The sequence below is a fragment of the Carassius auratus genome, chromosome 21, assembly GCF_003368295.1.
Source record: "Carassius auratus strain Wakin chromosome 21, ASM336829v1, whole genome shotgun sequence".
NCBI classification, from domain to species: domain Eukaryota; kingdom Metazoa; phylum Chordata; class Actinopteri; order Cypriniformes; family Cyprinidae; genus Carassius; species Carassius auratus.
The window spans coordinates 24,827,658-24,898,328 of NC_039263.1; the positions used below are offsets into that span (position 1 = coordinate 24,827,658).

The 70,671-nt window shown below is 37.4% G+C and overlaps 7 protein-coding genes and 1 pseudogene across 11 annotated transcripts; 5 read left to right on the forward strand and 3 right to left on the reverse strand.

The window, feature by feature from the left end:
* Positions 1–1,682: 1,682 nt before the first annotated feature.
* On the forward strand, positions 1,683–6,490 carry LOC113039094 (liver-expressed antimicrobial peptide 2-like). Its single transcript, XM_026196995.1, has 3 exons — positions 1,683–1,941; positions 3,294–3,436; positions 5,049–6,490. The coding sequence occupies exons 1-3, from the start codon at positions 1,876–1,878 to the stop codon at positions 5,086–5,088; spliced, it is 249 nt and encodes an 82-aa protein (XP_026052780.1). The 5' UTR covers positions 1,683–1,875; the 3' UTR covers positions 5,089–6,490.
* On the reverse strand, positions 6,411–19,835 carry LOC113039074 (lysosome membrane protein 2-like; annotated as a pseudogene).
* A 797-nt stretch (positions 19,836–20,632) lies between these two features.
* Positions 20,633–24,715, forward strand: LOC113039072 (lung adenoma susceptibility protein 2 homolog). 3 transcript variants are annotated; one of them, XM_026196966.1, is made up of 8 exons: positions 20,633–20,830; positions 21,405–21,688; positions 21,838–22,554; positions 23,380–23,512; positions 23,693–23,759; positions 23,830–24,012; positions 24,421–24,485; positions 24,563–24,715. In XM_026196966.1, exons 2-8 carry the CDS (start codon positions 21,430–21,432, stop codon positions 24,705–24,707), a joined length of 1,569 nt encoding a protein of 522 aa, XP_026052751.1. In that variant the 5' UTR covers positions 20,633–20,830; positions 21,405–21,429; the 3' UTR covers positions 24,708–24,715. The 3 variants fall into 3 exon arrangements, with proteins under 3 accessions (XP_026052751.1, XP_026052753.1, XP_026052752.1); XM_026196967.1 differs by having other exon boundaries at positions 20,634–20,830; positions 24,421–24,476; XM_026196968.1 differs by lacking the exon at positions 24,563–24,715 and having other exon boundaries at positions 23,830–24,103; positions 24,421–24,469.
* Positions 24,716–32,188: 7,473 nt separating this feature from the next.
* LOC113039088 (vitelline membrane outer layer protein 1-like) lies at positions 32,189–33,934 on the forward strand. The gene is made up of 5 exons (XM_026196987.1): positions 32,189–32,521; positions 32,743–32,858; positions 33,018–33,131; positions 33,650–33,828; positions 33,912–33,934. Exons 1-4 carry the CDS (start codon positions 32,315–32,317, stop codon positions 33,825–33,827), a joined length of 615 nt encoding a protein of 204 aa, XP_026052772.1. The 5' UTR covers positions 32,189–32,314; the 3' UTR covers position 33,828; positions 33,912–33,934.
* Positions 33,935–42,039: 8,105 nt separating this feature from the next.
* Positions 42,040–44,926, reverse strand: LOC113039087 (vitelline membrane outer layer protein 1 homolog). Of its 2 annotated transcripts, XR_003274851.1 has the most exons (6): positions 44,582–44,926; positions 43,767–43,891; positions 43,529–43,642; positions 42,506–42,687; positions 42,277–42,410; positions 42,040–42,097 (listed from the first exon to the last, which is right to left on the reverse strand). XR_003274851.1 is itself a non-coding variant. In XM_026196986.1 (5 exons), exons 1-4 carry the CDS (start codon positions 44,786–44,788, stop codon positions 42,507–42,509), a joined length of 627 nt encoding a protein of 208 aa, XP_026052771.1. In that variant the 5' UTR covers positions 44,789–44,926; the 3' UTR covers positions 42,168–42,410; position 42,506. The 2 variants fall into 2 exon arrangements, 1 of the variants encoding a protein (XP_026052771.1); XM_026196986.1 differs by lacking the exon at positions 42,040–42,097 and having other exon boundaries at positions 42,168–42,410.
* A 2,507-nt stretch (positions 44,927–47,433) lies between these two features.
* On the reverse strand, positions 47,434–49,657 carry LOC113039144 (vitelline membrane outer layer protein 1 homolog). The gene is made up of 4 exons (XM_026197044.1): positions 49,574–49,657; positions 48,181–48,270; positions 47,846–47,970; positions 47,434–47,778 (listed from the first exon to the last, which is right to left on the reverse strand). Exons 1-4 carry the CDS (start codon positions 49,655–49,657, stop codon positions 47,625–47,627), a joined length of 453 nt encoding a protein of 150 aa, XP_026052829.1. The 3' UTR covers positions 47,434–47,624.
* Positions 49,658–55,826: 6,169 nt separating this feature from the next.
* LOC113039083 (vitelline membrane outer layer protein 1-like) lies at positions 55,827–57,292 on the forward strand. Its single transcript, XM_026196980.1, has 5 exons — positions 55,827–56,117; positions 56,298–56,419; positions 56,583–56,696; positions 56,886–57,064; positions 57,148–57,292. Exons 1-4 carry the CDS (start codon positions 55,830–55,832, stop codon positions 57,061–57,063), a joined length of 702 nt encoding a protein of 233 aa, XP_026052765.1. The 5' UTR covers positions 55,827–55,829; the 3' UTR covers position 57,064; positions 57,148–57,292.
* A 10,219-nt stretch (positions 57,293–67,511) lies between these two features.
* LOC113039092 (vitelline membrane outer layer protein 1-like) lies at positions 67,512–68,939 on the forward strand. Of its 2 annotated transcripts, XM_026196991.1 has the most exons (4): positions 67,512–67,820; positions 68,255–68,379; positions 68,501–68,614; positions 68,800–68,939. In XM_026196991.1, the coding sequence occupies exons 1-4, from the start codon at positions 67,635–67,637 to the stop codon at positions 68,825–68,827; spliced, it is 453 nt and encodes a 150-aa protein (XP_026052776.1). In that variant the 5' UTR covers positions 67,512–67,634; the 3' UTR covers positions 68,828–68,939. The 2 variants fall into 2 exon arrangements, with proteins under 2 accessions (XP_026052776.1, XP_026052777.1); XM_026196992.1 differs by lacking the exon at positions 68,501–68,614.
* Positions 68,940–70,671: the final 1,732 nt, after the last annotated feature.

Consider the following 70,671-nt stretch of genomic DNA (forward strand, 5'->3'; position numbering starts at 1 on the left):
TGGCTGTGTGAATGTTTATTGAGTTGCAGAAATGCAAACTAAAGATGGATATAAATCATTATATTAAACAGTACACTCACATAAAGTGATAGCAAACTACTTGATTGTGTCATTACAAAATGTAAGGATATTATCATCCAGCTCTTATATGATAAATGCAACAATAAGGCATGTAGATATTAATTTGTTATAAAACACTAACATCATGACTTTCTGAAACAGTGTGTATTATGAAAAGTGCTGTATGAGTAAATGACATTGGATGAATCTCAGCACTGAACTTTAAATTATAGATAAATAGACCTGTTTTATCAGGCAGGGAAACATCAGAATTAGCTCTGAGACTTTCACAGGATGTGGGTTCCCATCTACACACACACACACACACACACACACTCTCACACACACACACACACACACACACACACACACACACACACACCTTTACCCGAAATCTCAGAGATCATCTGATGCAGAACCGAGCACTTCCTCTTCAAAAGTTATTAGACTCAAACCACTGCAGAACATCAGGAACCCCGTTACCATGGTTACTCGTGACCTGCAAACATCCCATAATAACACGCATCTCTCAGGAGCAACAGTACTTGAGCTGGAGTAACACTGCCCTCTGCTGGACAGGTGAAGCTAAAAACGAGTGAAAATTACTTGTTTTTTTTTTTCATATCCTGTGCTTCGAATTCTGCTCTCCACAGAGAATATATAATATATGATATTATCATTTAAAACAATGATATGATAAAGTTCAGACACAGTTTTGTTTTAAAAACCTTTGATCCATCTTAAATTATTAAAATTAAAATATGAATTGTCTGTATTATTAATTATTTTACAAAACCTAAATATCAATACATCCCACCTGACATGTTTTGCCAATGTTCAAATTAAGTTATGGAAATGTTATTTTTGTTCATTAAAACATCTTTTTGTGTGTGTGTGTGTGTGTGTGTGTGTGTGTAATAGCCATGTGAACGCTAAAGACAAATTTAAAGGGACAGTTGACTCAAAAATGACAATTCAGTCATCATTTACTCATCCTCGAGTTGTTCCAAACCTGTATGAGTTTCTTCCTTCTGTTGAAAACACACACCCACACACACACACACACACCCACACACACACACACACACACACACACACAAATTAAAAATAAATAAAAATTGGAGAATGACGTTAACTAAAAAGCTGACAGTAGCCATTGACTTCCATAGTAGTCAAGTCAGTGAAAGTCAACAGGAATCAGTAACTTTTCCTTCAAAACATCTTCATGTTCAGCAAAAGAAAGAAATTCATTAACTTTTGTAAAAGCGTGAGTAAATGATGACAGAATGTTTATTCTTAAGTGAACTGGCCCTTTAAGAGAATGCTACATTCTATCCTTTCGCACACATCAGGGGAATGTTACTTTTAAACGTCCTCTGAACCACCGGAAAGTAACAACATTTAAAAATGTAACAAGAACGTCCAACTAAAATGTTCCAGAAGACATTCCATCATCGATGTATAGATAATGTTTTGAGAATGTTATTAAAGACCAGATAACTTTTAACCAATCTTCTATAACCCATCTGCTAGAATGTGTTAACATTTATTGCACTATTATTCCAACGTTAGATTTCCCTGTGAATGTGGACTTTGAGCAGACAAACACGAACACAAGACAGACTCCGAGTGACTAATGTCAAGCTGTGGTGTGTATGTCACTCATCCCGCTCATTAGCGGTCTCGTTACCCTCGCAGACGTGGACTCGTCCTAATTTCTGCTGATCATTGATCTCTGATAGTCTTATCAGCCTCATATAAGCGTGTCCAGCTCTGGCTCGGTCTCACTGATACACGTTCAGCTGAAGGCTCAAGATGATGCCAGTGACCCAGCGTCTGCTCGTTCTGACCGTTCTGCTGTCTCTGCTGCTGACCTTACAGGTACATCATCTCACAATCATCATCTGACACACAACAAAAACTGCTGCAGAAACCACTTCACTTAGTCCTCCGGTGGACGTGCAGAAAATACAGAAAGATTGAAATCTAATTACAAAGACTTATAAGTTTCATGTTTTTTTTATTAACTTTAATCATTATTCATATTCAAGTTTTTTTTTTGTATTTATTATTGGTTTTCTTTTTTAGACTTTTATTTGTTTGTGTCAATCAAATTTTCTAGCCTGGAAAGCACTTTGAATTGCACTTATTTGTTTGAAAATGTTCTAATTAAAAAGTTAAATAAAACTTGATTGATGCTAGAAAAATTATAGTAAATAATTTTACAAAGAATATTTTTAATTAATATTAATTAATAAAAAAAATACATACATACACGTACACGCGCACACACACACACACACACACACACACACACACACACACATATATATATAATTTTTTCTTTTTATATTATTATATTTCAAAAATATATTTTCAAAAATATTAAATAAAATGGCCAAAATTTTTATTTTGGTAATAATAATAATAATAATAATAATAATAATAATAATAATAATAAAAACATTATGTAAATACATTTGGAAACATTATTTAGCAAATATATTTAATAATTTAAAAAAAATTCTGCCATTTGTCTTTACTCCGATATACCACTAATAAGTCAGTAAAAAAAGACAAAGATCAGTTCTGCATATCAGTGATATCAGTGTCAGTCCTAAAACAGACTATCAGCTGATCTGGAGTCAGCTGCATGTGTCACTTGTTTGTAAGACGGGATCATCTTCCTCCAGCTGGAATAACACGGCTCTCATCTCATCTTTTTCCTGCAACTGTAAGGCGATGCAGCGTAACCAATGAAGCGCTTGTTTTATTCTGCTCATACTGTAACACTTCTGTAAATCATTGTCTGGAGTTTCACAATGTCACTCTCAGAGGTTTGACCGACCTCGACAGCTTTCTAAATTTAGCAGCTTGATAATCTAAATTTGTACATTTGGGACATCATTTCATTTCCAAACTACAGTGAAGATTACTTATTAAACATTTGCATATCATCTCAGTATGGAAGGCCATTTCTGCCATGGATTCATAATAATAATAATAATAATAATTTTAATCTCCAAAAAAATGTTCTTCTCAATTTTGAGAAAAAAAGTCAGAATTGCAAGATACTATGAGAAGAAATGTCTGAATTGTGAGATGTTAACTTGCATTTGCGAAAAAAAAATAAAAAAATAATATAATGTAGAGATATAATAAATGTAGAGATATAAAACATTACAAGCTGACCATCTGAGTCTAACACAAGCTGTCTCTCTGTGTGTCTGCAGGTCCAGGCGGCACCCATAGACACTGACTGGGCGACCGGACTGATCCATCGGGCCAAGCGCTCGTTACTCTGGAGATGGAACACTCTGAAACCTGTGGGTTCTGGATGCAGAGATCATTATGAGTGTGGAACCAACTACTGCAGGTGAAGAACATCCCCAAACACCTCACTCCTGCCGCTGCGCTTTGAACATCCCGAGTTAAAAACCCAGCTTTCAGACCTTTCCCAATTCTGTTCCTCTATCTCCCTCCCCCACTTCACTTCATGTCCTCTCAACACTGTCCTAGCAAATTAAAGGCAAAAAACCCAAAAGTATATCTAAATCAAAAGTTTAATACTACTACTACTACTACTACTACTACTACTAATAATAATAATAATATGCAGGGTCCTTGTACACTGAATTCTTTAACCAAAAAATGCATAAACAGCTTAAATATTTTCTAGCATCAATCAAACAGCTTAAATAATTTACATTAAAAAAAAATTCTTCATTTATTTAAAAAAAAATGAAAAAGATGACATTTTCTCATTTTATGGCAATATTAAATAATAATAATAATAATAATTAGAAAAACAATTGAATGCAACAGACTGGGCAGTAATACTTGTTTAATTTATAGTCGATAAGAACTGAAAATGAATATACTTCTACAGTATTTAGATGAATAATCTTAAATTTAGGCTAATTTTAATATTTACTAATCCATTTCAGTTTGTTAGCATTAGTTGAGAACTAACATGAACAACTGTATTTTATTAACTAAATTTGTGACATTAAGACCGCAACTTAAAATTTGTTTTCATATATTTTTAGTAATCAATTTAAATGCTCATATTTTGATCAAACAGGATTAAGGCCACAAACCATCTAACACGACAAAACATAACAGCATTCATCAAATCAACTGATACTTACAAATATAGCATGTAGATGTTTTCCCTCCAAAAAACGTATGATGTCACTTCCTGCTAGATGTCGGAGACAAAGCTGACAAATAAGTAATTGTGATTAAACATGCTTATCCTTTAAAATAAGGGAAATATTTAGCAGAAAGACAAGGAACATCGTGATTCAAAACCAAATCGTAGGCATATTTGAAAGTGATTGAAGTTAATTTTTTTTTTTTTTTTTTTTTGAGAAAAACAAATTAACCTTGAACTATCTGTATATGACTGTATCAATTATATGGACATAAAAACCATCTACATTGTAATTCAATACCCGTGCCCTTGTGTAAAAAAAAATAATAATGCCCTTGTGACTCACTACGTGAAGAGTTCGATCAGAACCGAGTCAAATTTGAATCTACACATTGTGATTCGGCAGAACATTTGATGATTTAAAGACGCGGTTCGCTTTATTTTGGCGCCTCACAATGGATTTTGGCGCTCTGAGAAACACGCATTTGTCGCGAAATAACGCTTTGAATTAATAACACATAAAAGATCTACATTGCGACGTGATAAGAGAGGCGATTTAATCGCAAAATATCTCTATATGATTGTATATTGACAAATCTAATCGCAAAAAGACTTTCACACAGAAACCTGAACTTTAAGCTGTAAACAGATAAGAGTTTATCACAGAAAACATTGACCGCTACGTGAATCAGCAACTCTACAGCAATTCAGATTTATGCTACACTCTGGCACAAGCGGGAAATGTTTTCACACATTTTATATTTCCTACTTTTTTATATAGCCTATTTCTATGCAAGTGCTTCAAAAATAACCTAGTTCTCCTCTCTTTCAGGAAGCACACGTGCTCCTTCAATAAAGCTCAACAGGCGTGATTGAGCATAAATGATGATGGCACCAAATCAAGTGATGGAAAACAAAATGTCTAAAATTGTGCTTCTCTTTGATTTCTCAAACATCATGACCTACATCAATCTGACAGAACATCTAAAGACAGCAGAAGACTTTCAGATCTACATCTATCTCAAGACTGTATTCAGGTGAATCTCACCAAGAAATGTCCAGGTCATATTAACCTCCAAAATCAGAACTCTTTTAATTTATTTGATTTTGGCCCGAAATATGACCCGGCATGTTCTTGACACATTCACCTCCTCAGAAACTTCTCAGGAACACGTCTACAAGAACTCCAGTTTCATCATCGATGTTTTATAGTTGTACAGATCTTGATATTGTGTTAAATATTAACTTTGCATCTATAGTTTCTGATTCAGATTCAATGAGGCCAAGATGTTTGATCTGATAAAATACAAGCACACATGGCAAAAGAATCTGTAGCAAATCTATTTCATTATCAGCTGCAGCTTCCAGAAGAACCGGGGCATATTTATTTTGTAAATATTAGACACATAATGTGAGATGGTGCAACATGCTTTTTTATGTTAAAATGTTTTATTGTTTGTCTCGTTATTTTTGTTACATTGATAGTGCAATATTTTTTTTAAGGAAAACAAAAACAAAAATGCTCACATGATGAAATAAATGCATAAAAAAAGAATTTTTTAAACCAAAACAGTCTGTTTTCAGCTAACATCATCACTGGGTCTTACTTCATAAACACAGCTCACATTATCATTTCGTAATAATCATAACCATGAGATTTAATTAAGATTTCCATCCTGGGAAAATTACATTTACATTTAAGTTGAAGTGAAACTGAAATCACGCCACAGTTTCAGATCAAACCACAGGCATCATGTACTGTAGTAATATTGTGAACTTCACTGAAATAAAATTAGCAACCCTCAAATCTTCCCTTTTCAGCCCTAAAAAACACCAAACCACCCATGAACTGCCACCAACCACCTACAAGAATAAAACATGAATTGAATTTTGTTTATTAAACACAAACAAACATAAAAACTAAACCAATCAGTGCATGAACATTAAATATATTCAGGAAACTGATACGTTCAAGAAAACAAATCTTCTCAATGCTGTGGTAATACTGATGAAACACTTGATACTGCATTTACTGAAAACAAGGTTGTGTCTGGTTATTCAAGAAATTGTAGCGTTGCAAACAGAGTTTAAATTAGTGATTATGGTCAATTTCTTTCAGATATATTGTCGGAAGTGTTATTAGCTGACTCTAAAAACATTATTGAGCCAATGTACCATTAAAATCTTGGTTTGGATCTAAGAAAATCACATATATGGCAGAGGACAAAACATGCGCAAATACATCATGGCACCAAACCAAGTAGTTTGGTCATTAAAAAAAAAAGCATTTAGTGATTTTACAATGCATGTGGCACATTATTGACTGTCAGATTGCCGTGAAGCAGACTAAAACTTACATTAGTCCTGAAATCAAAATGAGTTGGCCCCACTGTCAGTTTATTTTGTCAGATGAGCTCATGGCAATTGCATAAGTGTATTAATATTGTTGTGATGTGTACAGGTGACGAGCACTGATGTGTAACGTGTTGCATCACATCTGCTGTCTCTATTAGTGTTTTCTGATATATAATTCAGTTTAGGACATGAAACTCATTGGCTGATTTCGACATGCATGCGATATATGGTTCTGTGATACTCAATCAATCATCTGAAGCATTACAAACATGTTTAAAAGACCTGGATCCGTGGCCAGGTGACCAGAGAGAAACTTTGCACTTTGAGTTGTCTGCTGCATGCACCGATGCTCCTTGAACCGACTCTAGCCGTGTGAAAATGAAATCAAGCTCAATGTCTAAGCGCATGTTGGTTCCTCATGACGTCTGGGAGTTTACGATGAAAGCAGTGGTTGCCGCTCGGCCTCAGTGCTCTGAGAGAAAAAAAAAAAGAGATTAAAATACTGCAAATTAAGTTACAGGCAGCACTGCATGTGGCCTTTCTGGAGAATTGCACCCACAGAATGCATTGTATTGGGGGAAAAACTATTACAACTGGACAATTTTATGCAATATTTATGTGTGCTCTTGTGTTTTTATGTTTTTTTTTGTGTGTGTGTTTTAATGCTTATTATGGTATCACTCATTTAACTTATTTCAATGGCAACATAAATTCTATTAGAATCAAACATGACCCTGAGTTTCATGTGCGTTTCACATGAAAACTTTTATTTTGATTATGTAGGATTCGAAATCTAAAAACTTTTTCAGTTGCCCTAGTGACCAGCACTATTATTTATAGAGTATTATAGTTTTTTGTTGAATATTGTGAAGTAGCTTTTATGTGAAGTAGCTTTTATGTATGTATATCAGGAACCACACTCTAGTGGTTTGAGTATTATCTCTCAGATAGGGCCTTAAAGATATCTTGGATAGGTTAGGTGTCCAAGTCGCAACATCTAACTACTGGGGTGCCTCAGGGCTCAGTTCTTGGACCACTTCTCTTCTTGGTCTACATGGCATCACCATGTTCTATCATTCAGAAACATGGCTTTTCCAATCACTGCTACACTGATGAGACTCAACTCTACCTCTACCTTATATCAAAATGGTGGTTTGCATCAAATAATATACAGCAAAAGTGAAAACCACCTGCACAGACAGCGTGGCACCTTACATTTTGATAATATATATATATATAAAAAAATTCTAATTACATTTATATATATATATATATATAGTACTTAAACTTATCTCAGTTAGTTGTCAAGGCAACATTTAAAATTTTCATTTAGTTTAAGTTCTTCATTTGATACTTATATTTTATTTACATTTACATGTATGCATTAAGCAGACACATTTACCTACAGCGACTTGCAAAAGTGGAACAAAGCAATTTATCAAAGAGTCAAAAAAATTGGATCCTCACCGGTGACGTCTGTTGTCGGCACATGAGCACGATGAAGATGATGCCCAGTAAGATGCCTACACTGATCACTATGAAGGGGATGTTGATGATCACATTAGCCTCGGTAACAACTGCGTACAGCTTCTTGGCAGATTCCTCATCAATTAGGACGCTCTGAAAAACAGGATGGAAGTGTTTAGAAGATAAGAAGAGACAGAAATGAAGAAAAACACTTTCATATTTTCTGCTCAGGCCCTTTGTTGTTCGGTCTGATAACGTGAACTCAAAATAACTGCTTTAAAGTTAAGATCTTATTCAACAGAACTATGATCTTTTTCATTTAGTGCACTTTTATCCAGAAAAAAATAAATCATCTAATCCTCTAATTCTGAGACTGGTTTATCTCTTTATTTTTAAACATGAGTCAAGCTGATGCAACTACATCTCTCTCTGCTTCATTTACTCTTCATGCCTTGTGTTGTTCAAAGGTCTATATCATTTTGCATCATGTTTGGATGGTTTAGCTGTTCCACCTTTCACCTGTATTTTGCATCTCAACAAAGCAGCAAATACAAACATGATGAAAAGATAGATCTGGATGACAACAGAGTTTAATTTTGCGACGATATATAAACAATCCAGCAGTTGAGGTTTACTATATGGTATTTGTGAATTTATGTGAGAGTAAAAAAAGTGAAAGTAAAGTTTTTTGGTTCATTTTTCTGGGAAGCGAGCCCATGGCCTTGACATTTTATTTACTATTTTACTATTACTATTTGAGTTGAACTATTTGAACTTGAAAGGTACACATCTTCTGACACGTACACAAACTTGACATGCTATAAAATAAAAGCCTTGTAGAAAAATACAGATGAGGATTTTTTTATTTTATTTTTTATTTACCTCATTAAGGTACATCACTGGAAACACCAGCGTCCGGATCTTGCCAGTTTGACTGCAGAACAAAAAAGAAATTATGATTTTGATGGTATTTGAAGATTTTTTGAGAGACTAAAACTGTAAAAAATATATTTTAGTTGCTTGAAACAAAATAATATCTGGAACACCTCCAGCTTAAGTACTGAAATTACCAAAACTACTAAAAATAAATAACTATATATAAAAAATGACTAAAACTGTAACTAAAATTAAAGTAAAACCAGAAAAAAAATATTAACACACACACACACACACACATATATATATTTAAATACATGTATATGTATTATTATTTTAGTTAAGTTTAACTTGAATTACAAAAATAACTAGTGCAAAACTAAATAAACAAAAATGAAAATGAATATAAATAATACATAAAAATAAACTATAACGATTAGGGATGGTAACATTCACCAATTATGCAACGGTGCATCTGGATAAAAGTTAATGACGGGATAAATTGATTTGAATAAGTTTGCATTTTTTTGCAAGTTGGCATTTGGATTGCAATGCATTGTTTCTAACACATCTGCATCAGTAAAAATATATATATTATTATTAGCAGATGTGCTATACTTTTATTATTTAGAAAGTGGTCAATAATTAGTTATCAATATTTTATATGTAGATTGATTTCTCTATCTAAGCTGTTTCTCAAGCACGTTCTCTCAACACTATAAGAGACCAAGGCATGTCCTGAGAGTCACATAGAATATAGATTAACATCTGTCTGAACCAAAGAAATAAAAGCCAACTATCTGTACCATATTGAATTTCATAGCATATTTTTTTCTAATGCATTGAAATGCATGGTGTTGAATCGAATTGCACTGCATCGTGAATCAATTCACATCATTTTGGAAGCTACTTCGTATCCTTCATGTATCGTTTTGCTGGTGTGCTTTGAAATATCGCATCGGCCTCAGTTATGGAGATGCACATCCCTAAAATAGATATAATTTTAAAAACAAAATCTTATAAAAATGACAAAAACACACAACAAAAATATAAAAACTAACAAAAATTTAAATGAAAAACTGCAAAAGACTAAAGCTCTAACAGTTAATCTTGTTTATTCAATCAGCATAGTTTGAGATGAATGCAAACGGACACACACACACACACACACACACTCTTCAAGGAAAAGCCTCTCACACACACTATCAGATGAATGGGAGCTCACACCCATGTGTCACACTGATAATTACAGGCGAGGAGAGATGTATTCCGTTCACATGCTCATGAGCAGGAGTTATCTGCACTCTCAGATCGCATTTCAAAACCAAGCCAACGAGCTGTCGGCTCACATGGGACGTTTGGAAGCGTCGGGTCTTCGGTCGCATCATTGGACCACCTGACCCCAAAACAGACTCAGAAACTGATCCGCTCGCTTCACGTCCTCAAATAACTCCAACACACAGCTGTCAATCATTACAGCTGGACTGACCTACTTCAGGTCATGGTTCAGGAGAGACTTATGTAATGAGCTCATGTAACCCCACAGTGGGTCTCCAAACACACCTTACCTTACTTACTCAAACTCGTTCTGAGTTACAGGTTAAAATAATCCATTTTACATTATAACATCAAACATTTGGCATTGACAGTGAAAAAGTGTCAATCCAATTAGATGCATCAAAACTAATCAACTGGAGAACAAAACAAACTGTACTTTATTAAACTATAAACCAGCAAATGTCATCAAAAACTATGTGCATATAGTGGCTATAAAAATAACAGGTTTTGGAGAAATATTTATTTTTCCACCTGTATTGCAATATTGCAACCAACGCAATTCATGTTACAAACAATAAAAAAATAAAAAATACTACTTTTATGGAAAATATAATATAGAAACTAGTGCTGTCAAATGATAAATCATGATTAATCGCATCCAAAATAAAAGTTTTTGTTTAAATAATATATGTATTTGTACATATTTATTATGCATATATAAATACACATATATTTTGAAAATATTTGCATGTATATACATTTTTATATTTATATTCTTATATTTTAATATATAAATATATTTAATATATATTTTTTTCTATTAAATATACGCATGCATGTGTTTGTATTTCTTTATACATAATAAATACTGTATACACAGTATACACACATATGTTATGTAAATAAAAACTTTTATTTTGAATGCAAAAAATCATTTGCCAGCACTAACAGAAACATATAATATATATAACATTGGATATTATTTGTTTTAATATCATATTATATGTGGAAAAGATATGACAAGATTTATCTTAGATTTATTTTTATGTCTCAAAAATCTGTGATTTTAGCAGAGGTGTGTGTAGACACTATTTCTAGATTTCTCTCTGTTTTGGAAGGAAATGTTAGCAGTCCATGCTAAGCTAACTCACCTGAATCCCTGGATCTGATGCAGGTAGACGTTCAGCTGAACACGCTTCTCAACCCGAAGCAACATCCCAGTGAGCTGAGAACACACACACACACACACACTAATCAACATCAGATTCCCTAATCATTTATAATACTCCTAATATAAATTATACTTCTTATACACACACACTGTACTCATTATATGCTCACTATACACACTCTATACTCTTTAAATGCACATTATACATATGCACACTATATTCACACACACATCGTAACTGTACAATTAAATCAAATCTGCGGTTTTCAAAAAATTTGGACGGTATTGAAAATTGTTTTGTTGTTGTTGTTGTTTAGTTTATTATTATTATGTCCTGTGGCCACTAACTTAAATTAAAGAACTGTGAAATGCATCTGTACTGTTAAATGATCAAAATATTAACTTAATATCTCAGAGGGACTTTAAAAAGTTTAAAAAGGGTGATGATGTGTTTTCTTTACAGTTTCATGAACTGATGAATCGCTCACAAGACAAAGAGCACGCACGAAGAAAGTTTAATTTAATGTGAACATAAGGTAAATGAAACCAAGAAACTCTGCTAGACTGGATTTTACAGTATAGATATTTCCTGGTTGGATTCTGATCACATCTTTTTATCTAAGAATGAATCCAGAGGTGTGTGTGTGTGTGTGTGTGTGTGTGTGTGTGTGTGTGTGTGTGCATCTTACAGCACATCTGCGACCCATTTAACACTCAGACGCAAAGAAATTTCATCCACAATAGGTGGAATGTGCTGTGTGCCAAAAGCATGATGGGAACTGATATGAGAAAACATTTCATAAAGTGACACACACATAACCCAGCAATTCCCGTTCACATAACAAAAGCCTGACTCTATCCTTCAGTAGAAATCAAATAACAGTATATATATATAATTCAGTACCATGATACGTGGTTGTATTAGCATCTAATGTGTTACTGGGTAGAAGGAGCACCTGAATCTGCTCCAAGTGACCCTACACAAACACCATAAAACACACCCACACTACACTTTATCCTGCTGATCCGTGGAGTGCGCAAACCTGCAGCTAATGCACTTCTCAAACACACTTGTGCAGTTATTTAACATGCTCCTGGAAGAATCTACTGCTCCAGTCATTTCTTTTTATTGAATGTCTAAAGTCTTTTGTGCAAAAGGTTTGCAGAAACTCTGACTGTAAACTAAACAAACTCCCACGACACACAAAATACCCAAAAGAGCCGCCGGTTTAATTCCTAACTGCTGCTGGGAAGTGGGACGCGTCTGGACTAGCACGGAAATCAGATAACATCATCCTAACAGCATCTGCTTCATCAGAGACAGACACAAGCGTAAAACCTGTTTGTTCTGTCAGTAATAATGAAATACAGATGCTGTTATTCATTCGTTCACTCGCTCTGGATCTGGATCTGGATCTGTAGCAATGCTATCAGTCAGAAAGGTCAGTTTTATAACGAAACTGAATCTGTTTCTCATCAGTGTTGTAGGCCTGAAGCCTGAGTGTGGTGCGATGGCGCCCTCTTATGGCCGTGCAGATAAACACATACTACAGTATATACATTGTTTACACTACATACTCATTATATACACACACTAGATTTATTATATACATACTAGTACACTATAAACATCATATACACATTATACTCATTATTTACATGTAAACTCTTTACATGCACACTATACCTCATTTACACTATACTCATTATATACATACTATATATACGTGGTACACTCATTACACACACACACACTATACTCTATATACAAATGCTACACTCATATATTCAAACTATACTCATTATATACACACTATATATAAATGTTAGACTCTACACTCATTCTATACATGCTATACTCATAAGCACACTATACACTATACTTATTATTTACATGCATACTCATTATTTGCATCAGTTGCATGCTATACTTTTTTGCACACTACGGTATACTCATCATAGGCATGCTTTACTCAAATGCACACTATACTCATATATATTATACTTATTGTCTATGCTCATTAGATGCACACTATACTCATTATATACACCCTATTCTCATTATTTGCACACTATACTTGGGTTTCAAATATTTCTAAAATATATATATTTTGACATGAATGTTAAATGAAAAATTCAGAGAAAATATTTTATGTCGATACGATTATCGACTGAGAGGATCGTTTACTGTTTTATCACTGCAAACGTTGGATAAACGTGATCCTGGGTGCAGACGATGTCCTACAGAGAGGATTTCTGCTCTGAAAAAATCTCCCTTTTTCATCAGGTTTATTCAGACTTACTGGGTTGATGTCGACGACCGTCTCGTGCTCCTCCTTGTTGGGATTCATCCCGAACACGTCCTGGACGAATCTGTCATCTGCCTGGTAGAAATGAGGGGAGGACATGATGATGGGCGCACCTGAGAGGAGACACAGGTGTTAGTGGGACGTCCCGGCGTCTGTACGCTTATAAACAACACTCAGACTCTCACTGACCGTCTTTGCAGACGCTGACATTGAGGAGGGCGGAGCCGAGACAGTTCCCGGCCGGCACACAGAAGCCTGCGTTATCCGGGTTAATCGTAACATTGGCGAAAACCTCGCTGGGAGGGACAAAGCGGAAACCAGAAACCCCTCGTACGCTCACGTCAGACTCGTACTGTGCATATATAGACCTGTGCATATATAAACACACACTGAGAGACAGTTTCATTTAGGACTTATTTAAGTAAACAAGCAATACAGCCGAAAAGCAGATTTGGGTTTGAGTTTGACCTACTTCTCAGATTTAACAGCTTTCTTTGTGAGACGATAATTTCCCTGTAAAACGGTTTTGGCTGAGGAATTATTTCTTTTATAACATGTTTTTATGTATGGTAATCACTTGTTTGGAGGCTTGAATTAGAGCAGAAAAACCATGATGAATCACACACATACAGTATGTGACCTAATAGATAAAAAAATAAATAAAAAATCACGCTTTTCACATATAAGCACTGAGTTCAACAGGTCACATGTTCAGACCCAATATGATCAATACTGAATCAATAACTTAACCTTTACTCAGTGACTCAGAAACCATTATGAATGTACAATTAAAATTGCAATAATAAAATATGTTTATACTTATATTAATGATTTGGCAGCTGAATGTGAATATGCTGAAATATTATTTAAATAGTTGATTATCATCATATTACCATCGGTTAATCATATATTAAGATTATATAACATTATCATATATTAATATTTGTTAAAGTATCATCACATACTGTACTGTTCAATAGTCGGCAGGTTTGTTAATGTTTCTGAAAGAAGTTCGGAAGTTCATTTATTTGATAAAAAAATACAGAAAAATTCTGAAATATTATTATAATGTAAAAAGCTGTTTTCTGTGTGAATCTCTGTTAAAGTGTGTTTTATTTTTGTGATCACAGATGTATTTTCAGCATCATTCCTCCAGTCTTCAGTGTCACATGATCTTCAGAAATCAGAATAATATGATGATTTACTGCTCAAGAAACATTTCTGATTATTATCAATGTTGAAAACACTTTATTTTTGTAGAGACTGATGCATTTTAATTTTTGTCTGCATTCTGCTATGAATAGAAAGATCAAAAGAACAGCATTTATTTGAAACAGAAAGCTTTTGTAACACTTTTGATCAATTGAATACACCTTAGCATACTTCTGAGTGAAATTAAGATCCGTGGACAGGTCAGTGTGTGTCAGTGGTCCTCACCTGCACAGATCAGAGGAGAATATATAGAGTTTCTCTGTTTTGTGATGACTGGATGGAAAGATGCTCCATCTGTGCCGTTGATCCTGTTACACCCTTCTGTGCTCCACCAGCTCAACGTACTGACAAACACAACAAATAATACAGAATTCAGTCTTTTCTGAGCACAAGCTAAATCCATTCCATTCATCAATCTTCTACAGATACATTTTACCTGTTTCCGTTCCACTTGTCGATACGAGCAAAGTCCTGATAGTTCTGCTTCCCCGTGAAGAAAATATAATCACCGTCATTTGTTGCCATTTTTCTGAAACACAGTCAGTGACATTAGAATGAAACACATGTACACAAAAAATGTACAGATGTGTGTATTGCAGAGAAACACAAATATCAAGCACAGTAACACTGAAGTCTCTTTTGTTCACCAAGGCTGCTTTTATTTGATCAAAAATACAGTAAAAATTGTGAAATATCATTAGAGTTATAATAGATGTAATAGATATAATAGATGTTTTCTATGCATACATGTTAAAATGATACTTATTATTTCAGAAATCATTCTAATGCACTGATTTGCTGCTCAAGAAACATTTCTGATTATTATCAATGTTGAAATCAGCTCAATATTTATGAGGAAACTGTAATACATTTCATTTTCCAGGACTCACAGATGAATATACAGTTCAAAGAACAGTATTTATTTGAAAATAAAGTCTAATGCAGTCATATTTAATCAGTTTAACGTTACTAATTAGTGTTAGTGGTATGAAACTTGCACTAGTTCTGGTGATGATTGACAGCAAACACCACGCCCACTTACATTATAAAAAGTCCAAAGTGGTCATCCATTGTGATAAATTTCTGGATTAGTTTAAGCAGTGGATCTTCATAACCCCAGAGCAGGTCACCGACCCTGAACGTCCCAAAAACACCAACACCTATTGACTTCATCAAGGCACTGACTAAGCCTTCGAACCATTGATCTTTGGTTTTCTCCATCACAGTCTGAAATCAAAGACAACCATACACAGTCAATGATCTCATCTCAGATTAAATGTTTGTGTATCCAAACATAATTTCTTCTTTTTTGTTCTGATTTTAGGGTGAAATGTGACACGCTGTCACAAGATTCACCCATTAAACACATGACATGCTCTTATTTCTCTTTGGTTTTAGTAGGTCAGAGGTCACGGTCTCACCACAGCAGGGATGTTGACCGTTCGGATGATGTCGTCCTCAGATCCGCGTGACATGTTGGGCTCAAACACGTACGTCTTCGGATTGACAGCCTGAACTCTGGTCCCGTTGTCCAGAAATTTCACTTCCTCCTTCGGCCGATACTCCCTGAAAGAGGAAAAGCAAATGTGACATTCATATTGACTAATGAAAATAACACTGTCATGGAGTTGAGCTATCTTAAAACAACAGGTCATGTGATTCAGGACTAATAATTACTAAAACCTGAGGTTGTATGTGGTTTTAATGAACACAGAATATCTGGTGTTTATAAGAAACACCTGATGTCGTAAGCAGTTTTAAGTTTAAAGCAGTTTTAAAAGCATTGTAATTCGTTTTAAAAGCAATTCTAGGTTTCAAACGGTTTTAAAAGATTGGAGTTTAAAGCCATTTTAAAAGCAGTTTTAAGACTGGTGTTATTTTAAAAGCTTGAAGCGGTTTCAAAAGCTCGAACTATGAAAGCAGTTTTAAATTTTAAGCAGTTTTAAGTTTAAAGCAGTTTCAAAAGCATATTATGGTTTGAATCAGTTTTAAAAGCAATTCTAGGGTTGAGCCTTTTAAAAGCTTGAAGTTTAAAGCCATTTTAAAAGCAGTTTAAAGATTGATGCAATTTTAAAAGCTTGAAATAAGAAAGCAGTTTTCATTTTGAAGCAGCTTTTGAAGCAGTTTTAAGCCGTTTTAAAAGTATTTTTAAGTTTGAATCAGATTAAAAGCTTGAACTCTGAAATAAGTTTGAACAATTTGAACAGTTATAAAAGCTGTTGAGTTTTAAAAGCTTGAAGTTTGAAGTAGTATTAAGTCTAAAGCAGTTTTAAAAGCTTCACATTTTAAGCTATTTTTAAAAGCAGTTTAAAGTTTTAAAAGCTTGAAGTTTGAAGCAGTTTTAAAAGCAGTTTAAAGTTTTAAAAGCTTGAAGTTTGAAGCAGCTTTAAAAGCAGTTTAAAGTTTTAAAAGCTTGAAATTTGAAGCAGTTTTAAAAAGCATTGTAATTTTTTCTAAAAGCAATTCTAGGTTTCAAACGGTTTTAAAAGATTGAAGTTTAAAGCCATTTTAAAAGCAGTTTTAAGATTGATGCAATTTTAAAACCTTGAAGTTTGAAGCGGTTTCAAAAGCTTGAACTATGAAAGCAGTTTTAAGTTGTAAGCAGTTTTAAGTTTAAAGCAGTTTCAAAAGCATATTATGGTTTGAATCAGTTTTAAAAGTAATTCTAGGGTTGAAGCCTTTTAAAAGCTTGAATGTTAAAGCCATTTTAAAAGCAGTTTAAAGATTGATGCAATTTTAAAAGCTTGAAATATGAAAGCAGTTTTTTAGTTTGAAGCAGCTTTTGAAGCAGTTTTAAGTTTTAAGCAGTTTTAAAAACATTTTTAAGTTTGAATCAGATTTAAAAGCTTGAACTCTGAAATAAGTTTTAATTTTGAACAGTTATAAAAGCTGTTAAGTTTTAAAAGCTTGAAGTTTGAAGTAGTTTTAAGTCTAAAGCAGTTTTAAAAGCTTCACATTTGAAGGCATTTTTAAAGGCAGTTTAAAGTTTTAAAAGCTTGAAGTTTGAAGCAGTTTTAAAAGCAGTTTAAAGTTTTAAAAGCTTGAAGTTTGAAGCAGTTTTAAAAGCAGTTTAAAGTTTTAAAAGCTTGAAGTTAGAAGCAGTTTTTAAAAGTAGTTTTAAGTCTAAAGCAGTTTTAAAGGCTTTACATTTGAAGCCATTTTTAATGCAGTTTTAAGCATTTATAAAAGCCTTTTTAGGCTTTATAAGCTTGAAGTTTGAAGTAGTTTTTTAAATCAGGTTTAAGTTAAAAACTGTTTCTAAAAGCATTTTTATTTTGAATCAGTTTTTAACACAGTTTTAAAAGTTTAAAGCAGTTTTGAGATTTTAAAACAATTTTATTCTAGAAGCTATTTTAAAACTTGAAAATTTTAACCAGTTTTAAGTCGGAAGCATTTTGAAAGCTGTACAGGTTTTAAGTCTTTCAGACAGACTGCTGTGGTTGCTAGGGTTTTCCTTGTGGCTTCAGATAAACAAATACAGAAGCCCTGATGTGTTAAGGTTTTCAGGAACACAGAATATCTGATGTGTCATCAAGAGAAACTTGTGCAAGCTTGTGCAAGAGGAAGCTACAGCAAACCCAGAGTCATGTGAATCTCCTTCCCATCCGTCACACATCAAGAGGAAAACAAGATGAGCATGTTTTTAGTGTCATCACTGACCTGTATGTGTACGGGCCGACCTGCAGGACAAAGGGTTTGTCTCCGTTCAGAACCTCAGCAGGATTGGTCAGATTGAAGAAGTAAAACTGCATGTAAACTGGCGGCGGTGGGTTTTGAAACACCGAAAACGCCTCGGTTCCATTTTCAAGGACTATTTGCTGTAAGGGAAAGTGAATTGTGTGCAGTGATGACCAAAGTTATTTTACAAACTCATTGTTTCTAAAACAATTTAGGAACAGAAACACATACAGCTGCTTTATATAACTTCATAATATCATATAATTCATTTTCATATCCAACCCCAAGTGCACATTTAGAAAAATCTGCATAAAAGGCATTAACAAAAAAAAAAAAAATTAAAAAAAAAGATTCTGGACATGGTATTATTATGTAATTGATCTCCTTGAAGAAGCATATTGCATATTAATATGATATTAATTCAATACCAATTTGTGTCAACATTCTTTTAAACTCATAAAAAAAAATTAACATATGCATGGCATTTTCATAACCACAATGCAGATACAATGGTGAATGAATATGAATGATATTCATGTTTTATAATTTTACAATTAGGGTATTACGATAATATTATGTGAGTTGAAAATAATAATTAATGACAATAATAATGCTTGGGTTATTTAATATTACTATGTAACATAATATGATGAAATTATAAAATATATTAAATTATAATACATGCTATAATTTTACATGTAGCATATGTTTGTATTTCTATAGGACGTTATACAATATTATATATAATCTACGATAAATATACATTTCAAAATAATGCCAGATTCTAATGCTCATGAATAGAATTTAAATACCATGATAAATTAATACGGTGTATAATATTCTATAATATTATGTGAGGAGAAAATAATAATAATAAATAATAATAATAATAATACACAATATACTATTGTATTGTAATTAAATATTATATTATATATATTAAAGGCAAAGCATATGTATGAGGAACACAACATAACTATGATATGAAAACAACATATGAACTTATGAAGACACACTGATACTCACGGACCTCTTTTATTGTCTTGTTTATGAGCTTCTGAAAGACGTGCGTCAAAGCCATCGCAATCCCGGCGATTAACAGCAGCACGCAGAGGATCCCTGTGCCGTAAACACAGCACGACCGGAGCATGATCCGATGACAGCCACGGACAAAGACAAAGAGCACCTGAGCCGGACTCAAGGGTGTTTACATGTGTCAGCAGTCAACAGCAGCACACAGAGAGGAACAAAACATGGAGTTTGTATCGAGACGCAACGTGTGTGTCCTGCTGGGGGCGCCCGACGGCTCACCGAGACGATCCTCCATAGAAACCCGTTCAAAACTCGCGACGGGGTTTGTGTTATTACAACTCATGAGTCCCCTGGAAAGTTTAATCATTTTAGAAATCGTAATCCAAATGATTGTTACACGACATGAAAAAGAAAATACGATATTTCATTCTGTTCCAAAAAGACGTGTACATACGCTGTAACCGCTGATGACGAAACCGATCAGCGATGAGTAAAGTATCAGGTAGCACGTGACAGCGCGGCAATAAATTACACTCGACAAAAAATATTTAATTGATATTTAAATTGAAAATACACAGTAAAGAATTAAAGTAGTTATTATTATAAATTATTACAGGTCCAGTGAATCCGGTCGCTTAGCGACACGCCCATATTTAGTAATTTCGCGTTGTTTATCATCCTATCTACTCTTTTTCTAGCAAGAAATGAAAGAACCGCCGCCCACTCATGAGTCAGGAACTTTTATACCACATTATTATTATTCCCTCTGTTTGATTCTGATAGGATGTTCATTAAGACCCTCACTCATTAGTTTCGACGGACCTTCACATTCACCTGAATTACTGTGACATAAATCGACAATTTCAACCATTTATTATTTCTTTCCTGTCATGTCTAGAGTGATTTTGAAAACCTGCATGAGTTAATCAAATTTCGTTATGTTTCCAAACCATTTCACTGATGTAATTTGAGCGGCACAGCTAGCGTAGAACATTTTGAGAAGTCTTGTGACTCGTAAGAGCTCGTCTGAGTGGAACAGCTAGCGCACATAGTGCGTCTAGATTAGGTCACGTGACTCAGTGCGCATGCGCAGAGCTGTTGGCGGCGGTTGTCTGAGTGATTTGAGTTTTGTGTTGAATGTTTAGTGGACGTGTATGTACAGATTCTTCTGATCACTTTTACTTTAATTTACTCTCACTTTCACTTTCTGTTCGTGATCTGCACTGGATTCATCTGGTGAGTTTCGTTTTTTTGCTGAATTCAACCTTGATGTAGGAAATGAAAGTCCAAAATCGATTCAAAACATCCGCAGTCACATTCGTCTTTATTTATCAGACTCTGTCTTGATCATTAAACACATTCCACTCATTATGGTATATATTAATAAATCTCTTTCAGCCATAATTATGCAACAGAAACAGAAAAACCCGAAACTCCTTTCAAACACGAACTTAAAGTATTGAAAAATCTTCCCAAACTAATAATCTGTTATTATTATTTATTTGAAGCAGTCTTTGTACATGTCACGGTCCCCAAAATATGATCATCCCACTCTAAAATATTAAAGACTATTAAAATGTTGGAAAACATAATATTAATTGTATTATAGATGTGTGTAGAATAAAATAGTGGGGAATATTATAGATATGGAAATTCTTTTATATTCGCATGTGTTATACTAATCATCATAATAGTAATGTATTGGTTAATGTATTATTTATTTAATATTTTATTTATTGTAACATTTCTCCATGCTTCATGCATCCTGTGTGTTAATGGCACATTAATGTAAATGCATGTGTTTTTGCAGAGTGCTATGAGTGCAGCGTGTGAGGATGGCGTCTGAAGACGGTCTGATGTCTCCCGAGTCGAGTGTGACGTCGCTGCTGGCCTCTTCCGGACCCCTGCAGAGCTCCTTACACCCGGAGCCCGTCCCCTTCATCAAATACAGAGACCGACACTACATCTCTGCGTCTGAGGCGCTGGACGCTTACATCACTGACTTCCAGAGGAGTCTACGAGACGCTGAGACCACGACCGGGAAACTAGAGCTGCCCAAAGAGAGGACAAAACCTCGTCCCAGAAACAGAGACGGTAACCCAGCACAGTCACTGCACATCAAAGTTTTAGGGGAATATTCTGGGTTATGAACAACACACTGTCTTTACCTAGATGTATTTTAATAGATCAGCTGTGTCAGTTCTCTTGATTTCATTCATATCATCCTGTGTTTTTATTTGCAGTGCTGAAGACGAGTTTGACGGATGAAGAGCTGGTCTTCCTGAACATTCCCGTCCGGAACAGAGACTCGGACCGGCTCAGTATGACCACTGATGACCTCCTGGCTCTCCCGAATGACGGCTCTCTCCCCGTGACCCGCACCTCGGCCCTCCTCTCCCGCTCTGGGAGCTTTCCGATGGGATTGAGCTTCAACTCCAGCTCCCGGTCACACTCCCGGTCAAGTATGTCCCATAAACACTCCGTACAGAGTCCAGTTACAGCAGCGAGCAGGAAACCCCGTCCTGTGGATGATTTACTGATGGACAGTTTGCGGTCACACCGTCAAGCTCCTCCCCCTGACATCCCACCAGCCAATCGGACGCTTCCACCCAGATCCAGGCATCTCCCGCGCTGGATGACCAGCCAGAAATCTGAAATGGATTTTTCGGGGATGTCCAGCGTTCCTGAGCTGAAGTATCCGGAGTGGCTGAGACAGTGTGAAGGATCAGACGGCCAGCAGAGCGACCGTCCTCTTCCTCACAGAGTCCCTTCATGGGTGGGAGAACTGGAAGAGTCCAGTGGAGATGCTGGAGGTCAGCGAGGGGTCAAAGGTCATGCAGGAGAGCCGTATGGATCCCAGTCCATCGGTCAGAGCAGTCTGAGAGATCTGCGTTTACAGTTTGAGCAGAAACTCCAGGCAGCAAAGAGACGACCGATTCATGAAGGACCGCTTTACAAAGGTCTGCCAGTTACAACAGAAATGGAAATAAAATGACGTATTTTTGAAGTTTTATGTATTAGTGTTTGTACTCACTTTCATGGTGTAGTTTATTTATTTCAGGTTTAGTAATTTAGTTCTTGGGCTTAATGAATGAATGAATAATGCAGCGTTAAACTAAATGAAAATTAAATGTCTTGCAAAGAGACAGTTTAATAATATTTTTCCTATTTAATATTATCTTTAATATTTTATTAGTTTTTATGTTTATATTTTCAATTTTTACATGTTTGACAACTATGTTTTTTTTTTTTTTTTTTTTTTTGTTTATTCAGTTTTAGTAATTTTAGTACTTTAACATAAATTAAATGAAAATTATAAATATTGGCTCGGCAACAAACAGAAAAACATTTTTTAATTCCTTTTTTTATACATTATTTCAGTAATGTATTAATATGTTTTTGTTTAATAATATACCCCGTATATTTAATATTTCTATTAATAATATCTGATTTTTTCAAATTTCTGTAAATTTAATTTAAAAAAGGGAGATTTTATTTTAACTTTGTGTTTTTTTTATAAGTTTCAATTGTTTTTTTTATTTTTTTTTTACTGTTTGTTTTATACATTTGTTATTTTGGGTTTAGTCATTTTAGTACTTCAGATTAAACTCCATGAAAATGTGTAATTGAACTGTATTTAAGTGAATTAATCTTAGGAAAGGTTTTATGTGTTTACTTTAATTCTATGAATGAAAATGTGTTTGATATATGTAGTTTTAGTTTTGGACACCACGCCGCCTCACATCGTTCCTCTCTGGTCTCTTCTTCTGCTTCTCTCTGGTCAGATGATAAGGCCGAGCAGATGTTAAACTCTCCTTCCTTCTCTCTCTGTGAGCCGCTGAAGGAGCTCAACAGTTCAGGAGACACGGAGGACGCTCTGGACGCCGACCGATCCTGGGACAATCCACCCGTGACCTTGTGAGTGATGCTGTTTTCACACTGAAACTTAATTATTTCATGTAAAAAATGTGTTTTTGGTTCTTAAAACCAATGCAAAGGTAAAAGCTTTGATTCTCAGGGAATGCGTGATTGAATGCATGTGTAAATGCTTTGAATAAAACCATCTATTAAATATAAATCATGTCCTACCGTCTGTAGTAAACCTCCAGTGCCAGTGGGTGGCGCTGATGAACCTCCAGCGCCCGAGGAGCTTCAGAGGAGCAAGGTACAGTGTGTGACAGTCATTAGGATGTCTTCTGGTCATCTAAACTCAGTCTAAACCTGTCTGTGTCCAGTCTGCAGCTTCCTGTTCGTCAGGATACAGCAGCAGAAAGCATCCTGGTCCGGTGGAGGCGCTCAAACACATGCTGTTCCGCCTGCAGGCCGTCGAGCACAAGATCAGCCAATCACACGCCTCCAGCGACGCCAAAACCCCTGCGTCTTCAGCCGCACATCTGGAGAGAGACGCACCGGAGCCGGTGAATGGAGCCGTTACTCCTGCTATAGTTGACAAAGCTGTCCGTTTCATTGAGTAATGTGGTGATCTAGGTGATCACATCGTGTGGAAATGTTAGTGAGAATGCTAGAAGAAGGACTTTTTATGCATGAGGCTACATAGAAAACAACGTACAGATGAGAAATGCATTCATAAATGAGCAATATTATTATACTTTGTGTAAAAAGATAATTAATTCAGACATTTTTCTTACAATTCTGACTTTATATCTCATAATTTAGACTTTTTTTCTGAGCTAGAAGTCCATACTGTGAAAGTAAAAAAAAATCATAATTACCTTTTTTTTTTTTTTTTTTGGATTTGTGAGATGTAAACTCAGAAGCTGATGTTTGGTGTAAATGATGACCTAATAAATATTTGCCTCTTTAAGGTTCCTGATCAGCAAACAGAAGAAGCTGACCTGGGAAATGTGGAGTCATTACAGAGGTCAGGAGGGTCAGTGAAGCAGCGTGGATCTCGTATCATGAACTCAAGCTTGTCCGGTGTTGTTGATCTTTGATCTGTTTCCTCAGAGCTCTTCATCACCTGGACAGACTGAAAACACTTGTGGACGACATGAACGAGAGGAAGGCCAGCGCAGAGCATGATGGGACAGACTGTACAGACACTCCTGTAGATAATATCACAGACCGGGCCAGAATCAATAAACACTTGTGAATCAGAAATCACAGACTCTTATCCTACAGATACAGAGGTTTCATTGATCATATTAGCTTAAAAAGCTGATCCTGCTTTAAAGGATCTTTAAAACCTCATGAAAGATAAAAAATGTAAATAAACTATTGAGAAAAGCCGTTTCAAAGCTGTTTTATATCACTTTTCTTATAGAAAAGTCTTTAACCCTCCATTTATAGTGAAAACACTCAAAACGAGTTGTTTTCAACCAGGTATCACTGTTTCTTTCACAGAACAACAAACTGGACGTTAACCAGTCGGGTTTCAGTTACTAAAGACTGCGAAAGCTGAATCCAAATGATCAGATCTTATTCTGCTGGATCTACACTGAACTAAATTATAAACACAACACTTGTTTTTTTCCCCCATTTTTCATGAGCTGAACTCAAAGATCTAAGACGTTTTCTTTGTACACAAAAGGCCCATTTCTCTCAACTATTGTTTTAAATCTGTCTAAATCTGTGTTAGTAAGCAATTCTCTTTTGCAGAGATAATCCATCCACCTCACAGGTGTGGCATATCAAGATGTTGATTAGATTATTGCACACATGCGCGTAATTTGCAGGGGGGTTAGGGGGGTCATGACCCCCCCCAAAAATCAGATCCAACTAATATAACCCCCTCAATATCATCAAACTATTCAGATTAAAATAATATGAAATATTCAGAATGAATTGGTACTTTTGTTCGTTTTTTTTTTTTTTATTTAATTTGCCAGCAAGAAAATTATTTAAATTATATTAAATAATTAAATTATGCAAATTAGCATGTTACCTTTTATGCCTTTTACACAAGAAAATTTTTCAATAAATTAATTAATTAATAAATATGCCGCGAGTTGCTCCACTACTCTTCAGTGGCTGTGTTGCTGGATATTGCACTGGCTTCCAATAGCTGCTCGTATAAAATTCAAGGCATTGATGTTTGCCTACAAAACTACCACTGGCTCTGCACCCATTTACCTAAATTCATTACTTCAGACTTATGTGCCTCTAGAAGCTTGCGTTCTGCAAGTGAACGTCGCTTGATCGTTCATCCCAAAAACGCACAAAGTCACTTTTACGGACTTTTAAATTAAATGTTCCCTCCTGGTGGAATGAACTCCCCAACTCAATCCGAGCAGCTGAGTCCTTAGCCATCTTCAAGAATCAGCTTAAAACACATCTCTTCCATCTTTATTTGACCCTCTAACTTTAACACTTACTTGTCTAATTCTATTCTTTAAAAAATCTAACTACCTTTCTAATCTTTTTGTATTCTATTTTCTTTTCATTTATTATGCAATTGTAAATGTATGTGTGTGTATGTGCAAAGACCTCTAACTAGCTTGCTCTATTCTTTTATTTTTGTATTCTATCTGTTTTCTTTTTATTTATTATATTAGTTAAAATCCCATGCTACGTGTACTGTGTTAACCTAACTGAGACTTGTTATAGCACTTATATATCATTGCTCTTTTTGTTGTTTTTGATTGCTTCCACTGTCCTCATCTGTAAGTCGCTTTGGATAAAAGCGTCTGCTAAATGAATAAATGTAAATGAATGAGAGCATTTGCCCACTCAAAATTGATTACAATGACGAACTGCAGTCAAGTCGAGACCCAGATGAGGATGACAAGCATGCAGATGAGCTTCAGTGAGGTGGTTTTTCACAGTTTGTGCAGAAATGTTTTGGTTCTGCAAACCGATTGTTGCAGCATCTGTCCGTGTGTCTGATCTCTGATGATCTTGGAGGTGAAGATGCTGGATGTGGAGGTCCTGGGCTGTGGTTACACGCGGTCTGCAGTTGTAAGGCTGATTGGATATACTGTCAAACTCACTGAAACAGCTCTGTGGACGGCTTATGGTAGAGAAATGAACATTCAATTCAAGCACAACAGCTCTGGTGGACATCCCTGCAGTCATCATGCCAATTAAACGCTCCCTCAAAACTTGTGACACCTGTGGCATTGTGCTGTGTGATAAATGCACATTTTAGAGTGTCCTTTTATTGTGTTCAGCCTAATGCAGACCTGTGCAATAATCATGCCGTCTAATCAATGTCCCATATCACATTTTGCAGATGATACCCAGCTGTACGTCAATTAAACCTGGGTCAAAGTCTTTATTCGACTTGCTTGCTTGTGTAAACGACTGTAAAGCTGGACGGGCGATCATTTTCTTTGGTAAAATGACAACAAGTCTGAAGTTATTATCTTTGGCTCCCCCCATTTGGTTAAAGACCAGTCCTCTTACAAGTGAATATCCATACTCATGTAAAGAACCTAGGTGTTATTTTTTCTTACAGCTTAGGGGTTTATGTAAACTAAAATCTCTATCTTTTAGGGATCTAGAGACAATTATTAATGTCTTCATTTCAACAAGGCTTGATTATTGTAATGTTTTATATGCTTGTGTCAACCAGTTTTCCCTTTCACGTTTAAAACTGTTTCAAAATGCTGCAGCATTTAAAGTATTTGAAGCCTTGCAAGGTCTGGCTCCAGTCTCTTAGATCTCTTAGATTATCCTCTAATAATATATAAACCATACCATTGTCTCGTTTCAAATCTAAAGGTGTAGAGGCTTTTCTGTGTTAGTTCCTGAGCTGTGGAATTCGTTGCCTCAATCTATAGAGTAATCATCTTCTTTAAATCATCATTGGAAATGTATCTCTTTTCACGCGCCTATTTATAATTGTTGGATATGTTGGTCTTAGTGAGTTACATTCTTATTCTTGATTTTTATTCGGTTTTGCAGATTATATTTTTAAACTTCATTTCAGAGGGCACATGTTTTTACCAGCAATGAGCAGGATTGGATCTAACCAGTCAAAAATGGCTGAAGTGTTTGTTTGTCTGAAGTGTGTTAACATGCAGGTCTCTGACTGATATCCATTTAATCATTTAGTTTTGCAACGTTGTGTTGATCACTGACTGGAACAATAACATATCAGAACATTGATTTGTAGCTAACTGAGGCTGATGTTCTGTGTATGCTTACTTTACTTAATGCAAATTATTTAGAAGTTGTATGAAAATAATTTTATGACATTTAAATTCATCTTGTGTGGCTCAAAAAAACTAAAACTCATATGGGTTTGGAACCACATGGGAGATTAAATTAAAGCAGAATGATCATTTTTAGTGAATCATTTCCTTAAAGCTTTAACTAATTACAAATACAAAATCAAGCAAGTAACTAAACTTTTATTGGTATTTAGGGACAATAACAGTTAAGAAAGAAAAAAAAAGAAAAAGCTTTATTACCAAGTATGTCTCACACACACACACACACACACACACACAAGGCTAAAGCTCAGCTCTGGAGATTCATGTCTTAAACCGGCCCACTTTAATTCACGACTGACTATATTGAAATAATGTAATTACAGAAGTCTGCAACAGTGCACTGTTCTAAAGCTGATCATTTAATGTATTTTCCAGAACAATTTGTGCAATAATGTACATCTGCCTGCAGTTAAAAAGTCTTCAGATAGAAATATTTGTTTTGCTTAACCTATTTATGTATTAGTATGTATTATGTATTATTAAAAAAAAAAATAATAATAATTGGATTGAGTAAATTGCCTATCATAGAATTGTGACTGCACAAGTAGTGTAGTAAAATTAGTGTGAAATTATAAAATACAAATGGCATGAACTTTGAAAGCATAACAACTGCAATTTCATTTCTATGAAATGTCAGTTTTGTTGTTTTTTTTTAATGGCACTTACATTTTTTTATCTCAGATTTTATGTAATCATAAAGCCTATGAAGCAGCAGCAGCAGAGGATTGGCTAGAGCTAGATATCACAATACTGATGTAGATTTAGTGTTTATCTTTTGTATTTAAACATCTCCTCATCACTAGCAACATAAATACACTGTGTGGAATATCTGAGCTGGAGTAAATATACCCGCTCCTGTACGATCGCTCGCAGACAGACATTCAGAGAAAGAAATTGGATCGAAGCTTGGAGTTATGCAATAAATGACGCAGAGAAACATCAGATGCAAGTTTTCTAAAGCCATGAAAAGAATGTAAAAGTACAGATTAAAAATATAAATTAGCGTTTAATCAAATATACGTTTCAATAAATTAAATGCCAAATAATAATAAAGCTTTGTTTACATCAAGTCATGACACCATGTTATATATAAAATGTGTTATAATTTATCCAGTTTAATAAAATAAATGAACACTAATAAAATAAAACAGTTTTGTGTTATTGAGATAACTCAGATATATTTTCCACGTCATACTAAAGTTTTCAGACTATGATCCATTCACACTTGAAGGAGTGATTTTGATGGAAATGTAAAGCTTGTTTTGTATTGCAAACATGATGCTTGACTCTGTACTGCTGCTAATCATTATTCTTCTGTCTGACCATCTCATTATTCGGACCATTGCTCTCTCCTAGAGACACCATCAGTGCGTCGTTGTAGACACATTTCCATTATTCATCATTCTTCACAATAATCTACACCCGTCTCCGTCGCTCAGCCTTTTCAAACTTCTTTTTGCCCCCAGACGAAGAACGAAAACGAACTTTGTTTGTAGTATATCAGGGCCTTTATGAGAACTGACACCTGAACTCTGTCTCACAAGATCTTCGCTCAAGACAACCCCCCCAACTGAGAGAGACCAAAGCTGCTGCTTAAACCCAACATTATTTAACATTTCCATCAGTGACCGGGCGAGCAGTCTGGAGCGATCACCCTCACACCTCACAGATCAGATGCCTGCTGTATTCCAGAAAAGATCCAGATCCCAGGGAACACAACACACATTTACATCAGGCACTAACCCGATAACACACACATCACACTACAACTACCTGGGTTTGAAAATCACATCCAGGATGTTGTGAATGAACTGAGAGATAAAGCACGCAGGGCCTTCTACGCCATAAAACAACATCGTCCTATAGAAATCCCTTTTAGAATTTGGCTGAAAATATTAGAATCAGTAATTGATCCCCATTGCACTCTATGGCAGTGAGGTGTGGGGTCCACTGACCAATCCAAATCAAGATCTCACCAAATGGGAAAAACATCCAATTGAGACCCTACATGCACACAACAAATAACGCATGCAGGGCAGAATTAGGCAAATATCCTCTAATCATAAAGATACAAAAAAAACATCTGAAACTCAGTGACCTCCGATCATATCATTATAAAGCCCTGCAACACCACGAGATGAGCAAAGAAAGCAAGCTGATCCAGATTCAGTCCTGATGCATCACTAACATCTACTGATGCTCTGAATCACATCAGAATCAGACAGATTACTGCACAAACCCAAACACAACAACAGAGTAACATGCGATGCTATTCGACCCCAAAGACAGAGTACAGTACGGCAGAGTATCTGTACACAGGGTCAGATCAGAAAGTGAGAAGCACACTGACCAGATACAGACTCAGCGGACACAAGCTGATGATAGAGACGGCCAGACACAGAAAAACTGAGACTGTGTTCACACTGTGATCTGAATCAGATGGAAACAGAACTGCACTTCCTAATGAATGCAGAACACTAATTTATTTGGCACTACATGCTTAATACTTTTTATATAATTTTATTAGTACTATCATACTTTTCTTTCTGTTAATACATATGTGCACTGTTTGTAAGCGGCCCAGCTGCAACTGCTTTGGCGATACAAAAGTACAGTTTTTGTCATGACAATAAAGCACACCTAAATTGAAATGGAAATTGAGAACAAAGTTTCACACCTCTGTGTGATTCTCCTCATCCACTTCCTTTAATCACCCCCCCCCCCCCCCGTCTCCCCTCATCTCCATCTAAACACAGGACATTACAAAGACCCAGACACGCTCCCAAATATTCATAGTGGCTCCCTGATGCCCGCAAATTAGGAGAACGATCAAGAGGAAAGAGGCCACTTGAGTGAAAGAAAGAAACACATGTAGCGATATAGTCAGCGTAACCATATGAATGTCTGCATGTATAATTTAGTTTAGACAATTTGCAAGAAAGTTTAGCGTCCATGCAGTGGAAATAATCGAGATGATTTCGGAGTGAATGAGTCTTGATAGAGTACAGTGAGTGATGGCACGGACGCACACAGATCCAACAGGCATTTTCTGGACTGGTCTTTTCCACTTAATTTGACATGTAAGAAAGTTAATAATAGAGCCCACGGACATGTTATTGCTGACAAGAAACCACATTTGGTAACGGAAACGCAAAATAATGATTAGCTATATTAGTATGATGTTATCCACACTGCCAAAACAGTAGCATTCAACACTACTACACAGATCTGTAGACCAAGTAGGGTTCAGAATAAAAAAACGTTCAAAAGAGCATAAGACAAAGTTATTATATAGCAATTATTATTAATGAAAACTATAACAGTTAAATGGTTTGTTGCACACATAATAAACCCCTAACCTATAGTAAGCATTAACAATACAATAAACAGGCTATGCTATAATTGTACAGTCTTCATTCTTTCAAAACAGAAAACATCTTTCACAAACATCTACATCTCGGTCTCACCTCACTAATGATCAAACACTTCCCTGAAATGAGTTTGTCTGAAGACCATCAACACTTCTTTCCTTAATCAGAGTTCATTACAATGCAACTATTCATTTTGATGTTGTTTGAAAGGTCTCTGTGTGTTTCTGATTAAAGGGTCTTATTTTCATAAAAATAGAAGAGACAGCCACCAAGATTAGAAAACACTGAAGACAGACTTCTCCCAGGTCTTTCACACTAATGACCTCCTGTGTGTAAATCTTCTCACAGAAATCTAAGTTACGATATGCTAAAACCCCCGCAATAAGCAAACAACAGCATTTGGTAACTCCACGGCTCTTTTTTCTCTTTCATCACTTTCTTTTTCATGCTATTGATACTTATATTTTTACTTACTGTATATTCAATATATATTTTTTATTGCCCGTGTAAGTTATATTTGTTCTCCTTCATTCTCGAGAGGAATAAACAAAGTGTGTTGTTAACTGTAGTGTATTATAGTAAATCGATAACAGCAAATCTGTGCTCAGGTTAGAACGGATTACAATGTTTTAGATGTTTTAACACATTGGTTAAGTTAAGTTGGTCAACTTTTTTTCTATAGTAATGCTCATGACCTAATCTTGTTTTAAATGTGTACGGATCTATGGGGACTTATCAAAATATTCTGGAATGAGCAAAGAAAGGCACGGGTCATCAATCACCTCTGTGTAATGACCAAGACTGATGAGTTTGTGGATAAGAGGTAAATCAAATGGATGTAAGACTCAAAATAAAATAATTGTTACACATCTCTTAAAACCATTTTCAGAGTTTCAGAGTCAGATGAATTAAAGAGGTAGTGTATTTAAGTAAATATATGTAATATTGTTGTGTAAAAGTAAAGACAGTGTCATGCAGGAATCCTCCTGCCGCACCATTGGCTGTCGTCTTTGGGTTTTCCAGTGGGCGGAGCTTACAGGTGTATAAATCCATTCTGAAGATTCTGCTGACAGACCACAGACAGTTTTACTTGCTCTGGTTCAGCTTTAATTTACAAACCAAACAGAATTAATTTCATCAGTACTTCAATCTTTCAGGCCAGTACTGAAGCAATGCATCGCTTCATTTTCATGATGCTTTCACTGCTAGTCATTACTGGGCTGCAGGTCAGCGTTGAGAGCGCAGGAATACGTTTCGAGCGAAGCATCGACAGACATTATAAATCAGAGCTGACCGTGCCGAATGGAGGGGGCTGGGGGTCGTGGGGTCAGAGGGACATGTGTCCGGCTGGAACGTACGCCGCAGGATTCAGTCTAAGGGTAAGCTAAGAATTGATATAAATACTAAAGAAACATAAAGTTGAATGGATTGTGTTAGTCAGGGATTCTCAGCTCCATTCCTGACGATACACCATTCATCTGATCACATCTTTAGTAGGCATCCAAAATGTGTGATGTTAGGAACACTGGAGGTTGGAGTTCAGATTACTCCTTTTCTCTTCTAATATGTCTTACTAATGTTGTTGTGTTTTGTTTTTAAGGTGGAAGCTCCTGTTGGTCGAGAGGATGACACTGCACTCAACGGGATCCGTCTTCACTGCATTCATACGCCAAGCTTGTATCACAGCTCCTCCAAAATTCAGTCAGATGTAGGCAGGTAATGAGCTCAGCCCAAAGACTAATAAAGAAGCAGGTTTACAGTTATTAACAATTTTGACATTAAGAGTCAAAGGTAGTTTTTCCATAAGCCAGACAAATGATTTTTTATTAACAGTTATGATTGGTTTGATCAATAAAACTGTATTTTTTTCTTCAGCTGGGGTCAATGGACAGATATCAAATGGTGTCCTTCTGGATTCTTGACTGCGTTTCAGCTGAGAGTCGAACGCTCTCAAGGAGATGGTGACGATACGGCCGCAAACAACATCATGTGAGTTTGTGATGTGCTAAAAATACTTTAACCTGATTCTGTGCTCTAATTGACTGGTGTTTTACAAAATGCTTAAAATCACTGCAACTGATCGCTAGGCTCCAGACTGCGATAATATTAATTTGGAAGTAATATTTATGCTAATGTACTATATAAACATACGTGTTATGGTTTAAGAATGTGCATTCAATGACTATTTCCCGCTTGTTTTTTGATCACATCATTGTTATGTTGACATTATAAGGTGATGACAATGCACATCAAAGTTTAACAATTATTGCAAAATAAAAATTTGATATCTTCACATGCCTAGTTTCCACTTTAAATGAACCTTAGTTTCCAGAACATCTATAGATATATACACGACAGTGTCACTGAAATAAAACACATTTATTCTGTTGCACCTCAACATTTTTTTTAGATGCAAGTCAAATTGCAAGTTCCAAGAGATTGTTTTGCCTTAGTATTGATTAAAACATCATATTATTATAATGTTGTTAAACCCAAATTTCTTCCAGGTTCCAATGCACTCAAGGGACTTTACAGGGTGACGGCACAAACTGGGGCGACTGGGGCTCCTGGAGTCCAACATGTGGAGGAAAAGGGATTTGTGGTCTCAAGACACGGATTGAACCGCCTCAAGGACGAGGAGATGACACCGCTCTCAATGACGTGATCATGTTCTGCTGTGATTAAGGTGATGTGAACAATCAAACTCTCTGATCACAGAACAACACTGTTTGGAAGATCTAGTTTATCTGAGTTTGGCTTTTCTTTCAGGTGTTAGAGGACAAGAAGATCAGCAAGAAGATCAGATGGATCATAATTGATCAGCATACTGTTATGAGCTCAAATGAACCAAGACATACAACAGCCAATCTTTATCACAAAATGAAGCCTGAGATGTGATCAGGACCTAAAAACAGAGCAGAGACCGAGTGTACATCATCTCACTTATCGTGTCTTATCAGTTCATGAATTTCGCCATCCATAAACAACTCAATACTCTACAATAACTGTAAAGCTGTTTTTTTTGGGAGGGGGGGGGGCATAATTATATCCCAACATCTAATAAAATTTTAACTAAGCTTGAAATGACATTAGTGTTTGTTTGTTTTTATTAATTTGTTCCTTTGCTCAACTCACACATTTTCTCGTTGTAGTGCATTTCAAATTATTAATCATCAGTAATCACATCCAAAATATAAGTTTGTGTTTACATAATATATGTGTGAAAAATGTGCATATTTACTATGAATATATAAATACACACGCATCCATGTATATTTAGAAATGCATATGCATTTACATGCATATTTGTACATTCGTAAAATGTATATCATTTATAAATATTTTACATATAAACAAAATTTTTCTCAGGTATATACTTATATCTGTACCATGTCAAAATCTTGTAAACAAAAACTTTCTTTTTGAATGCAATTAATCACGATTAATATGGGAGTATAATAATGATAATAGTTTCTAAAACAAAGCAGGCTGAATTCCTCATATCTCAAAAAGAGATGCATTGCAATTAACAGTGCTTGAATTTTAATGCCTTGTATTTCAAAGGCTTGAATTTTTAGGTTTGAATTCAAATATTTCACACACATTTTCATAATTAAAAATTCAGTAATCTAAATAAATTAGAATTTAGTGGAAAAGTTAATTCATTTCAGTAATTCATCTCAAATTGTGAAACTTGTGTATTAAGTCTAATGCACACAGACTGAAGTAGTAAAAGCTTTTGGTTCCTTTAATTGTGGTGATTTTGGCTAACATTTAACAAAAAACCCAGCAAATCACTGATCTGACAGTTGACCAGAAGGCAATCATTGACACCCTTAACAAGGAGGGTAAGCCACAAACATCCATTATCAAAGAAGCTGGCTGTTCACAGAGTGCTGTATCGAAGCATGTTAACAGAAAGTTGACCGGAAGAAAAAGATGCACAACCAACCGAGAGAACTGCAGCCTTATGAGGATTGTCAAGCAAAATCAATTCAAGAAATTTAGGTGAACTACGCAAGGAATGAACTGAGGATGGGGTCAAGGCATAAAGAGCACCACACACAGACGTGTCAAGATATTTGCTGAACCATAGACAACATCAGAGGCGTCTTACCTGGGCTAAGGAGAAGAACTGGACTGTTGCCCAGTGGTCCAAAGTCCTCTTTTCAGATGAGAGCAAGTTTGGTATTTTATTTGGAAACCAAGGTCCTAGAGTCCTAGAGACCAGTGTTAAGTTTCCACAGTCTGTGATGATTTGGGGTGCAGTGTCATCTGATGGTGTTGGTCCATTGTGTTTATTGAAAACCAAAGTCACTGCACCCGATTACCAAGAAATCTTGGAGCACTTCATGCTTCCTTCTGCTGACCAGCTTTTTGAAGATGCTGATTTCATTTTCCAGCAGGATTTGGCACCTGCTCACACTGCCAAAAAGCACCAAAAGCTGGTTAAATGACCATGGTGTTGGTGTGCTTGACTGGCCAGCAAACTCACCAGACCTGAACCCCACAGAGAATCTATGGGCTATTGTCAAGAGGAAGATGAGAAACAAGAGACAAAACAATGCAGATGAGCTGAAGGCCACTGTCAAAGAAACGTGGGCTTCCACACCACCTCAGCAGATCTATAAACTAATCACCTCCACGCCATGCTGAATTGAGGCAGTAATTAAAGCAAAAGAAGCCCGTACCAAGTACAGAGTACATGTACAGTAAATGAACATACTTTTACAGAAGACCAACAATTCACTAAATGTTTTTTTTTATTGTTCTGAAGAAGTATTCTAATTTGTTGAGATAGTAAGTTAGTGGGTTTTTGTGAGCCAAATTCATCACAATTAAAAGAACCAAAGACTTAAACTACTTCAGTCTGTGTGCATTGAATTTATCTAATACACGTTTCACAATTTGAGTTGAATTACTGAAAATAATTTACTTTTGCACAACATTCTAATTTATTGATTTTCCTTCCAGATTTTCATTTCAAAAATTCGCTACCACAAATTCAGTGGTTAAAATTCAGCAGATAATTCGCCATTGCGCATCAGGGAGCAGCCTTAATAGCGATGCTGTTGTAATCTCTGAGGTTTATTAAGCAATTATAATTTTTACATTTACCTTTTCTTTATTTAAAGTCTGAAATGTGATGTTTACCTTTTATTAAACTTTTTCAAAGCTTTATTTGAACATTTATTTTTACATTAGATTTCTCAATCTTGAAACCTTGAATGCTATTCAATTGTTGTCAGACAAGTTGTCATTTAAAATGTTATTGTTTTAGTTATTATGCAAACAAAAAGTCATTTTATTTGTTTCTTGTTAATTTTTTAATATAAAACTTGGTTAAGTGATTAATGTGTAAGTACTTTTTTAACATCTCCAGCACATTATAACAATACCGTGATAATATTGATAACCGTGATAATTTTGGTCACTATAATCGTGATAAGAAATTAATAATTAAAGGCCACTCTAAAATGTGCAGTTTTACTGTATTGGGGGGGGGGGGGGTCTGGGGTAGGGGGAGAGGGGGTCCGAAAACCAGTCAGTATCATGTGTGAGTAGTGAAACACATCTCCTGCACACAGTGTTGATCAGGTTGGTGATTGTGGTCTGTGGGATGTTGGTCCACTCCTCTTCAATGGCTGTGTGAAGTTTCTGGATATTGGCAGGGTCTGGAACACTGTCGTATACGCCAATCCAGAGCATCCCAAACATGCTCAATGGGTGACATGTCCAGTGAGTATGCTGGCCATGCAAGAGCTGGGATGTTTTCAGCTTCCAGGAATTGTGTACAGATCCTTGCAGCATGGGGTCATGCATTATCATGTTGCAACATGAGGTGATGGTTGTGGATGAATGGCACAACAATGGGCCTCAGGATCTCGTCACGGTATCTCTGTGCATTCAAAATGCCATCAATAAAAATGCAAATGTGTTTGTTGTCCGTACATACACCTGTCCATACCATAACCCCAGCGCCACCATGGGCCACTCGAGCCACAACGCTGACATCAGAAAACTGCTCACCCACACGACCCCATACACACTGTCTGTAATCTAACCTGTACAGTGAAAACATCTGTGAAGAGAACAACTGCAGTCAGGTCGAGACCCAGATGAGGATGACAAGCATGCAGATGTGCTTCACTGAGATGGTTTCTGAGAGTTTGTGCAGAAATTCTTTGGTTATCCAAACTGATTGTTGCAGCAGCTGTCCGTGTGGCCGATCTCAGATGATCTTGGAGGTGAAGATGCTGGATGTGGAGGTCCTGGGCTGTGGTTACACGCGGTCTGCAGTTGTAAGGCTGATTGGATATACTGTCAAACTCACTGAAACAGCTCTGTGGACGGCTTATGGTAGAGGAATGAACATTCAATTCAAGGGCAACAGCTCTGGTGGACATCCCTGCAGTCATCATGCCAATTACACGCTCCCTCAAAACTTGCGACATCTGTGGCATTGTGCTGTGTGATAAATGCACATTTTAGAGTGTCCTTTTATTGTGTTCAGCCTAATGCAGACCTGTGCAATAATCATGCCGTCTAATCAATGTCCCATATCACATTTTGCAGATGATACCCAGCTGTACGTCAACTAAACCTGAGTCAAAGTCCTTATTCGACTTGCTTGCTTGTGTAAACGACACTAAAGCTGGACGGGCGATAATTTTCTTCGATTGAATGACAACAAGTCTGAAGTTATTATCTTTGGCTCCCCCCATTTGGTTAAAGGCCTGTCCTCTTACAAGTGAATATCCATACTCATGTAAAGAACATAGGAGTTATTTTTGATTCAGAGTTACAATTCGACAAGCAAATAGACTTGTCAGAGCTTTTTTTCCAGTTTAGGGGTTTATTTAAATTCATCTTGTGCGCCTCAAAAGTAAAAACTCAAAACGCAGCCGCGAGGTTGCTGACTGGTACTAAGAGATGTTCTAGCATCTCTTCATTGGTTACCAGAAATTTAAGGGGGATCAGGCTTTTTCTGTGGCCGGTCCTAGACTTTGTAACAGCTTATCTCTAGACATTAGATCTGCGGCTTCCCTTCCTGTTTTTAAATCCCGCCTGAAGACTTATCTGTACTGTATGTTTGTGTTTGTTAATGTGTTTTTGTATTTACTGTGTTTTGAGCCATTTCTTTTTATTCTCTTAAATCGCTATATTTACTTTATTTGTATACGTACAGCACTTTTGCATACACTAGCTGTTTTTAAATGTGCTATATAAATAAACTGACCTTGACCATATGAGTTTGGAACCACGTGAGAGAGATTCAATTATTACAGAATCATCATTCTGAATAATTTCCTTTAACGCTTGCTTCCTTGCAATCATTCCTGTTTAAGCAAACGCCTGACGTTTATTTGAAGGTTGGTGTTTTATTCTCCGCGTTGCAGTGCATGCTTAACATTTAACTAATAACAAATACAAAATCAACCAAGTAACTAAACTTTTATATGTATTTAACCAAGCAAAACCGTTTTCAGGGACATTAACGGTTAGGAAAGAAAAAAAATTAAAAAGCTTTGTAACACACACACACACACACACACACACACACAGGGCCGGAGTGGGACTCTCTGGAGTTTCATGCCTTAGACCTTAGACTTAAGTTCACGACTGACTATGTAATTATATAAGTCTGCAATAGTGCACTGTTCTCTACATCCGTTCATACAATGTATTTTTCTAGAGCAATTGGTGTTTAAACATCTTTTGTGTTTAAACATCTCCTCATCACTAACAACATAAATACACTGTGTGGAATATCTGAGCTGGAGTAAATATACCCACTCCTGTACGATCGCTCGCAGAGAGACATTCAGAGAAAGACTCTAATTCATAGAAAGAAATTGCAATGAAGCTTGGAGTTATGCAATAAATGACGCAGAGAAACATCAGATGCAAGTTTTCTAAAGCCATGAAAAGAATGAAAGGAAAGAGTAAAGATATAAGGTAGAAAGTATCACATACACTGCTGCTGCTGCTGTTGTTCTCTCAATAAGCAAGACAATAAATGCCAAAAGAACATACAATAATAAATCATTGTTATAAGGAGATATTTCCATTATTCTATACTTTAATCTACACCCGTCTCCAGCAGCACAAGGGTGTCAGAATGATTGAAAACAGTGTACCGTCGCTCAGCCTTTTAAAGCGTATTTTTGTCTCCGAACAAAAAGGAAAGAGGTCACTTGAGTGAAAGAAAGAAACACATGTAGTGATATAGTAAGCATAACCATATGAATGTCTGCATGTTTACAAGAATGCTTAGGATTTCGTGATGCGAAAAATAAGAGAGAAGATTTAGAAGTGAATGAGTCTTGATAGAGTACAGTGAGTGATGGCACGGACGCACACAGATCCAGCTATTAGAGGCGTTTCTGGACTGGTCTTTTCCACTTAATTTGACACTTTAGAAAGTTAATAATAGAGCCCACAGACATGTTATTGCTGACAAGAAACCACATTTGGTAATGGAAACGCAAAAATAGTGATAATATTAATATGATTATCAAGTAAACATTCAAAAGAGGATAAGAATAATTTATCATATAGCAATTATTATTAATGGTAATATGGATTGTTGCACGAATAATAAACCCCTAACCTATAGTAAGTATTAACAATACAATAAACAGGCTATGGTATACTTGTACAGTCTTCATTCTTTCAAAACAGAAAACATCTTTCACAAACAGAAAACATAATACTGGAGTAATGAATGTATGCGTTTGTGTATTGTACTTTTATGTTCTATTAAATTAGTTTACTTTATCAAACGTGTCAAAAAAACCTTTGGAGGCTGCTTTCCATGCATTCCCTAAGAGAGATCTGTAAAAGCCCTGCAAGAAGCAAACAATACCATTTGGTAACGTTGGGGCTCTTTCGCTTTCATCACTCTCTTTTTATGCTATTGCTATTTTTACTTCCTTTGTATTCTATATATTTTATACAATCTCTATTCCAAAAAAGTAGGGACCTTGTACAAATTGTGAATAAGAACAGAATGCCATGTGGAATTTTCAAATTTCAATAAATGTATTCAAAATGCAGGACGTATTAAATGTTTAAACTGAGAAAATGTATAATTTTAAGGAGAAAAATAAGTTGATTTTAAATTTCATGGCATCAACACATGTTAAAAGTAGTTGGGACAAAGCCACGTTTACCACGGTGTGGCATCCCCTCTTTTTATAACGGTCTGCAAACACAAAATTCAATAAACACTTTAGACAAACACTGACTGATCAGGTCAAATGCTGCTCATTGTCAGTAAAAGCATGTGGCCTTTTGAAACTGCTTTCCTTGATGCTTTATGTTTTAATTACCTTTCATAAGGTTTTAATGACAAATATACTAAAGCACATTCCTTTAAAAATGAACCGAATGTAGTATTGCATCACTTGCTGCAGTTTACGTCTGGAGAAGACAGAAGCTGAAACAAACCCAATCAAGAAATGTATCCATACGAACACTTCCTCCAGTGTAAAGTGAATGTCCGGTTTTCTCATATCAAAATCCAGCCACATATTTCCGTGCTGTTTTGGCTTGATTGGTGCAGATTTCTCTCCTGATTCAGATGACTTTTCCCACTGGAGAAAGCATTATGGACCCAAATTTTAATTAACGCCTTGAAGATGGAGTAGTGTCAGCTTTTGTGTTCTCCAGGTGTTAATGTGTGGGAGTGGTGGGGTGTAGATTTGTGAATGGTGATGCTTTCAGTTGATTGGGCACCATGAAAAAACCCACACACCCCTTTCAAAATGGCATTTCTCTGACCTTTCGGGAAATTCTTAAATGGATTTATTTAAAGGTGAGACACTGCAGGTGAAAAGAGCAAAATAAATAACTAATAGTTATCACCTTACTTACCCAGTTGATTTATTACTGCAAACATTTTTTGTATTACAAGTTTTCACAAATGTTATGTTTAAATATGCAAATGAGGCATTGTTTAATGAAATATGTGCTCATTTGCATAAATGTCTGGTACAAAAATCTGAACACTAGATGAAGTCTGTTTCATGTCACATGTTTTTACAGAGGGAATTCTGGTTATCTTTTTTTGTCACTCCATAGTTCAGAAAATACTTTGAACAGCCAGAAAACAATATATTTTCACAATTTTGGGGGGAATAAAGTGTTGTATATATTTTTTCCTTGATTTTATGAACAAATCCCCCTGTAATAACCTTCAGAATATAGACAGGAGTAAAAATGTCAAGTTTGGTGTTTGTAAATGCTACTGAAGTGGAGATTTATGGGTCAGTGTTGAAGAAAAAAACTCATATTGAGAAAACGGCCTTAAAAAAAAAAACAAGTATAATTGAAATCGATTGACACAAACAGATAAAGTGCTATAAAAGAAAGAAACACTTAACAGTGTCTTTTGGATGTTTTCCTTCCACTAGTTTGGAAAAGCACTTTATGAAAAAACAAAAATTGACAGGTTCTTGGGAGAGAAAAAAAAAAAAAAAAAAATTTGGCCAGCAGTGTCTCACCTTTAGGGTACAAAAAATAAAATAAAAATAAAAATAATAAAAAAATAAAAATAAAAGTGTAAAGACTCCTCACTGTACACAACACATTTCTTAAATCTAATATGCACTTTAATGTCACTTGATAACAGTTGAATGAACTTTGAAAACCCGTTTTTAAGTGCAGTGTCTCAATTGCACCTGAAATATACTTACAACAGTTCCACTTCAGCACAAATATACTTCAGTACATCTTTAGTTGGATTTCAGCACTACTACAAGTCCCTGAAGTACAAAATGAGCTGCTTCAACTCAGTGGACTTTATACCGGTTTAGAAGACTAAGAATACAGTTGCAGGGTATTAAAGTACCCAACATACTTGTATACTCAAACTTTAGATACACAAAAAAAAAAAAAAAAAAAAAAGGTGGAAATGTGGCTGTTCTTCAAAGTGGTTCGTTGTGAGGAGCCTGAGAAATAAAACGCGAAAATATTCAATTGTTAATTCTCAATCAATGAAGCAGAACAAAAACACTGATGTCAGAGTTGAATATTTTAATGTTAGGATATAATGAAGCCCTACGGTTTATGTAGAATATGGAGTTCATGGATTGTGAAGTGCATTAATTAAGACACAAGTGAGTTGTACCATCAGCCTCTGCTCAGTGATGAGGTTCAGAGCACATTTCAGGCTTTATATCTGGACTAGGTGCAGGACATTGTTAATGTTAGCTCAACAGTAGAGATCCATCTGATCTTGTGGTTGTCGTCATCCTCGGACACCTGAAAAAAGCCAGACTCAGAGAAGCCACCACGAACATTACGGAGATAGTCCAGACAGTGTTGCCCTGATCCGAGAGTTTTGTTGTTCACGTCACCTTAGTCACAGCAGTACATGATCACATCATTGAGAGCGGTGTCATCTCCATTTCCTTGAGGCAGTTCTACCAGTGTCCTCAGACCACAAATCCCGGTTCCTTCACATGTGTCACTCCAGTCGCCCCAATCACCCAAGTCTGTTCCATTACCAAGCTGGGAAACACCATTACTGCAGCGGAACCTGAGAGAAGTTTGGGAGCCACAACATTAACCCTTATGAAACAAAAATATATTGCAGTATATTGGAAAATATGTAATACATTTATTTTTTCCAATATATTGAAAGCGGCAATCATTTGTATATTCTACAATATATGTATCGTCAATATATTATTAAATGTATTCAAATACATAAAATATTAGAAAATAAAAAGGGAAAATATTATATTACAATAGATTTGAAGAAATATTGGTAAATATATTTTCCTTTCATAAGGGAAGGTAGGTGCCACAAAACAAATGAGTTGGTCCTTTAACAAACGTTTTAATCATCCATGTTAGTCTTGTCTTCTCACATCTTTAGCAGCATTTTAATCCAATTTGTGCTTTAGATTTTTCCTGGGAACCAAGGTACCCTTAGAGTGGGAGCTAGGCATGTGACGCCACATTTTCATGTTGCAATTATTGCAGAAGCTCCTATAATGGTATACAGAATCAGAAAACCATAACAACAACAACAACAACAACCAACAACAACAACACCAACAACAACTTTTAGCAGATGCCATCAATACTGCCGTTTTTCCTGCCAAAACTGATTCGCGGTTACATCAAAAAGTGTAATCGTAAAAGGCATTACATGCACATTTGAAAAAAATAAAAATTAAGTCCACTTCTAGTCACCAGTGGCAACCCTCGCAAAAAGTACTAAACTTTAGTCACAAATATAACCATTTTAGTTGCAGTTTGGGGTCCTGCAATCAGTTCCAGTAGGATTTAGTAAGGAGTGTTTTACAAACAATTTCGAAGATGGTCATATAGAGCACCAAATTAAAAGGATCTTTAGCACAGCATAAACTCACATGATGTTGTTTGCAGCCGTATCATCAGCATTTCCTTGAGGTGGTTCAACGCTTAGCTGAAAAGCGGTCAACAACGCAGAAGGACACCATGTGATATCAGTCCACTGACCCCAGCTAAAGAGAGAGTTTAGATCACCTCAACAGGATTAGTCTAGCTTATGAAAGACTGCCTCGGACTCTTGATGTAGCAATTCTTAACTGCAAACCTGCTACATGACTCTTTAGACAGAACCATTACCTGGCTACATCAGACTGAACTTTGCAGTAGCTGGGATACGAGTCTGTTAAGTTTCCAGATCCAACGCAGTAAAGACGAATCCCGTTGAGTGCAGTGTCATCCGCTTGACCAACAGGAGCTTCCACCTTAAGAACAGAACCCAACCCATTAGAAGAACTAAAGGAATAAGCTTTTCTCCAATCCTCCAGGTGTTCCTGGAGGTAAACACCACATTGACGTCTACTTAAAAAAAAAAAAAAAAGGCGAAATCATTTGAATCCAACACGGTCACTGTTGGTGGATCTTCAGGAACAGGGCTGGGAATCCATGACCAACCCAATCCATAGTACCATTCAGCTTCCTTCAGTATCAAGCAAAGCAGTCAAAAACTAGAGCAGGTGCAGTTTCCTTAGAAATACCTGGAACTGAAGTCACTATCAGCAACTCCAGAGTTAATTCATATAAGGGTTTGAACCTTAAGCCTGTAGTCAAAAGTGAAAGGGATGGAACACTCAGCCAAGTATGGCAACCCATACCCAGAATTCATGCTCTGCATTTAACCCATCCAAAGTGCACACACAAGGAACAGTGGGCAGCCATTTATGCTGCAGTGCCCGGGAAGCAGTTTGGGGACCAGGGTCTAGCTCAAGGGCACCCAAGTCGTGGTATTGCCAGCACGAGACTCAAACCCACATCCCTAGGAATAGGAGTCAGATTCTCGAACCACTAGGCCACGACTGCCCCCGCTTTTTTTTTTTCTACATTTTTTTATATGAATAAGAGATCAAACAATCAGTCATTAGACAAACCCCATACTATTGTAATTCTTAGCTTACCTTTAGGCTGAACCCTGCGGCATACGTTCCATCTGGACACATGTCCACCTCGCCCCAAAATCCCCAGCCTCCTCCATTTGTCACAGTTAGCTCTGATTTATACGGTCTGTCAAGGTTTCCTTCCGAACGTTTTTCTCCCGTTTGAACGCTCACCTGCAGCCCAGTAATGACTAGCAGTGAAAACATTATTGAAGTGAACTGATGCATTGCTGCAGACCTAGACTGATGGATCAAGATACTGAGGAGATGTATTCGGTTTACAAACCAAGACTCCTCAAAAGAACAGTTTCTTCCAAACCAGAACAGGAAACCTTTCTGAACTATCTGTTAGTAAAATCTGCTTCAGAATACGTTTATACAGTTTATCAATATTGTGATATCTGGTTCTAGCCAATCAGTAGCCAGATTCATTAACAAATTTCAGTAGGAGCACATCAGGTAATCAATCAATTATGCACAGGAGGAGCTCATTAGTTAATTACCTTAAACAGCACAATATGTAGCCTACATTTATACAGCCAACTTACCTCTGTCCCACCACAGTTTTCCAGCATCTCTCCTCCACGCCAACTCCTCACTCTTATTCTATTTCTCATCCCGTTTTAGGGATAGCTCGAAACGTTGAATCTCGTGAATCTGCCTGATTCTTCACAGCTGCTTCAGAATGCATTTATTCAGTTAATCAATACTGTGATATCTGGTTCTAGCCAATCAGCAGCCAGGAGCACAGTTGAACACAAAAACCTGTATGTAAATGAACACACAAAAACATAAACACTGATCCAGCTAAATCTCTGTATGCCTATCTTGAGTCTTTTAGCACACTTGTAAATAACATATCTGTACATTACTTTAAACAATTACAATTCGCAGAGTCCAGTCTGCGATAGGGCTGTATAATATAGAATTCTCGAATTTAAGCCATATGACCACCAGACCATAAGAATAACAAATTCTCAGTTGATAACTAATTATTATTTTTGCAAAAATATTTTTTTTTTTTTCTAAATGTTGTTTGTGGAATGCTTTAAGAAATCCTCTTCCGGGTGCTGCAGTTTCATAGGCTATATGAAAATGAACTAAAACTAAAATTTGAGTTAAGTGCCATTGTTTAAAAAACAAGAAACCTTTCATAGACATTCCGTTGTTTCGAGTTTCGTGCCATTTTTATCTATGTAATTTCACAGTATATTCACCTCCTTAATTACTTTTGCAGTCACAATTCTATACATTTCTACAATTTACTCAGGCCAGTTTCTTTTTTTGTATGACGTGAAATTATTTTTTCATTATTATTTTATTTTATTTCACAGGGGCAACAAAACAAACATAATTAAACAAAGTAATCAGAGTAAAGTAATAGAAATCACAGCAGCGTCTCTACTTCCTCCGCAAACTGAGGAGAGCCAGAGCCCCGCCCCCATCATGAACACCTTCTACAGAGGCACCATCGAGAGCATCCTGACGAACTGCATCACTGTGTGGTATGGCGCCTGCAATGCGTCCTGCCGAAAGACTCTGAGCAGCTGAGAAGATCTTTGGTGTCTCTCTCCCCTCCCTCCAAGACATTTATGGAACCCCTCTCACTCGTAAAGCCCTCTGCATCACAGGTGATCCCACCCACCCATCCATCACACAGCTTCTTCAGTGTGCTGCCATCAGGGAGGAGACTTCGGAGTCTCCAGGCCAGGACTAGCAGACTGAAGGACAGCTTCATCCATCAGGCTGTCAGGAAGCTCCCCTCTTTTGCACCATGCACCGCCTCCCCCACAGATCCCCAGGTCCTTCCACTCCCGCCTCCCACTAACAAACTGTAACCTGCACCCGTCACTTTGTGCAACACTGGTCTGCTAACTACCTCTTCAGACAGTTTAATAAAGAACTGTTCTCTAGGCTTATAGTCATTTTAATCAGACTGAATAAACTCTCTTGCACTACAATCATTTTATCTGCACTGTTTGTTTACTTCACTGTTTTGCACTCTATCTGCCATGTGGTGCTATTTACCTTTTTTTATATTTACAAGTATTAATTTTTATTTTATATTTAAGCTGTATTGTTATGCTCTACTGTTAGTGTTTCTGTATGCAACAGGGGTCTGAGAGTAACACAATTAGAATTCTCTGTATGTATGCTGTACATGTTGAAAAATTGACAATAAAGAAGACTTGACTAGTTGTTTCAATTTAACAGACTTTATGTAGCCTAACTACGTCAGACTTCGTACTTCCGCTCAGTTTCAGTTCACTTCTGTACTCAGTCTGAGATAACAAACCAAACCAACAGAGGGCTGGCAGAGAGCCGTGACGTAGACGCTAAGTGCTAAGTGCCGAATTTAAGATTGTAGTTTAGGGAGATCGAAAATGACAGTGGACATGCTATTTGCAGTTTTGAAGAATACTTTTGGCATTTGCCAACCGAAGCCCAAATAAGAGTGTTTGTTTCACATTTCGAATGGTGGTGTTGATGTGGCACTACTCCCAACAGGTTTTGGGAAAAGTTTAATTTATCAACTGTTGCCGATTGTCAGCGAGAAACTGGGGAGATCGATGTGGCTGAGCCGGCACATAACACACATCATAAACAAACTTTATGATTGGCTTACGGGTACACCAATGATTTTAAACTTCAGATAAGTGCCCCCACCACGAGAAAGTAAATGCTTGTCAGTTATGCCCTTCCCGACTCTGTCTTCAAGGCAAAAAAGTTTTAAAGTGAATTATTATATGAAAATAATTATTAATTTAGTATAGTGAAACCGAGGAAGATGGTCATGATATTCCGATGTATATTTCGTGACTTAAAGGGGAGCATGCAAGCACCATTACATCACAATCTAACAACTTTATTTGATTACAGAACTGCAAGAAAACAATACAAAAAGTGTGTATCACATTAAAGTGCACTTAAATGAACCAAATCTTAAAATATTAATTATGACTTATGACTAAGTACTGTTTTAGATGATTAAAATAAAAGTTTGGGGCAAATGTTTTGTATTTACAAGCAATTTTTAAAAGATTGGTCATTTTAGAGCACCAAATCAGGTTAAAGGTTTTTCAGCACAGCACAAAAGCATAAACTCACATGATGTTTTTGCGGCTGTATCGTCACCATCTCCTTGACAGCTTTCAACTCTCAGCTGAAACGCAGTCAAGAATCCAGAAGGACACCGTTTGATTTCTGTCCACCGAACTCTTAATATAACAATTCTTAATAACTGTAAACCTGCTACATTATTACTCTTTAGACTGAACCCGTTACCTCCCTACATCTGTCAGAAGCGAGAAGTAGTCATGATACGAGTCTGATAAAGCTTTAGATGCAATACAGTGAAAGCGAACCACGTTGAGTGCAGTATCAGCATCATGACCAACAGGATCTTCCACCTTACAAACAAAACAAAAACAACAACGCTAAGATGAATACTAAAACTAGAGCAGGTGCAGTTTCCTTAGAAATACCTGGAACTGAATCACTATCAGCAACTCCAAAGTTTATTTATATAAGGGTTTGAACCTTCAACCTTCAGTCACCAGCACCAACATGGTTAAGCATTAAACAAACACCATACTACTGTAAGTGGATTCTTAGCTTACCCTTAGACTGAATCCTGCAGTGTACGTTCCAGCTGGACACATGTCCCTCTGACCCCACGACCCCAAGCCCCCTCCATTCGGCACAGTCAGCTCCAATTATAAAGCCTAATTTATACAACACAGATTAATACTTTGGCATCCAATAAAAGTAAACACAGGTTAAAAAGAAATACCCTATATGGATATTAAGAAATATAACAACTAAGATGTGTGTATGAGCATATGAGTGTGTGTGTTCTGGGTGTGTGGTTGTGTCACGCTGTCAGTCTCTGTTTCCCTGGGTTTCCACTAGTGAGCTCACTTCCCCTTAGGCACTTCACCATAGGCACTATAATTCCTCTAGTCTGGTCCTGTCTTCACAGTAATTGCACTCCAGTTAATTGCACCATGTGCAAGCAATCTATTGTCATTAGTCTCCTTATAAATACCTGTCTTTCCCTGTTGTTTGTATGGAGTCCTGACTCTTCGATGTGTCAGTCTTCTCGTTCCCCGAGATTCCTCCATTCCCACATTCTGAGTTCCCATTCCGTTTCCTTCCCTTCCCTTTCCTGTTCCCTTCCTTGTTTTGTTATTTTGTTTGTTTGGACTGCATTTCTAGTTTTGACCCTGGCTTATCTGACGACGAATTTGGATTATCCCAATAAACATACCTGCGATTGGATCTCTCGTCTCCCTGTGTTTTCACTGGTCGTTGAACCGTTACAGAAGGACTCCATTCAAGAGGATCCAGCGGTATGTCTAACCATAGTTTCTTCCCAGATTGCGGGTGAGGAATGGGTTTGAGGGTACCTGCCTGGTAGTGTTCCATGGAACCAGGGGAGGTCGCTCAGGAGGGAGTAGTCAAGAGGAGGTCCGGCAGCGATCTCCACTGAGGCCTCCCGTTGACCCGGGGTTTGGATGGGAGCCGCCGCTTCCCCATTGTGGACAGAGAGAGGAGAGGAGGCACAAATCGGCTGAGCCAGTGCTGCTGTGTAAGATGGCCGCCAACCCAGTGCCTTTACGCAGCATGGCCACCAACCACGCACCACGAGGCAAGATGGAAGCCAGCCCCACACCACAGCACAAGATGGCCACCAGCTCAGCGTCACAAGGCAACATGCCCGCCAACCCAGCACCACAAGGAAAGATGGAAGCCAGCCCCACACCACAGCACAAGATGGCCGCCTGCTCAGCGCCACGAAACAAGATGGCCACCAGCACAGCACCAGAGCACAAAGTGGGCACCAGTCCAGCGCCACGGTGCAAGATGGCCGCCAGCTTAGTGCCAACACCCAAGATGGCCACAGAGACATTTTTGGATTATTTCTCCATGCTGTCAAAGATCCTAGAGATTCCAAAAACTGTTCACACCACGTCTGCTGAGCCAGCACTACAGTATAAGATGGCCACCAACCAAGTGCCACTGCACAACATGGCCGTGAGCCCGGAGCCACTGCAGATGATGGCAGTTACAGTGGGTTTTCCTGAGTTGAGTCATATTCCCGTTGACAATCCAGAGTTGAGTCCGATTCCTGTTGACCTTCCAGAGTCGAGTCAGGTGTCTGTTGACTTTCCAGAGTTGAGTCCGGTTCTGGTTGACCCTCCAGAGTTGAGTCAGGTGTTCATGGACCCTCCAGAGTCAGGGTTAGTCACCGTCGACCTTCCAGAGTCAGGGCTAGTTCCTGTCGACCTTCCAGAGTCGAGTCAAATTATGGTTGACCCTACAGAGTCGAGTCAGGTGCTCATGGACCCTCCAGAGTCAGGTTTAGTCACCGTCTACCTTCCAGAGTCAGGTTTAGTCACCGTCTACCTTCCAGAGTCAGGTTTAGTCACCGTCGACCTTCCAGAGTCAGGGTTAGTCACCGTCAACCTTCCAGAGTCAGGGTTAGTCACCGTCGACCTTCCAGAGTCAGGGTTAGTCACCGTCGACCCTCCAGAGTCAGGGCTAGTTCCTGTCGACCTTCCAGAGTCGAGTCAGGTGCTCATGGACCCTCCAGAGTCAGGTTTAGTCACTGTTGACCTCCCAGAGTCAGGTTTAGTCACTGTTGACCTTCCAGAGTCAGGGTTAGTTCCTGTTGACCTTCCAGAGTTGAGTCACGTTCCAGTTGATTCCCCAGAATCAAGTCAGATTCCTGTTGACTTTCCAGAGTTGAGTCAGGTTCAGGTTGACCCTCCAGAGTCGAGTCAGGTGCTCATGGACCCTCCAGAGTCAGGGTTAGTCACCATCGACCTTCCAGAGTCAGGACTAGTCACCTTGGACTTTCCAGAGACAAGGCTAGTCACCGTTGACCTTTCAGAGTCAAGTCAAGTCACTGGTGATCTTCAAGGACTGAGTCAAGTCACCGGTGATCTTCAAGGACTGAGTCAAGTCACCAGGGATATTCATGAACAAATGCAAGTCACCAATAATCTTCATGAGCAGAGTCAAGTCAGCACAGATCCTCTGGAATCCAGTATAAACACCATGGGATTACCAGAGTTTCGTCCTTCCGTTGGTCTGGCCGCACGGATGTGGTGGTCTTCTGCTCCGCCCTGGGGGGCTTCCGCCCTGACCATACGGTTGTGGTGGTCTTCTGCTCTGCCCTGGGTGCCTTCCACCTTGACCACAAGGATGTGGTGGTCTTCTGCTCTGCCCTGGGGGACTACGGCCTCGACCACAAGGAGGTGGTGGTCTTCTGTTCTGCCCTGGGGGGCATCCATCCCGACCACATGGCTGTGGTGCTCTTCTGCTCTGCCCTGGGGGGCTTCTGCCTGGACCACACGGCTGTGGTGGTCTTCTGCTCCGCCCTGGGTGGCTTCCGCCCTGACCACACGGTTATGGTGGTCTTCTGCTCCACCCTGGGGGGCTTCCGCCTTGACCACATGGTGGTGGTGGTCATCACGTGATGTCCTTCATGGACTTATGTTTTTGTTTTCTTTTGTTTTTTTTCTGTCTGTTTCCTCTTTTGGACCTGGCCCTCCGTCCTCCCCCCTGATCCTCTGCTGGTCCAACTCCCTCCTGGGTTTCTAGTCTGTGTCTGTCTTTCCGTTTCCCTCTAGGACCTGGCCCTCCGTCCCTCCCTCTGATCCTCCGCCGGTCCACTACCCTCCTGGACTCCTTGTTTTGTGTTGCACTTCTCTTGTCTCTGTCTCCCCATTTTACCTGGTCCTCTTGTCTCTGTGTACCATGTTATCTGGCCCTCCGTCCCACCCCCTAGTCCTCCGCTGCTCCACCTCCCTCCTAGCTTCTTTGTCTGTTGGTTTTCCCTTGGTTTCGGGTGGAGCATCTGGCAGCTGCTCTGTGGAGGAGGGGGTAATGTCACGCTGTCAGTCTCTGTTTCCCTGGGTGTCCACTAGTGAGCTCACTTCCCCTTAGGCACTTCACCATGGGCACTATAATTCCTCTAGTCTGGTCCTGTCTTCACAGTAATTGCACCAGGTGCAGGCAATCTATTGTCATAAGTCTCCTTATAAATACCTGTCTTTCCCTGTTGTTTGTATGGAGTCCTGACCCTTCGACGTGTCAGTCTTCTCATTCCCTGAGATTCCTTTATTCTCACATTCTGAGTTCCCGTTCCATTTCCTTCCTTGTTTTGTTATTTTGTTTGTTTGGACTGCATTTCTGGTTATGACCCTGGCTTGTCTGACGACGAATTGATTATCCCAATAAACATACCTGCGATTGGATCTCTCGTCTCACTGTGTTTTCACTGGTCATCAAACTGTTACAGGTTGCTCTTATCATACAAGTGCATCTGATGTCTGAGGTCTATTTCTCGTTTTGTCAAGTTGTGACCATGATGTGCACATAATAAAAGACAGTTACACAAGAGCAGTCAAACGTGAGGCTTAAGAAATAAGAAAAACTTGAATATTAATGTCCAATTAAACAAATTGATTTTTTGGCATCTAAAATAATAATTTGGTGCCTAATTTAGTTCCTTATAGGAACCAATGGCTCCTTAGTTGATTTATTTTTCTTTTCTTTTCTTTTTTGTCTGGAGCCCTGAATTGTTTATTACAGGCTTAAAAGGGTTATTGTTTTGGCATAAATTATTCCATAATGAACTGTTAACATCCATGAAATGTTTCCATTACATAAAAGTTCATTTATAGTGCAGAAAAGTATTTTCAGTATTCAAATATTTTCTTTTTGCTTAAAGGTCTTATTTCTGTTTTACAGTATCTATTTTTCTTTAAAACATCACAAAACATTTTAAAAATGTAAATACAATATCAAGCAAAGCTGTTTCATCGAGCAGCATTTGATCTGATTGTCTACACTCAGTGTTTGTCTAAAGTGTTTACATTCAGGCGACTGATTTGAATATTCAAGTTCATTTAGTCATTTAGATTTGCATTGTTGTCTTGATCATTGACTGGAACAATTATATGAATAAACACTGATTCTTCAGGTAACTGATCTGAGTTTGCTTTGCAAATATAATTTTTTTTTCCTGCAAAGTATCACATGAACACTATCAATTTTCTTATTTCTTATTCTAGTTATACATTTCTTATATAGTTTTTTATTTTATTTCTTAAGCTTCACTTTTGACTGCCCTTGCGCAACTGTCTTTCATTATGTGCACATCATGGTCACAACTAAACACATCATGGTCACAACTAGACAAAATGAGAAATATACCTCAGACACCAGATGCACCTGTATGATAAGAGCGACCAAGAACACGCACCCAGAACACACACACACACACACACACACACTCATTTGTTCATACACACATCTTTGTTGTCATGTTTCTTAATATCCACATAGGTAATGTTTTTACCTCTGATTAGTTTGACTAAATGCCAAGAACATTTTGAGAAAGTTGAGAATTTTATGGTAGTGCACTCTCTGTGTCTGCTTGATCCATTAATTCATTTAATCAGTATCTTGATCCATCAGGCCAGGTCTGCAGCAATGCATCACTTCATTTTCATGATGTTTTCACTGATAGTCATTACTGGGCTGCAGGTGAGTGTTCAGACTGGAGAAAAACGTTCTGAGCGTGCACTATTGAAGACTTAATATACTGACAACATTAATTAATAAGATGCACTCAGGAGGAGCCCAAACTAACTACACTCAATGGCCAAGTGATGTGATATTGGCACAGTCTCTGTGTAATAAACAATTATATGAGACAGTATAGTGCTCAAGTTGAAAAAAGACATTTACTTCCCACTTCCCAAGACATCTTCAAAATTGAATTGTTTACTACAGGCTTCAAATTAAAGGTTCTTTGTTGACATGAATGATTCCATAATGAACCACTAACATCTATAAAAATTTCCATTACATAAAAGTTCCTATAGGACGGAATTGTCTTGAGTAATAAAATTTTGTTTTATTTTTGCTTAAAGGTCTTATTTCTGTTTTACAGTAAAAAATGTTATACAATATCAAGCAAAGCTGTTTCATCGAGCAGCATTTGATCTGATTGTCTACACTCACTCAGGGTTTGTCTAAAGTGTGTTTACATGCAGGCGACTGATTTTAATATTCAAGTTAATTTAGTCAAAGTTACATTTGGACAGTATCTCTGACAAAGTGACTTGTTATATTAATTATTGTGTCGATGCTGTAATTCCGTGTAAACAAATCTAAATCTTTCCCAATAATAAACCATGGGTCACTAGAGAAATTAAAGCTGCTATTAATAAGAAAGCAGCCTTTTATAGTGGTGATAAAGAAAGGATTAAAGTTGCCCAAAGAGAGTTGAAAGTCATCATCAGACAGGGGAAACAAAAACATAAGGAAAGTGTTGAAGGTAAAATGTCCATTAGCAACACACGAGGTCTATGGAATGGTATGAAGTGTATAACTGGATATGGGACTAGTAATCCCAGTTTATGTAAATTGGGTATACAGGCTAACGATGCCAATACTTTTTTTGCCAGGTTTGATGAATGCGATTTCTCTTCTGTGCATGAGAATGTTCATTCACTGTTTTCTTTGTCTCTGTCCTCTGCTAAAATACCGGTTATGTGGAAAACATGCCTTATTCCTATTCCTAAAAAGCCAAGGTGTGAAATAGTCTTGCTAATCTGAGGCCTATAGCTTTGACATCACACATTATGAAATGTTTTGAGAGGGCTGTACTTGATCATCTCACTAGGCAGGTCTGTTTTTCATTATCTCTTGCAATTTGCATAGAGGAAGGATGTGGGGGTAGATGATGCACTATTATTTATGTTACATAATATTTACAGACATCTCAAAACTACTGCTAGTTCTGTTAGAATCATGTTTTTTGATTTTTCGAGTGCTTTTAATACTATACAGCCACATATTTTAGCTAACAAATTAATTAATTTTAAATTGCATAATACAACTATTGCCTGGATTTTAGATTATCTGTTATTACGACCACAGTTTGTTAGGTTTTGTAACAAACAGTCTGCCATTATTTTAACTAATACTGGAGCACCTCAGGGCACAGTTCTATCTCCCTTTTTATTTACACTTTACACTGCGGACTATAGGCATAGTCAGTCATCCTGTCTGGTACAAAAATTATCTGACGACACTGCTTTAGTAGGTCTACTGAATCAGGGGGATGACCTTGCTTATAGAAGGGAGGTTCAGTCTTTTTCTAGCTGGTGTGAGTCAAACTTTCTAAAACTAAATATAGGGAAGACTAAAGAACTTGTGATTGATTTTAGAAAGAAAAAGGAGAAGGTCCTCCCAGTCACAATTAATGGACAGCCGATTGAAATTGTTCAGTCGTATAAATTTCTAGGTGTCCATTTGGATGAAAAATTTAATTGGAAAGAGAATACTAATGTTTTAATAAAGAGCTGGTTCAGTTATTGGTCTTATCCCAGAGTCACTTGAGGTCATTGTGGAGAAGAGGATGAGGTCGAAAATAAAAAATTGTGTGTTTTTTGAAGGCCATCCACTATATAGTGTTTTTAACGGACTCAGAAGCTCTTTCAGCGAGCGTTTAATTATGCCTCGGTGCTCCAGTGAGCGATTGAGAAGGACTTTTGTTCCTGCAGCGGTCAGATATTTTAATGAACACTGTTGACTGTCAAACTGTTGAACTGTCTGTTCTTTGCCCTGCATTTCTGAATTGTGCAACTGTATCTTGTTATAATCATGTCTCATTGGTCTCTTAATCATGTTTTTCATAGGTTTTAAATGTTGAATTATTTATTTATGTGTGTTAGCTATGTGGTGTGCTTGTTGGCTGTATGTTTTAAGTTGGTGGCAAACCAGTTTCCGTTTCGGGATTAATAAAGTTCTCTCTCTGTCTCTCTCGCTCTCATTGGTTTTGCATTATTGTCTTGATCATTGACTGGAACAATAATTTTAATAAATGCTGACATTTCTTATATAGTTTTTCTTATTTCTTAAGCTTCACGTTTGACTGCTCTTGTGTAACTGTCTTTCATTATGTGCACATCATGGTCACAACTAGACAAAATGAGAAATAGACCTCAGACACCAGACACCAGATGCACCTGTATGATAAGAGCAACCAAGAACACAAACCCAGAACACACACACACACACTCATATGTTCATACACACATTTTTGTTGTTATGTTTCTTAATAGCCATATAGGGTATTTTTTTACTCTGATTAGTTTGATTGGATGCCAAGGGCATCCTGTATGTTGTTGTATGAATCTGTGTTGTATAAATATGACCCGTCTTCCTTTATAAAGTTGAGAATTTTATGGTAGTGCATTCTCTGTGTCTGCTTGATCCATTAATTCATTTAATCAGTCTCTTGATCCATCAGGCCAGGTCTGCAGCAATGCATCACCTCATTTTCATGATGTTTTCACTGCTACTCATTACTGGGCTGCAGGTGAGCATTCAGACTGTCGAAAAACGTGTTGAGCGAAGCATGGACAGATATTATATATCGGAGCTGACTGTGCCGAATGGAGGGGGCTGGGGGTCTTGGGGTCAGAGGGAAATGTGTCCAGCCGGAACATACGCCGCAGGATTCAGTCTAAAGGTAAGCTAAGAATTGACTTACAGTAGTTTGGTGTTTGTTTAATGCTTGACCGTGTTGGTGCTGGTGACTAATGGTTGAAGGATCAAACCCTTATATAATTAACTCTGGAGATTGGAGTTCAGATTACTCCTTTTCTCTTTCAAATATGTCCTAGCGTTGTTGTTGTGTTTTATTTTTAAGGTGGAAGCACCTATTGATGGTGATGACACTGCACTCAATGGGATCCGTCTTCACTGCATTGCGTCTAAAGCCTCATCAAACTCGTTTCGCAGCTACTCCACAGTTCAGTCAGATGTAGGCAGGTAATGATTCATTAGGACTAATGGCTCTAAAGAGTAAAGTAGCAGGTTTGCAGTTATTAAAAATTGTGATGATAAGAGTTAGTTTCTTCATAAGCTAGAAAAATTAATTTTCTTGAAAATAACATTTGGTTTGATCAAAAAACTGTTTTTTATTTTTCTTCAGCTGGGGTCAATGGACAGATATCAAATGGTGTCCTTCTGGATTCTTGACTGCGTTTCAGCTGAGAGTCGAACGCTCTCAAGGAGATGGTGACGATACGGCCGCAAACAACATCATGTGAGTTTGTGCTTTTGTGGTGTGCTGAAAATCCTTTAACCTGATTGTGTTTTTTGTTTTTTTTGGAACTGATTGATTGTATGCCTCTGGTCAAATTGCAAGTTTCAAGAGATTGGTTTACCTTGTTTTGTTAGTATTGATGAAACAACATATTTTATCATAATGTTGTTACATCCATTGTTTTTTCAGATTCAGATGCAGTGAAGGGTATTTACTTGGTGGCGGCACAAACTGGGGCGACTGGGGCTCCTGGAGTCAACAATGTGGAGGAAAAGGGATTTGTGGTCTCAAGACACGGATTGAACCGCCTCAAGGACGAGGAGATGACACCGCTCTCAATGACATGACCATGTTCTGCTGTAATTAAGGTGATGTTAACACAATCAAACACTCAGATCAGACCAACACTGTTTGGAAGATCTAGTTTATCTGAGTTTGGCTTTTCTTTCAGGTGCTAAAGGACCACAAGAAGAACAGCAAGAAGATCAGATGGATCATAATTAATCAGCAAACTGTTATGAGCTCAAATTAACCATGTGATACAACAGCTAATTAAAAAATAAAACCTGAGATGTGATCAGGACCTAAGCACAAAGCAGAGGCTGACAGTTTCTCACTTATTGTGTCTTATCAGTTCATGCATTACACCATCCACAAACTCCATACTCTACATTAACTGTAAAGCTGTAAAGCTGCTTTTTTCTTGAGGGAATAATCAGTGGAGCTTGCTAGATGAGGCCACAGTAAATCTTGGGGTGGCACACCAAAATAATTAAAAGTTCCAATTAATGTGTGTTACATACATATTTACTTTTGTTTCTGGCTAATGTATTTATATGCTTTAAATAAGCAATAAGTTACTTTTTAAAAAGTGGAAGTGTTTTAAACAATTATAAATACATCAGCAAATATATGGACAAAACCATAAAAGGGACAATATTTAGTCTAAAAACACTTTACAGTCCAATTATCATCTTAATACTTCTATTGTACAAATTCTTAGTACAGGCCATGTCTAAAACGAATAAAGAACAACTAAACAAAATACATTAAAAATGAACATTTTAACAGAGCTACTCACAACCAATCCATATTCCTGCTTTATTAGACCAAAAAACTTATCAATACAGCTTTATACTGTTTATTGTGGCTTTTTACAAACACAATCAACTGTGTTCCTACAAGTACCTAGCCATCCATATGGACAACATGTTTACATGGCAGATTCATGTTGACATGTTATGTGCCAAACTTCAACAAAGATTTAACTTTTTGAGGAGACTCCGCCTTTATGGTGTCAATTATAAAATCATGACTGTGTTTTACCATGCTGTTCTAGAGTCTAATCAGGCATGGGATTCAAGCTTGGTATGGCAATCTCTCTATACAATAAAAAAAAATCTGACTTTCTCAGATTGTCCGGATTGCCATGAAAATCGCGGACCTCAAAGACTATCCATCTCTCCAAACATTATTTGAGCTGTCAGTGCACAGAGGGGCTCATAAGATACTGGATGATCCTTCTCACATCTTAGACCCTGAGTATGTGCTTCTGCCTTCAGGTAGAAGTTATAGAGTGTGCAAATGTTGATTCAGTTGGTTTAAAAATTATTATACATGTGTATATGCAGCATACACTAAGCCCAAGAAACAAAAAATCCCCTGAGGGGAGTATAAAATATATTGTATCATATCGTATTGTATCCACAAAATCAACAAGATTTATGGCCCTTGCCGTTCTTGACTCTACACTTAACACCCCAAAAATTGCGCATTGTGTTTCTCAAGACCATCTTGATCATCTTTAGCACAGAAAAACTGTGCTCACATGCTGCAGTGCTTACAGTTAATGCAAGAGTTTTAAAGTTTAAACATCTCATTGTAATCCTCCCTATACTGTTCAAGAAAGACTGTGAAGTCTACTAAATTGGATGGCATTTCCGCACCGCTGGTTTGCTTCCTTTCAAGAACTTGTTTTGTTGTGGAGTTTTGTAGATTCTAAATGCTACAGTTGTATTGTGAGGCAAATAGAAACAATACATCTTTCTCACAAAACATGGGACTTCCAGGATTGTATACTTTTATCCCTTCCATTATGACACAACTCTGTAAAAAACGTTCTGTTAATCTCAGGGAGAAGTACATCAACAATTGAAAAAAAGGAGCCTGTCCTAAATGATTCCTTATCTGTGCTGATCTGTCTCTCAGCTATTGGTGTAGAAATGTAATACCCTTCAATCCTAGAGCTTGGTGTGACCTGATGTCCAGAAGATACAACATTGACACTACATTGCTCAGTGAGAGTCCTTGTGTTGTCCCAAATTTAATTGAAGATAGAGCTCTCTCTGTATCCATTCAATGTGTCAACAAGTGAATCAACAAGGGAGTAACAACTATGCCCAAATTCATTTGTGAGGACTGTAAAATGTCCGACAGATGCTTGATCTGACCAAAGATTTTGGTGAGTGTACAAGGAGGCAAATAAACTTGAGATCTATTTGCGCTAAAAGACCTATTTCTTCAACATCTCTGTCAGCATTTCTGTCTTCAGAGATTTGTTTAAGTAGTTGTATGATGGCTGGCAGTCTTTCCTTAACTGTTTTGCATGCATTGTGCCTACATGTCCACCGTGTCTCTATCAACCTTTGCAGTTTTCTTGGCAACCCCCTGATAAATGTCTCTCTGCACCTCTATCAACATTTGGTGTACATAGGACCCTTACATAAAAACGTAGAGCTTCTGTAACAGAGAAAAGAAACAGCTGGCTTCAGGAAGGAATTTCAAACTGTCAACCAATACCAAGCTTAAGCAGTGTGCATTACAGTGTATATAGAAGGGTAATGTGTCCTCTGCTTTAATGCGTGCCTGCACCCCTGGGTTTTTACCACTTGATCACCTGCGATGCAGAGGGCTTTACGTGTGAGACAGGTTCCATAAATGTCCTGGAGGGGGGCAAGAGAGACACCAGTGATCTTCTCAGCTGCTCTCACTATGCGTTGAAGGGTTTCCCAGCAGGATGTGTTGCAGGCGCCATCTCACACAGTGATGCAGCTCGTCTGGATGCTCTCGATGGTGCCTCTGTAGAAAGTGCGCACGATGGGGTTGGGGCTATGGCTCTTCTCAGTTTGAGGAGGAAGTAGAGAAGCTGCTGTGTTTTCAGTCCAGGGGCGTCCTTTGTGATGTCCAAACCCAGGAACCTGTTGCTGCTCTCTCTCTCCACAAACACACCATTGATGGTCAGAGGAGCATGCTGAGTGTGTGCTCTCCTTAACCCTTTCGAGTCGATTAACGCATATATGCGTTTTGAGTCATTTTCTCCTGATAACCCCGAAAATAACTTAAATTACACTTTCAGTTTTAATCGTACAGATAAGAGCAATACATCAATCGAATCTGTAAAGAGTCTAGTTTTTTTGGATACAGACATAATAACAAAAAACCTTTGTGCACTTATAAAATAAAGATAACAAACAAGGTGCGCTGTCTACAGTCTTTGTCTCCGCTGATCGTCATGTACAAATATTTCATTAAAATGAACTGTAACTCCGTGAATACTCAAAGAAGAGACATGAGAGAGATATCTATAGAAAGCCTGGAATGTCTACTTTTAAACTAAACAAGTGCTGCCGAAAACAAATATTCTGAGATAAAGTAATCCATATGAAAACAACGCAATGTCTGTTTTCATATCTCCGCTCATTATATCTAATGTGACCACGCCCCCGCGCTGAACGCTCTATTCAGATTCAAACTGAAGCGCGCGGCTTGAATACGCCAACACAGAAGAAAAGGCATTGAGACTGTTCTTCAAGTTTTTATTTTATTTTACTGTTTGCTTCGCGATGAGAGGACTAAGACATAATTCACCCCAAAAAGGTGTGATGTGGTTGAGGATTTGAGAAATGGATTTCCTCAGAAAAAAGAATGAAGCACTTTATTCAGCAGAGATCATAAACATGAGTAAGTCTCTTTTTATTTATTTGTACTAGTTTTCACATAACGTGTAAACATTTTACTAGTCAGACTTTTTCCAAACTATAATTCCTGACTAAACGTATAATCAAGTGAAACATTATGAAGTTTCAATAACAATATACAATACTATACCATTCAAAAGCTTGATGTAAATAATATAAATGTGACAAATAGAGATAACTCTAACAAATGTAAAAACAATGCAGTTCTTTCGATTTATTCCCCCTAAAAAAACCTGAAAAATATTATCAGCTCTTTTCAACATTAATAATAATAATAATAATGATGATGATAATAAATGGGGTTTATTTGGTAGAAAATAAGATTGTTAAAAGGATTTCTGAAGGATTGTGTGACTGAAGTAAGGATGCCAAAAAAATTGTTTGAAAGTCAGCTTTGATTGTTCCTAATAAACTGTTTAACTGCTCCCCCAAGTGGATATTAAATTATGTTGTGGGATAATTAAATATATTCTTAATAAACTACAAACTAAAATTATATACTTTTATTTTGTTCTCACATTCTTTCTTGTAAGTCCTCCCTCAGAGTGGCACAGTTGAATGAGAGGCTCATTATGCAGCTCATTATGCAGGCCTTTGTCTTCTCAGGTGTAAATCACAATGATATTCATGATAGTTGACGCCTACTCGCATATGACTGTTACCAACAAAAAGTGTTTTAGAAAATTTAAATCAATATATTGTTTTCTGTGAATGAGTAAACAAGATGATTTTCACATCATTCAGAAAGAAAAATTCTAGGCTACAAGCTCCAGTTCTCAACTTTTCCGGCAACCAATTTCATGTATGTGTTTTATTGCCTTATTCAAGTGATTTAACATTTTTAGTTTTTCACTAACCATGCATAACATTTTTTTCTCAAAAATACAATCATGTACATGCATGCCTTTCACATATTATTATAGCCCAGTTTGTGCTGATTACAGTGATATTAGACTTTACCCATTTAGATATTTATAAGAAACTGAAAAAAGCACAAATGTCAGGGCATGACAAAACTTCTCAAGGCCCCAAAAATACCCTTAGACTCCAGAGGGTTAAGTCAACTACAATCTCCATCTTCTCCACGTTCAGAGAGAGATTGTTGTCACTGCACCACCTTACCAGGAGGCTTACTTCACGCCTGTAGTTTATCTCTGTTGCTGATGAGACCCACTAAAGTTGTGCCATCTGTGGTCATGCACTTTAATTGTAGAGTGTAGTGCTGAAATCCTAATTTTGTAGTAAAAATGCCATTTGAAATGAATTTTTTTCTATGTAGTCCAATCAGCTGATGAAATAATCTACACCCCACCACTGCAGTCCATGAATTAACATCTCAATAAGACAAAAGCTGAAACAAATCCATAATCAAGGCGTTAATAAAAATATGGGTCCATAATCCACTGCTTCCTCCAGTAAAAGTGGGAGAGAAGTCTGCACAACTGCAAAACAACTATGTGTGGTTGGATTTTGATGTGGAAGACAACAAGAGATGGACTTTTCACTGGAGGAAACATTAGTATGGATTGTGGACTAAAATGTTTTCGTGATGGATTTGTTTCAGCTTTTGTCTTATTGAGACATTAAACCAAGGTCCTGATGGTCTGCGGTCATTTAAAATCTCAAGATATTTTTCAAAAAGAGTAGAGGTGTGACTTCAGCATCCTGGCCAAATTTTCCCCCTTTGGCCTCTGACCATCATGGCTTCCTAACAACCACCATATCTGCTGATTGGCTTCATCACTGTCTCCTCTCCACCAATAAGCTGGTGTGTGGTGGGCGTTCTGGCGCAATATGGCTGCCGTCGGATCATCCAGGTGGATGCTGTACACTGGTGGTGGATAAGGAGATACCCCCTGAGAGTGTAAAGTGCTTTGAGTGCTTAGAAAAAGCACAATATAAATGTAAGGAATTATTAGAATTATTAAAGTCATAGGCAGTGACATAAATGTGAAATTAGTTGCTGCTTCAGTATTTTATGATTATTTTTCCAAATGTCTGTGGCATAACTGAAAAACAATTATAAGCATATCATAACATTTAAAGGCTTTTATTGGCAAAAACATAGGAGTCAATATTTACAGTGCTGACCTTTGTTCTTTGTAACCTCTGCAATTAGCTCTAGCACGCAGGATATTAGCTTCTAGGCCAAATCCTGACTGATGGCAATCCATTCTTGCCTTCTTACAGGTGCAATACTGTTTGTAGCAATTTCCTTGAATGGGAGGCCATTTTGATGCAAATTGATGATGGCTGCATGTGTTTTTTTGGAGGTAACTGTAATAATATGCAAATCTCCATATTCATCGGGAAGGAGGAGGCGGGAACCGGCGCACAATCAAAAAGCACTTTAATATCCAAAATAAATACAAAACGGCGCACCAGCCCCTCACGGCCGACTGGTGCGCATAAATAAAAAGCACACACATTAAAATAATGTCCCAGGCCTGGTCCTCTCTCGTCCTTCACAGTCGTCACTCCAGTTTTATATCCTTCCATCTCCTACGTGGGACTCGATACTAGCGGTGGGGCTCAGGTGTAGCTCATCTCCAATCACTACACCTGGCCTCACTCCTCGTTCCCACGCCTCTCGGCCCCGCCCCACTCGCCACAGTAACCATTGCTAACAAGAGCACAAATTGGAAGCGCTTCTTCCCTCCTTTCATAGCAATCAGTCTGTGTTTACAATCCAATTAGTTTGATAGTGATTTTACCGGACTAGTACTCATTCACACTTTCACATGTCAAGTCAAACTTAAGCTACCCGGGAATAATGGCAGCCTTACACACCACCACAAAGCAGATGAGATTCCAACTACAATAAATGAATTTGGTTAATTGATATGCCAGAACTCTTGCAACAGTAGCCAAACGGCTAACAACATACCTTTAAGCAGAACCCACACAGACCAAGGGCGGAGCTAGCAAATGACGCATCCCATGTACCCTAATTGCAGCCTCTATATCAACAGTACCATGTTCTGAGGCTGTCGTTCTAATTACAGGGGAAGGAACTTACCCACTCTGCCACAATTAGGAAAACAGTGTGTCAATAATGCAAAATGATAGTTAAAGGCAGTTCATCATTGAATTCAGTTATGTCATCTCTGTTCAGTTTAAATAGTGTCTGTGCTTTTATTTGCAATCAAGTCAACGATATCGCTGTAGATGAAGTGACCCCAACCAAGCAAGCCAGAGGCGACAGCGGCAAGAAACCGAAACTCCATCGGTGACAGAATGGAGAAAAAAACCTTGGGAGAAACCAGGCTCAGTTGGGGGGCCAGTTCTCCTCTGACCAGAAGAAACCAGTAGTTCAATTCCAGACTGCAGCAAAGGGGGATCTATAACTGGGGCTGTAGTTGTCCTGGTCTCCACTGGCTTTCAGGGATGTAGAGGTCCTTTCTAGGTGCTGATCCACCATCTGGTCTGGATATGTACTGGATCCGGGTGACTGCAGTGACCCTTTGATCTGGGGGGTATTCCAGAAAGCAACTTTCAGGGTATGTTAGAAGTCATAGCAACTCACACTCTGTTCCAGGGTTAGTTCACTTCAGTGAGCCTTCAGTGGGCGTGACAGATAGCGCACAACATTATACAATATTACAATATGTAATCTAGCCTATTATGGATATTTATATATATTTGTTACATTAATGAGGAAGCATTAATATAATAAGGTAATTTTATTCTAATATGATTATTTTATTGGAATATATGAGTTATCTGTACAAATTATAAAACACTATGACAAGGTAATGTTTAACTTTTATTTATTTTATTTATTACATGTTATATTATCTCACACATGGAGCGGCATTTTCTATAATTTCTAAATCAAAATACATTTCTGATATGACTTAAAATAATTGCCATAAAATAAAAACAATTTAAATCACATTATGACCCTGTGTGCTTGTAGTTTCTCTATTTCAGTTTAATCACGTGATAGAAAGTCTAAGGCCTTCTCAAGCCGAAGGGCAAACTCATCTAATCTGCGGCCTATTATGCATCAAACTAAGATTGATGTAAAGACACAAAGCACTGCCATCAAGTTAGCACTTTTTTAAACATTCGCTCACTAAAAAATAAATCATTCCTAATCAATGACTTTATAACCACAAACAATCTGGATTTTAACTGGGTCAGGCTTTCTGGGATGGTACTCAAATGGTTCAGATCATACTTAGAGGCTATTATGTGAGTATAGGAGAGCATAAGTCTAAGTGGACGTCCATGACATGCGGAGTCCCACAAGGGTCAATTCTTGCACCGCTCTTGTTTAGCCTGTATATGCTTCCACTAAGTCAAATAATGAGAGAGAACCAAATTGCCTACCACAGCTATGCTGATGATACCCAGATTTACATTTATTCATTTAGCTGACGCTTTTATCGAAAGCCACTTACAATTGCTATATATGTCAGAGGTCACACGCCTCTGGAGCAACTAGGGGTTAAGTGTCTTGCTCAGGGACACATTGGTGTCTCACAGTGGATTCGAACCCAGGTCTCTCACACCAAAGGCGTGTGTCTTATCCACAGCAACAAATCCACCCCAAAACAGACACCCTCCTGGTGGAGCTTACAGGTATTACACACACTCAAGCTATCGATTTACATTTAACAGACACTTTTATCCAAAGTGACTTACAGAGCATTCAGACTAACATTTTTAACCTAACTTGTGTTCACTGGGAATGGAACCCACAACCTTTTGCACTGCTAACGCAATGCTCTACCCCTGAGCCACAGGACCATATTTACCTAGCCTTATCTCCAAATGACTACAGCCCCATTGACTCCCTCTGCCAATGCATTGATGAAATTAATATTTGGATGTGCCAGAACTATCTTCAGTTAAATAAGGAAAAAACTAAAGTCATTGCATTTGGAAATAAAGATGAAGTGTTCAAGGTTAATGCATACATTGACTCTAGGGGTCAAACAACTAAAAATCAAGTCAGGAATCTTGGTGTGGTTCTGGAGACAGACCTTAGTTTCAGTAGTCATGTCAAAGCAGTAACTAAATCAGCATACTATCATTTGAAAAACATTGCAAGAATTAGATGTTTTGTTTCCAGTCAAGACTTGGAGAAACTTGATAATGCCATTATCACCAGCAGGGTGGACTATTGTAATGGGCTCCTCACTGGCCTTCCCAAAAAGACCATTCGACAGCTGCAGCTCATCCAGAACACTGCTGCCAGGATTCTGACTAGAACCAGCAAATCTGAGCATATCACATCAGTCCTCAGGTCCTTACACTGGCTTCCAGTTACATTTAGGATTGATTTAGATTGATAAAGTACTTTTACTCGTATATAAGTCACTAAATGACCTAGGACCGAAATATATTGCAGATATGCTCACTGAATATAAACCTAACAGAGCACTCAGATCACTAGGATCGAGTCAGTTAGAAATACCAAGGGTTCACACAAAACAAGGGGAGTCCGCCTTTAGTTACTATGCTGCCTGCAGTTGGAATCAGCTTCCAGAAGAGTTCAGATGTGCTAAAACACTAGTTACATTTAAATCTAGACTCAAAACTCCTCTTTTTAGCTGTGCATTTATTGAATGAGCACTGTGCAATGTCCGAACTGATTGCACTATATTTTAACTGTTTTATTTAACTTTTTATGTAAAATCATTTTCTAACTGTTTTTTAATCATTTTAAAAGTTTTAAAATTGCTTGTTTTAGATTTGTTATTATTTCTCTTCATGATTATTTTACTTTCTTTTATGTAAAGCACTTTGAATTACCATTGTGTACGAAATGTGCTATATAAATAAACTTGCCTTGCCTATGAAGGATTTAAGATTAAATAAAAAAAAAAATGTAAATGATTGCCATCAGTTAGATGGCGATATACACTAAGCAGGTAAACAACTAATGAACAAAAGAAGAAATAAACAGTTTAGCGTGCTTTTTCTTAGCATCCATTTCTATAGTGACTTGTCGATTCATCGCTCTGTTGAGAATGTGTTGAGTCTTAACCAGGAACATACTCTGAGTTGAATGAACTTACTCCCGGACACGTTTTTGGAACCACATACCTAGAGTAAGCAAGGTTTGGGATTAATCAACTGAGAGTTCAGGGATCAGTTCACGGTAAATTAACCCTGCTTTCTGGAATACACCCCTGGATACAGACTGGATCTGGTGGCTACGGTGACCTCAGAAAAAGAGAGAAACAGACTAATATTAGCATAGATGCCATTCTTCTAATGATGTAGCAAGTACATCGGGTGTTATGTGAAGTGTTCCCGGTTCCGGTTTACCTAATTAATGCAGCCTAAAAATCCTTTAACAGATTTGGTTATTAAAAGCATATTAGTATGTTATGTGTAAGCCAGGTTAAAGAGATGGGTCTTTAATCTAGATTTAATCTGCAAGAGTGTGTCTGCCTCCCGAACAATGTTAGGTAGGTTATTCCAGGGTTTAGGCACCAAATAGGAAAATATTCTAGATATTATCAAATTGCCTGAGCTGTGAAGAATCAGGCAGATTCACGAGATTCAACGTTTCGAGCTATCCCTAAAACGGGATGAGAAATAGAATAAGACTGAGGAGTTGGGGTGGAGGAGAGATGCTGGAAAACTGTGGTGGGACAGAGGTAAGTTGGCTGTATATATGTAGGCTACATATTGTGCTGGTTAAGGTAATTAACTAATGAGCTCCTCTTGTGCATAATTTATTGATTACCTGATCGTGCTACTACCGAACTTTGTTAATGAATCTGGCTACTGTTTGGCTAGAACCAGATATCGCAATATTGATCATCTGTATAAACGTATTCTGAAGCAGTGCTAAAAGAATCAGATTCTACTGATAGATAGTTCAGAAAGTTTACTTGTTCTGGATTTGAAGAAACTATTCTTTTTGAGGAGTTTTGGTTTGCAAACAGAATACATCTCTTCAGTATCTTGATCCATCAGTCTAGGTTTGCAGCAATGCATAATGTTTTCACTGTTAGTTGTTACTACGCTGCAGGTGAGCGTTCAGACTGGAGAAAAACGTTCTGAGCGAAACATTGACAGACATTATCAATCGGAGTTGACTGTGCTGAATGGAGGGGGCTGGGTGTTTTGGGATGAGAGAGACATGTGTCCAGATGGAACTTATGCCGCAGGGTTCAGCCTAAAGGTAAGCTAAGAATTGAATTACAATAGTATGGGGTTTGTTTAATACTTGACTGTGCTGGTAACTGAAGGTTCAAACCCTTATATAAACAAACTCTGGAGTTGCTGATCGTGACTTGGTTCCAGGTATTTCGACGGAAACTGCACCTGCTCTAGTTTTAGACAGCCTTTCTTATTACTAAAGAAATATGAAGTTGAATGTTACTATGCACTGGGTTACTCAAGAATTCCCAGCATCCCAAGGTACACCAACAAACATTTTGAACACCCTTGATTCAACTCCTCAGCTGTTTAATAGAGACCCAAGATCTAAAATGGATTAGTCAGATAAGGGAGGCATCGAAAACGCAATGTTGGTGCACCTTTAGGAACACTAGAGATTGGAGTTCAGATTATTCCTTCTCTTTCAAGTTTGTCTAGCGTTGTGGTGTTTTTAAGGTGGAAGCTCCTGTTGGTCGAGAGGATGACACTGCACTCAATGGGATTCGTCTTCACTGCATTGCATCTGAAGCCTCATCAAACTCGTATCACCGCTACTCCACAGTTCAGTCCGGTGTAGGCAGGTAATGGTTCAGTCTAAATGGTAATGTTTCAGGTTTGCAGTTGACAAGAACTCTTACGTAAAGACTTAAGCTAGAAAAATGTTTGAAAAATGCTCAAATTATATATATTTTTAATTTTAAGCTGGGGTCGGTGGACCGATCTCAAATGGTGTCCTTCTGGATTCTTAATTGCGTTTCAGTTGAGAGTTGAACGCTCTCAAGGAAATGATGACGATACGGCCGCAAACAACATCATGTGAGTTTGTGCTGAAGATCCTGATCCAGAAGGGTTTTTTTTTTTTTTTTTTTATAAATGGAGTTGACTGTAGGCCTCATTGATCTGTCCTTACGCACTTCAGTTTTAGAGTAAACCTATTTGTGGATAATTTGGTCAAAAATAACTTAAGCTGAGTAGCCATTGAAACCAGTTTTGTGCTACAGCCCTCTGGGCCTCTGGTTTACAAGGTGACGGCACAAGCTGGGGCGACTGGGGCTCCTGGAGTCCAACGTGTGGCGGAAAAGGGATTTGTGGTCTCAAGACACGGGTAGAAGTACCTCAAGGATGAGATGACCCCGCTCTCAATGACGTGATCATGTACTGCTGTGATTAAGGTGACGTGGATGGTTAAACACTCTGATCCGAGCAATACCGTTTGAAAGACAGTTTATCTAAGTTTGGCTTTTCTTTCAGGTGTTCGACTACAAGGAGAACCGAAAGAAGATCAGATTGATCGAAATAACTGCTCCTCTGTTATGAGCTCACATGAACGATGACCTACAACAGCTAATCAAAAATAAAAACCTGAGATGTGATCCTGCTTATTGTTTTAACAGTTCATGTATTACAACATCCACAAACTCTAAATTAATGGAAAAGCCGTTTTTTTTTTTTTTTTTTCATTCGGAGAAGGTCTCACAGACAGCAACAATAAACTGAGCTTGCCTTTGCCCTAAAGTGTGTTTATTACCTTGCACAATCACCTAGTTTTGCATAATCATCTTGAATGATAATATGGACAAACACTGAAGCTGTGTGTAATTTTTTTTTTTTCATGCAAATTACTACATTACAACTTCAGTAGTCAAGTTGTATGAAAATATTTAATTCCCTTTTTAATGTAATATTGGTATCTAACTCAACAAAGATCTGCTCTAGTGGTGTTATGGATTGTGTAAATGATCATTGTTGAATAGATTTATATAGAAAAGTGCAGAAGACAAAATCCAATGGTCATAATACTATATCAGTGAGGCCGACGAAATATTATTGTCCTGGGTTATTTTGTGATGCACTGGGAAAAGTTAATTGGTCATTTGTACTGGATTGTAAAGCTGTTGATACAGCTTGGGTGTATTTTAAAGGTCCCATATTGTACACTTGTTTTAATGTCCTTAATATATATTTGTGGTATAATAACCAAAAGCCATCTCATATTTTTACAGCTCCTTTCTATATTTTTATCCTTGACAGTTTTTCTAAAGTGTATAGAATACTTGTATTTTGTACAGTTTTTTTTTTTTAATTCAATTCAACATGCTTAGCATTTCTCTCTGTACTCTCCAAGATTACCAAATCAAAGCTGCAACTGAACACTTTATGGGAGTTTTACCAAATAAAACTTTCCAAGGACACTTAGGTATGATTGTTTATTGACCGATCACTGAAGTGTGCTCAGTGCTCCTGGCTGCCGATTGGCTGAAATATTGATAAACTACATGAATGTATTTTTCTGTTTGTCTCAATAAAGAAACAGGCAGGTTCTGCTGAGCGACCACAGACAGCTCAGCAAGCCAGGGTCAGTTTTTGGTGTAGAAACCAAACAGATTTAATTTCATCAGTATTTTAATCGATCAGACCAGTGCTGTAGCAATGCATCACTTTATTTCCATCATGTTTTCACTGCTAGCTTTTATTGGGCTGCAGGTGAGCGTTCAGTCCACAGGAAGATGTCCTGAGAGGAGCATTGACAGATCTTTCATAACATTGTTGATGGTACACAAGTCTCTCATTTATACAACACAGATTAATACTTTGGCATCCAATAAAAGTAAACACAGGTTAAAATCAATACCCTATGTGGATATTAAGAAATATAACAAAGATGTGTGTATGAACATATGAGTGTGTGTGTTCTGGGTGTGTGTTCTTGGTTGCTCTTATCATACAAGTGCATCTGGTGTCTGAGGTTTATTTCTCATTTTGTTGTGATCATGATGTGCACATAATGAAAGACAGTTACACAAGAGCAGTCAAACGTGAGGCTTAAGAAATAAGAAAAACTATATAAGAAATGTATAACTAGAATAAGAAAT

Bases quoted from the DNA above. Each gene is read 5' to 3' on its own strand.
- LOC113039087 (XM_026196986.1), bottom strand. From the start codon at position 44,788: ATGCATCAGTTCACTTCAATAATGTTTTCACTGCTAGTCATTACTGGG. The intron at 43,643-43,766 runs GTAATGGTTCTG...CTCTCTCTTTAG, and splicing joins GTTCAGTCTGATGTAGCCAG to CTGGGGTCAGTGGACTGATA. The intron at 42,688-43,528 runs GTGAGTTTATGC...AACTTCTCTCAG, and splicing joins ACGGCTGCAAACAACATCAT to GTTCCGCTGCAGTAATGGTG.
- LOC113039092 (XM_026196991.1), top strand. From the start codon at position 67,635: ATGTTTTCACTGTTAGTTGTTACTACGCTGCAGGTGAGCGTTCAGACT. The intron at 68,380-68,500 runs GTAATGGTTCAG...TTTAATTTTAAG, and splicing joins GTTCAGTCCGGTGTAGGCAG to CTGGGGTCGGTGGACCGATC. The intron at 68,615-68,799 runs GTGAGTTTGTGC...TTTGTGCTACAG, and splicing joins ACGGCCGCAAACAACATCAT to CCCTCTGGGCCTCTGGTTTA.
- LOC113039072 (XM_026196966.1), top strand. From the start codon at position 21,430: ATGGCGTCTGAAGACGGTCTGATGTCTCCCGAGTCGAGTGTGACGTCG. The intron at 23,760-23,829 runs GTACAGTGTGTG...GTCTGTGTCCAG, and splicing joins AGGAGCTTCAGAGGAGCAAG to TCTGCAGCTTCCTGTTCGTC. The intron at 24,486-24,562 runs GTCAGTGAAGCA...CTGTTTCCTCAG, and splicing joins TCATTACAGAGGTCAGGAGG to AGCTCTTCATCACCTGGACA.
- LOC113039088 (XM_026196987.1), top strand. From the start codon at position 32,315: ATGCATCGCTTCATTTTCATGATGCTTTCACTGCTAGTCATTACTGGG. The intron at 32,522-32,742 runs GTAAGCTAAGAA...TTTGTTTTTAAG, and splicing joins CCGCAGGATTCAGTCTAAGG to GTGGAAGCTCCTGTTGGTCG. The intron at 32,859-33,017 runs GTAATGAGCTCA...TTTTTTCTTCAG, and splicing joins ATTCAGTCAGATGTAGGCAG to CTGGGGTCAATGGACAGATA.
- LOC113039094 (XM_026196995.1), top strand. From the start codon at position 1,876: ATGATGCCAGTGACCCAGCGTCTGCTCGTTCTGACCGTTCTGCTGTCT. The intron at 1,942-3,293 runs GTACATCATCTC...GTGTGTCTGCAG, and splicing joins CTCTGCTGCTGACCTTACAG to GTCCAGGCGGCACCCATAGA. The intron at 3,437-5,048 runs GTGAAGAACATC...CCTCTCTTTCAG, and splicing joins TGTGGAACCAACTACTGCAG to GAAGCACACGTGCTCCTTCA.
- LOC113039083 (XM_026196980.1), top strand. From the start codon at position 55,830: ATGGTAGTGCATTCTCTGTGTCTGCTTGATCCATTAATTCATTTAATC. The intron at 56,118-56,297 runs GTAAGCTAAGAA...TTTATTTTTAAG, and splicing joins CCGCAGGATTCAGTCTAAAG to GTGGAAGCACCTATTGATGG. The intron at 56,420-56,582 runs GTAATGATTCAT...ATTTTTCTTCAG, and splicing joins GTTCAGTCAGATGTAGGCAG to CTGGGGTCAATGGACAGATA.
- LOC113039144 (XM_026197044.1), bottom strand. From the start codon at position 49,657: ATGACTCAACTCAGGAAAACCCACTGTAACTGCCATCATCTGCAGTGG. The intron at 48,271-49,573 runs GTTGGTGGCCAT...TTATAATTGGAG, and splicing joins ATGTTGTGCAGTGGCACTTG to CTGACTGTGCCGAATGGAGG. The intron at 47,971-48,180 runs GTAAGCTAAGAA...TTTGTTTGTAAG, and splicing joins CTGCAGGATTCAGTCTAAGG to GTGGAAGATCCTGTTGGTCA.